This window comes from Delphinapterus leucas, chromosome 10, assembly GCF_059928025.1.
Source record: "Delphinapterus leucas isolate spDelLeu-1000000601 "Yukka" chromosome 10, BTC_Dleu_Yukka2, whole genome shotgun sequence".
Classification (NCBI taxonomy): Eukaryota; Metazoa; Chordata; class Mammalia; order Artiodactyla; family Monodontidae; genus Delphinapterus; species Delphinapterus leucas.
Genome location: NC_143138.1, coordinates 102,067,178 through 102,123,798, shown reverse-complemented (window position 1 = coordinate 102,123,798; position 56,621 = coordinate 102,067,178). Strand labels below are relative to the sequence as shown.

The 56,621-nt window shown below is 53.9% G+C and overlaps 1 protein-coding gene across 1 annotated transcript; it reads left to right on the top strand.

Moving 5' to 3' along the window:
• The first annotated feature begins 23,921 nt into the window (after positions 1-23,921).
• HDAC11 (histone deacetylase 11) lies at positions 23,922-38,576 on the top strand. The gene is made up of 13 exons (XM_089919795.1): positions 23,922-24,163; positions 25,133-25,281; positions 27,577-27,677; positions 29,877-29,921; positions 30,032-30,161; positions 31,098-31,249; positions 32,826-32,942; positions 33,932-33,974; positions 34,232-34,308; positions 35,347-35,409; positions 35,647-35,743; positions 36,586-36,764; positions 36,936-38,576. Coding segments are annotated over exons 1-13 (1,371 nt in total). The 5' UTR covers positions 23,922-24,161; the 3' UTR covers positions 37,152-38,576.
• Positions 38,577-56,621: the final 18,045 nt, after the last annotated feature.

The window sequence follows — 56,621 nt, the reverse complement described above, 5'->3', positions numbered from 1 at the left end:
GTACCTTGATTGTAGTCTTGGTTTTCCTGATGTACATAATTAAAATTTTATTAAATTATACACTTGGAATATGTGCAGTTATTTTAAGTCACTTGTACCCGAAAGCCATTTTTAAAAGTGAAAAGAGGGGCTTCCCTGGTGGCGCAGTGGTTGAGAGTCCGCCTGTGCATGCAGGGGACACGGGTTCGTGCCCCGGTCCGGGAAGATCCCACATGCCGCGGAGCGGCTGGGCCCGTGAGCCATGGCCGCTGAGCCTGCGCGTCCGGAGCCTGTGCTCCGCAACGGGAGAGGCCACAACAGTGAGAGGCCCACGTACCGCAAGAAAAAAAGAAAATCAGACATTTTATAAAAGATACACAAATGGCCAATAAGTATATGAAAAAGAGTCCACTGTCATTAGTCATCAGGAAATACAAGGTAATACCACAGTGAGACCGCACTTCCCACCCACTAGAACAGCTGTACCAAAGGAAAGTGACAATCCCAGTGTTCCCAGGGCTGTGGATCTACAGAAGTCTCACCTGTTGCTGGTGGGAGTTTTAAACGGTACAATGGCTTCCAAGAGTTGTTCGGCAGTTATAAAATGAAACTAACTCTATGATCCAGCAATTCCAGCTAGATATTTACCCAATTAAAGTTATATGTCCACACACACACACACACAAAGTTTGTATGCAGATGTTCTTAGGAGCCATACTTATCACTGCTTCAGACTGGAAGTAACCTAAATGCCCAACAGCAGTAGGACTCATAGCTAAATTGTAGTGTATTCATAAAGTGGGTACCAGTCAGCAGTAAAATAGAGCAAACTCGCGCTTCACACGAAGATGGAAACAAATGCTATAGGCATAGTGTTGAATGAATGAAGCCAGAGACAAAAACAATATCCAAAATATAGAAAGAACTCATACAACTCAATAGCAACCCCCCCCAACTAATCCAACTTAAAAAGGAGCAAAATACCTAAGACATTTTTCCAGAGAAGATATATGAATGGCCAGTAAGTACATGAAAAATGCTCAACTTTACTGGTCATTAGGGAAACGCAAAGCAAAACCACAAGATACCACCTCACACATGTTAGGATGGCCATCAACAAAAAGACAAGGGATGAGAAGCAATGACCAGGATGTGGAGGAAACGGAGCCCTGTGTACTGCTGGTGAGAGTGAAAAGTGGTGCAGCCACTATGAAAAACAGTATGGAGGTTCCTAAAATAATTAAAAATAGAACTGCCATATGATCCAGTCATTCCTCTTCTGGGAATATATCCAAAGGAAATGAGAACACTGACTTGAAAATATACCTGTACCCGCACATTCATAGCAGCATTATTTCCAGTAGCCAAGATATGAAAGCAACCTAAGTGTCCATAGATGGATGAATGGATAAAGAAAATGTGGTATATGCATATATGTAAATGATGGAATATTGTTCACCCATATAGAAGAGGAAATCCTGCCATCTGTGACAACATGGATGGACCTTGAGGGCATTATGCTAAGTGAAATAAGTCAGAAAGATAAATACCACATGATCTCACTTATATGTGGAATCTACAACAAAACAAAAACTTACAGAAAAAGAGATCAGATTTGTGGTTATCACAGGTTGTGGTGTGGGGGAGGTGAAATTGGAGGAAGGTGGTCAAAAGATACAAACTTCTGGTTATAAGATAAATAAATATTAGGGACGTAACGTACAGCACGATCGCTACAGCGACCACAGCTCTATGGTGTATAGGAAAGTTATTAGGAGAATAAAACATGAGTCCTTTTTATAAGAAGAAAACATTTTTTCCATTTCTTTTTACTGTATGTATATGAGATGATGGATGTTGGCTAAACTTCTTGTGCTAATCATGTCACAATCCATGTAAGTCAAACCTTTATGCTGCACACCTGAAACTCATCAGTGACACACGTCAATTATATCCCAATAAAACTGGGGGCGGGGGGGGGGGGGAGAAGAGATTGGGATTCCAAGAGAGTCATTCCACATCTATGTCCTAGATGCCAGATAAGAGTAGTTCTGCTTTCTTCCAGGAATTAGGTGAGAGCTTCACCTGCTCTGTCCCAGATCAGGAGAGTCCATGGAACGTTGGGAATGAAACCCTAGGGCAGGCGCTGGGGCCTGATGTACCTGTGAGCAGTTGTTTCACACCTAGCCACCGCCAAACTTCGTGGCTCAGAAAACCATCACTTACTGCTCATGGCTCTGTGGGTCAGTGTGGTGGTTCTGAGCTGAGCCAGGCCTGGCGGATCCTAGCCGTAGTCCACGGGCAGCTCAGCTGGGCTGGCAGGTCTAGGATGGCCTCACATATGCCTGGCAGCTGGCCAGCTGTTGGCTGGGACGACGACAGGAGTCACTGGGCCACGGGTCTGTCACCCTCCAGCAGAACTGCCTGGGGTCCTTCACACGGCAGCTGGGCTTCTTTCAGGGACAGAGGGGAAGCATGAGGGGCCTCTCGGGCCAAGGTTCGTTACTGGTGCAGCCTTGCTCCAGTGGCGGTAAACCATCAAGGCAAGGGGTAAACCACAGATGCTGCCTCTCAATGGGAAGATCTGCCACATCACCTAGCAACGGGCAGGGATATTAGAGAAACGCACATCAAAACCACCACGAGATACCACCTCACACCCACCAGGACGGCTGCAATCAAAGCAACAGAAAACAACAAGTGTTGGCCAGGACGTGGAGACATCTGAACCCTTGTGCACTGCTGGTGGGACAGTGAAATGGCACAGCTGCTAAGGACAACAGGACGGTGGTTCCTCAAAAAGTTAAACATAGAGTCAACACGATCCAGCAATTCCACTTCTGGGAATATACAGAAAACAACTGAAAGCAGTGTCTTAGAGAGCTACCTGTAGAGTCATGTTCACAGCAGCACTCTTCCCAAAAGCCAAAAAGTGTCCATGGACGGATTAATGGATAAGCAAAACGTAGCCTGTACATACAGTGGAATATCATTCAACCTTAAAAAGGGAAGAATTTCTTCCTGACACACGTAACACCACAGATGAACCTCGAGGGCCCTATGCTAAGCGAAAGAAGCCAGTCGCCAAAGGGCAAACATTGTATGATTGCACTCATATGAGGTCTCTGGAGTAGTCAGGTCCCTAGGGACAGGCAGTAGGAGGGTGGGGGCCAGGGGCGGGGGGAGGGGGAGGGGGAGGTGTCGTTTACTGAGGACAGTTTCGGTTTTGCAAGGTGAAGAGTTCTGGAGGTTGGTTACTCAACGATACGAAGGTACGTAACACCACTAAACTGTACAATTAAAAATAGTTAAGATGGTCAACTTTATGTTATGTGTATTTTACCAAAATGAAAACAAAAGAGGTATAGACATTGAGACTAGTAGACGATTGGGACTAATCTTGTAAAACACCCACCACACTTGGGTTCTAAGCTGTCGGACCTTGCCAGGTTACCTCTCTGAGGTTACCTGTGAGGCTGAACTTGCTGGGGCCCAGGGCAGGCTGCCCCCAAATATACCTCAAAGGCATACTGATTATTTTAAATTAAAGTTACTTAAGAAATGGTCGATGCAGGAGGGACACTTTGACCCTCCTCTCTGTCTCCCCGAAAGCAGGAAGTAAATCTTCCATGTGGAAGGTGCCTTCCCTATACCAGGAGAAACATCCTTATTGCCAGACGCAGGGAATTCAGGGCCGAGAAGTCTGTATGAACAAACCTCATTACTTCTTTACTAATTTACTACCCAAGCCCAAACTTAGCTTACATTCCTGACTAGTTAAGCACCCAAACGTGTTTCTTTGTCCTGTCAATTCCTCTCAAATGTATTGTTTCTTTGTCTAAAAAGTATAAAGGCTGCCTGCTTTTATGGAGGTCCATTTCTATGAGACCTCCGGACGTACAAATGAAACTTCTTTCTTCTCCTCCTTTTCATCTGCCATGTGCCTATGTTATTATTAGTCCAGCCACAAGAACTCAAGAAGGATAGAGGAGAAATTCCCCCTCCCCGACAAACTTCCTTCGGTGATCTTTATTTCCATTTCACAGAGGCGCACATGAGACAGCTGAAGGTCTTGCTCCAAGATAGAAAGCTGGCCTTGGTCTTTCTCTTGGTCACATGGTCCTTCAGCTGCCTCGGAACGGCAGCTATGGGAATCTGGGGCCACCTCTCACAGTCGGCAGGGGACTTTCTCCCCGGCATTTTGAGAATTCTCTTCACCAGCCCTCACCTTGCCTGTGTCCTGCTCATCACCCTGGTCCCAGCTCAGACATCACCTCCTCCCTGCCCACTCCAGACAAAGCGGCCCCCCTAACTCGGTCTTCACCCGTCACCCCATCTCATCTTTCCCACAGCAGAAATGGCTTATTTACATATTTTCTTAGTGTCTTTTGTGTGCCTCTCCCACCTAGAATATACGTTCCTTGAGGGCAGGAAGCAGTCTGCTTTGTTGTTGGTATTGCTCATTTCTGTATCCCAGTAGCTAGGATTCGCTCACAGAGTATTTCTGGAGTGAGGGAATTTGATCCTTAAAGTCCTATGAGATAGGGACAATCATCTTCATTTAATAGACGAGAAAACTGAGTCCAAGTAACTTCCAAGAATCACACAACAGGCAGCTGAACTGGGGCTGAAAGACAGACCACACGATACCCCATCTTGTGACGACCATGGTGCAGGAATTTCAGTCTGGCTCCTCGTGGGGAGGGGATACATTACCGATAAGCCAGTCCCACAAATCCAGATGAGTGGGAAGGGTGTGATTCACTTGCAGCCACGCAACAGCTGGTGGAACACTGCACAGGAGCATGCCCTGACCCTCAGAGACCTGTAGGGCTTCCTCTTGTTCCCTCCTCCTGTGCTGTGTTACACCCGGTAAGTCACTGCCCTTCTCTGGGCCTCAGTTCCTCTACCTGTACAATGAGGAGCCAAGGGAAGGAGGGGACAGTGTCTGGAAATGCTGTGCTAGGTCCATTTCAGATGCCCCATGTTCTTTTGCCTTTCCTGGTGGCCTGCTTACCTGTGAGTGAGCAATACCTAGGGTACGAGTCACTTCCTGTCTGGAAGCTCGCCTCCTTGATCCCAAGGCAAGGCTGCACCCAGTGGCTCCCTGGGCCTCAGAGAGTAGAAGCAGGATGTGTCCTGAGGATTTGGGGCAAACTCTACCCTGAAGGGAACTGGTCCCTTCCTATTCACCCTTGTAAAGTCTAAAGCAGAGGGGTGAAGGATTGATCACTCTGACCAGGGGCTGGGGGTGAGGGCAGTGCAAAGAGACCAGTCTGGCCGAGAGGGCCTGCCCTTCTTGAGTCTGGCAATACCTACTCTGGCTCACTTAATCCAAAAGTGGGGCTTACTGAAGGGTACTAGGGGCTCCAGGATGACAGGGAGCCTGGAGAAAAAGGCTGGCAATATGGGCCAGAACCCAGGGTGCTAGTGGTAGGGGGTCGGGCAGCAGCATCTTTACCAGAGGTCCTGCTACAGGAGCAGGAATGGGCCACTCTGCATGTCCCCACTTCAGGACAGTCAGTATGGCCTCCAACTGTAACCGAGAAGGACCCTAAGGGACCTTCCCGAAACAGGCCCCCAACCGTGTCCTCTGCCTGCCTCTTTTCTGTAGGAAAACTTCAGTCTCCTAGGCGTTCCCCAAGTTCCAAAGAGTACATTTAATCGGAGAAGTGACAACATGCACAAAGAAAGGAAAACAGTCAAGCAAGACAAAATAATAACAGTTTAGCCATTAGACAAAGTCAAGGACCTTTAGTTCCTCCTCAAGGGCTATAGATAATGTCCTGAATCATGTCCTTTGAGCTGTTTTGCGGACACTGAGACCCCCACCAGGTGGAAGAAATTAACCGTATGCTCCCTGCAAGCCCACAGACCCCAGACGGGCTGGAATCAGAAGATCGATGATGTTGACTCTTGGTTACCTCACCACCAACCAATCAGAAGAATGTCCATGAGCTGATCACACACCCCACAACATACCTCCCTCACTTCATCTTTAAAAACCTTCTCCTGGGCTTCCCTGGTGGCGCAGTGGTTGGGAGTCCGCCTACCGATGCGGGGGACACGGGTTCGTGCCCCGGTCCGGGAAGATCCCACATGCCGCGGAGCGGCTGGGCCCGTGAGCCATGGCTGCTGAGCCTGCGCGTCCGGAGCCTGTGCTCCGCGACGGGAGAGGCCACAACAGTGAGAGGTCCGCATACCGCAAAAAACAAAAACAAACAAACAAAAAACAACCTTTTCCTGAAAGCCTTCGAGAAGTTTGGGCCCTTTAAGCATTGGCTACCTTGCCTACTTGCTCGGCGCCTGCAATAAACGCTGTGATTTCCTTCACGACAACCCGGTGTCAGCAGATCGGCTTTACTGCGCTCAGGCCAGCGGACCCACATTTGCTTCAGTAGCACGATCATTCATGACCGTGGCTCCCCGCTGAAGGATCCAACCCTGGGTAACAGCAGTGGGTCGGCCAAACGTACCTCACAAGCCTCTCCACACTCCCCTGGCTGGGCTGGTGAAGGAGGATGTAATTAGTGGACGCTGTAGGTTGAGGCTCCCTCTGGGCTGAGGCGCTGTTTCTCTGGCTGTCAGAACGCTTGCCCACTGGCAGCTCATCTGCGCTCCTCCCTCATAGCATGTCCTGGGTGGAAGTGGGGGGTTGCTTCACCCAAAGCGAATGCAGCACATCCAATGACCACACCCAGTGACAGGGACGGCAGGGTGTTTACAAAGGCCCGCCCTGTGCCCTTTCCCACCAGCCGCTTCAACTTCGCTCATCTCTGTGAAGGGCCAGCTCCGCTCCAGAGCTCCTTCCATCACGAGCTCCTCCACCCCCGCATCCCCTGAGGCCTTTCTGCAACTGTGTGGCAGTTAAGTTGCTTGCTTTGCCCAGTCGTGCTTCCCTTAGTCCAAGACCCCCTCCCCCCTGTTGAGATTGGCTCCCTGGGAACCCAACCTGCAACGGAGAGGGTGGCTCTCCGTCCTCTGCCCTTGGCTGCTCTATATTCTGCCACCAAAGGTCCACTCCACAGGGGCTCCTGGGCCACTCAGCTCTCCCTGCCCTCCTAACAGAAGCCATGCACTTTAGCAGCGCCCCGGACGGCCAGCTAAACACATTCCCCACTCTCTTGCAGCCGCAGTCATGTGACTAAGTTGTGGCCAATAGGATGTAAGCAGAGTCATGTGAGTCACTCCTGGCCAATAGGATGTAAGCAGTCCTATGAGCGGCTCTTGTCCAGTAGTATAAAAGCAGAGTCACAGGAGCAGCTCCTGGGGTGAGGACTCAGGCGGAACGTGCTTGCCCTTCGCTTCCTATTTAGCTGCTTATGGAAAGGGCACAGAGGGCAGGCCGGTGGAAGCTCGGGCAGTCGTTTTAGACCCAAGAAGCCATGCACAGGAGACGGCAGAGCAACATCCTGGATTATTCCAGAGTTGGATTACCTGTCCTGGGTCACCCACACTGACTTTTATGAGAGAGAAATAAAATTCTAGCTGATTTAAGCTTGCTGTTATTTCTAGTTTTAGCAGCCAAGCTTTTAACGCAATCAATTCAAAGGATTCTATAAAAGGAAGAATGGGTATTGAAAGGACAGTAAATAAAAGGGAGGGCTCTAATACACTGACAACACAGATGGGGTCCTTAGAGGGCATCATCTCTTTGCCAGCCCCAAGTCTCAAGTTTTCCTCCCCCTGCACAAAGTTCCAGCATAACCAAGGCTTCCTGGGAAACTGACCCCTGATTAGACGGAATTCAGGAGTATTGATCAGCTTGGCGGTCCTGGACGAATGCCGAGGCTGGGAAACAAATTGGAATTAATTGTCTTAGATGCACCTGGCCTAGTTTCCCCTTTCCATTTTAAGTGGGAGGTCATTAAGCCTTATCCAATAATCAAGCCCAGGATTTTGCAGTCATAACTGCAGACCTAGGAGCAAACAAGAAAAGCAGAAAAGAAACCTCAGGAAGGGACTGTGCCTAAAGTGAGGAAAGTTCGTTGAAAAGACAATTTAACAACAAAATTAAGGGTAACTTGTGCTTTATTTAGCAGCTTGGGGGTACAAATAAAGTCCACGTCTAATTTTTCAAATTAAAACAGATTTGAGTGTGCACATACTAGGTAAGTTGTTTATCTTCCTGAATTTTTGGAAAACTTTGAGGAATTAGTCCAGCAATTCAAAGGAACTCTTGAAAGAGAGCTGGATCCAGCCTCTAGCGGGGCGCGATTTGGTTGGGATCACTTCCGTGCTGCCACACGCTGCTTCTGTGGAGCACCTGGCCTGTGCAGCCTGGCCGTGGGCCAGCGTTCTCACTGTTCTGGCACAGTGCTGTCCCACACTGTTTAAGGCTTGGATTCACAATCTCACATTCAGCCATTGTCCCCAAATCACGCCCACCATGCCAGGGTTCCTAGTTTGGGTACAATATATGCTCCCCTCCCCCTACACAACTAGGCCTGGTGTTGAGCCCCAGTCAGAATGCCCCAGTGGTGATTTCTCCGTGGGTGGCTCTACATGTCCGTTCTTGCAAGGTGTCTTCATTCAGGAACACCCCAGTCTGTCAGACAGGTTTACTATAGTGGAATCTCAAAAGAGAATGGGCTGGGATATTGCTTACTTTGTGCCCAAGAGGTAATTTGGTCCCAATGCAAAATTTCTTAACTTTTCCCCAGCCACCAGCTTTGACAGCTAGTGGAGCCCATTATAATCTCCTTCTCCCAAGGTCTTGGGTGCCCCTCCACACTTGCTTTTTTGGATAAACTAAGTCAATAACTTAGTTAAGTAGACTGAGGTAAACTAAGAGGAGCCACTTATAATTCTTCTCTAAATAATAATTTATTCTAAAGTGACTTTTTGAGTTCATCTAGACAAAGAAATGAAATATAACTTGTAAAAAGCAACTTCTCTCACTTCAAAACAGAACCTCACCCTAAGTTCCTGTAGTTGGACACCTGCGGCACCAAGTAAATGACCACCCATCATCACAGCGCCCATCACAACCGGCAAAAGTGATGTCTGTGTGCTCTCTTTCTTGACGCCACACGCGGACTTATCTTTACAGAGCTGCTCAGGTATCTGGGCCAGGAGAGAACCAGCAAGGCAGAAAGCGAGATTCCACTGTGCTGACGTTCCAGAGCGAATCCTGAAGCAGCGGCTACAGCAACAAGGCTGCAGATGGGACTTGCCAGCTCATCCTCTCTCTGCCTGGTGTTAGCCTGCAGGACGGGGCCCCTTGGATTAAGTCAGCCCCCAGGGCCCTAGATCCACTGGTTTGGAGGAGGAGACAAAGAAGATAAAGGGCCTTCTGTGGACACCAGGTTCTAGAGCCCGCATACAAGACTCAAATGCATTATAGTCAATTTACACTTGAAAATTCCTTAAAACGCCTGAAATTAACAGAAGTTAAGGCCTTGGGAAGTTCCAAAGCTCATAATTAACTTTTTTCTCTTTTCAATTTGGCCTGGCTTGCCTTGGGACAGTGGAGACCAAGGTCTAATTTGAATGGGGTGGAAACTACAGAAGGCTTAGGGGTTAAAAGAGCTGTCTCTCTCAGGTTGGATTTGTTGTAAGTTCAGTGTGCCTATGATATAGCTCCTGAGTGTAAATGGTAACATGGGGTATAGTGGTCCAGGATGTAGTGTGTCATTTAACCTCACAATAGCTCTATGAGGTGGATAGTATTACTTTCCATCCACTCTTTATAGATGTGGAAACTGAAAGTCAGAAATGGCCCATGTGTAGCCTCAGGGCTTGAAAATGGCCACTTAGTGACCCCTCCTCAGTCCCGTTGGCTCATCAGATATGCCTGGATGGCTGTAACCCCAGAGCAAGCTCAGCACAGGCTCAGGCTGGAGCCCTGTTGCCCAAAACATCACAGAATACTCTTTGCTCCTGGTTCAAACTGAGGGCTGTGGCAGGCTGTCAGAGTGAGGTAAGTGCCAGTTAAGTGGATGGAAATCGGGGACATGTCTCTGAGGGGTAGCGCTTTGCTTTGCTCCTGTCGATATTCCACCTGTGAAAGATGGGGGTGAACAGAGCAGAAAGGCATGTCCGGCAGAGGAAGAGGCTGAGGCTGGGAAGCAGAGCCTGCTTCCTGGGGATTAGAGAGTGTGGCCGCAGTGTCAAGCGGGTGGGGTGTTCCGGGCTAGAGAGCTGGGGGCGCCAAGTCAGGGGCAGCCTTGAGTGCCGCCGTGAGGGGTGAGCTTGGGGGGTGGGGGGCCTGGAAGATGGCCCACCCCCAAAAGCCCTGCTCAGGATGCCCAGAGATCGTGGCTGCTGGATCCCAAACACAGGGAGAAGGTGCCACCACACGAGACATCAGTGCAGTGGGTGCTTGATGTATATGAACCCCACATGAGCCTACCAGAAACACCTCGCTGAGCCACTGGGTGGATTTCGTCTTCATGTGAAGCCTCTCTCCATGCATCTTAGCAGACTGGGGCCGTGTGTCTGTGCGTGGCAGAGACAGAAAATCCAGCTCACACTGGCACAAAGGGAGCTTAGGGGAGCTGGTCGCACTGACCTGGCTCTGGGCCCGGCTCAAACCCTCTGGGCCTCGTCCCCGCAGCTGCCCGATGAGGATGACTTGGCCTCCCTCTCAGCCAGCCTCTCCCGAGTTGCCCCAAAGATGGTCCCCAGCGCTCCTGTTGTAGATTCTTTTTCCATTAACTTAGCAGCCTCAGGGGAGAAGCTGCCTTTTCCGAGAGTTCCAGGAACAATCTCAGGAAGGATTTTCATTGGTCCAGCTCAAGTCACATGTCCTTGACCACATGAATTAAATGCCCACCCCTGGAGAGCCCATTGGATGGGGGAGAAGTGGGGAGGACTGGTTCCCCAAATAGAAGAGATGAGCCCTTTTTTTATAAAGGCCACTTCCTTACCCCTCATTTTTTTATTGTGGTAAAATACACATAACACAACTTACCATTTTAACCATTTTGAAGTATACAATTCAGTGGTATTATGAATATTTACATTGTTGTGCAACCATACTACTAGCTCCAGAAGTTTCTCATCACGCCAACCTAAAACCCTGTACCCGTTAAATAATAATTCTTCATTCTCCCTCCCCCCAGCCCCTGGTAACCACCATTCTATCTTCTGTCTCTATGAATTTTAGTGCTCTCGGGACCTCATATAGGTGGGATCTTACAGTATTTGTCCTCTCGTGTCCGGTTTATTTCACTTCGTACAATGACTTCAAGGTTCATCCACGTTGTAGCATGAGTCAGAATCTCCTTCCCTTTTTTTTTTTATAAATTTATATATTTATTTTGGGCTGCATTGGGTCTTCATTGCTGTACGCGGGCTTTCTCTAGTTGTGGCGAGCCGCGGCTACTCTTCGTTGTGGTGCGCGGGCTTCTCATTGCGGTGGCTTATCTTGTTGCAGAGCACGGGCTCTAGGCATGCGGGCTTCAGTAGTTGTGGCTCATGGGCTCTAGAGCACAGGCTCAGTAGTTGTGGCGCATGGGCTTAGTTGCTCTGTGGCATGTGGGATCTTCCCAGACCAGGGATCGAACCCGTGTCCCCTGCATTGGCAGACGGATTCTTTTTTTTTTTTTTTTTTTTTTTGCAGTACACGGGCCTCTCACTGTTGTGGCCTCTCCCATTGCGGAGCACAGGCTCTGGAGCGCAGGCTCAGCGGCCATGGCTCATGGGCCCAGCCGCTCCGCGGCATGTGGGATCCTCCCAGACCAGGGCACAAACCCATGTCCCCTGCATCGGCAGGTGGACTCTCAACCACTGCGCCACCAGGGGAGCCCGGCAGGCAGATTCTTAACCACTGTGCCACTAGGGAAGCCCTCCTTCCCTTTCAAGACTGATCAATATTCCGTTGTATGGATGGACCACATTTTGTGTATCCACTAGCCCATCTTTGGACATTTGGATTGCTTCCACCTTTTGGCTATGGTGAGCAATGCTGCTAGAAACATGGGCGTCCAAATATCTCTTTGAGACCCTGCTTCTAATTCTTTAGGGTGTACACCCAGAAGTGGAACTGGTTTAATATTTTGAGGAATTGCCCAAATGTTTTCCACAGTGGCTGCACCACCTTACATTCCCACCAACAAACAGTACATAAGGCTTCCAACGTCTCCATATCCTCACCAACACTCGTCATTTTCTCTCTGTGTGTGTGTTTCATAGCCATCCTAATGAGTGTGAAATTGTAACTCATTGTAGTTTTGATTTCCATTTTTCTAATGATTAGTGATGTTGAACATCTTTTCATGTGTTTATTGGCCATCTGCATATCTTCTTTGCAGAAATATCTATTCAAGTCCTTTGCCATTTTTGAATAGCATTGTTTGGTTTTTTGTTATTGGGTTATAGGAGTTCTTTATATATTCTGGACAGGAATCCATTACCAATATGTAATTTGCAAATATTTTCTCCCATACTCTGGGTGGCTGAGATGGGTCCTTTTAACAAGAGGGGGTGCTGGGCAGGCAATTCCACTGACATCCACCCTATTGGTCTAGGTTTCTGGAAGGTGGGAATTAGTCTGCTCCGTCACAGCAGAGGCACATCCAAGGCCCAAGGGAAATATGGGAAAGATTCCACCCAAATTGATTAATTCGATCATTTTGGATTAATCAGATCCTGTCCCAAATGGGAATTTGAAAGCCCAGTGTGTCCAAGGAATTATTCCCACTCTTTCTGGAATCAAGCCCAGGTGTGACTCTTTCCCGAGACTGCACAGATTATTTTTTTCCTAAAGTGTCTAATTCCTTATCAGTTCATAGCAGTCATAATTCAGATTCATGATGGAATTTCCCTTTATGGAAGGATTCTGTGAAAAATAGATAGTGTCAGGCTTTCCTTTTTTTACACAAATGTCTTCCCAAATGTCTCTGTTTCTCATATTTGGTAGAGTGTATTACATAGAGTAGCTTTTTTTTTTTTTAAATTGAAAGAGTAACTTCTTAATAAATGTTCAAGATTGCAGCACATTTTATAGTCTGTAAAGGGGGTTTAATTAATGTTCTTTAATTTATGTGCTGACATCAGTCCTGAGAGAGAACCAACCAGGGATTAACCTGTCCATTTTATAATTCAGAAAACCGAGACTCAGAGAAGTGAAGTGACTTGTCCAAGATCACACAGGAATGGGTGGCAGATATGGGCTTTACACGCAGGCCTATATTACCCCCAGTCTCTGCTCTGAGCGCTGCATCAGGCTGCCTCCAGAGAGCGGAATGGAATAGAATTTTTCGTCTGGAGTAGAGTTCTCAGATAAAATACAAGATGCCTAGTTAAATTTGAATTTTAGATAAACATCAAAAAAATTTTTGTATAAGTATGTCCCATATTGCATGGATGTACTTAAAAAAACTCTTTGCTGTTTACTGAAATTCAAATGTAAATGAGCATCTTGCATTTTTATTTGCTAAACCTGGTAACCCTAATTTGGGAGACACCTTAAGTGGCCCCTGAGGCCCAGAGAGGGACAGAGATTTGCTCAAGAGCACACGGGGGTTAGTGGCAAATCCAGGATTGAGGCCAGTCAGCCTGTTCTCAGGTCCTGCCCCTCGTGGTGAGGTTGCCAAGTGCTCTCAAGTCCCGGGAGCAGGGGTGATGGTGAGAAGAGCTCCTCCCTCTGTGAAAGATGCCTGCACGACCCATCACCTACCCAGCTGTCCTACCCACCAGGCAAAACCAGGAAGCAAATCCCAGTGCAGAGAGATGAGATGAGATGAGAAGAGCGAGGTCGCACCAGTTTAGAGAAGATGGTGTTGACTGAGATTTCCAGACAGGGAGCACAGTCTGCTCAGGAAGCAGCCAGTTAAGCAGGAGACTCCAATGGCCTGGACCAAACGTAAGGCAGAGAGCTAGTGGGAAGCAGCGCATAGCACAGGGAGATCAGCTCGGTGCTTTGTGACCACCGAGAGGGGTGGGATAGGGAGGGTGGGAGGGAGGGAGACGCAAGAGGGAAGAGATATGGGAACATATGTATATGTATAACTGATTCACTTTGTTATAAAGCAGAAACTAACACACCATTGTAAAGCAATTATACCCCAATAAAGACGTTAAAAAAAAAAACATAAAAAAAAAAAAAAAGAAGCAATTTGAGTGTTTGCAGCAAACCCCCGCCCCAGCCAGTGCAGCAGAGAGACCCGTGGGCCGCTCTTGCCTCCTGCTCAAACAAGGGTCAGGGCCTCCCTGGTGGCGCAGTGGTTGAGAGTCCCCCTGCTGATGCAGGGGACACGGGCTCGTGCCCCGGTCCGGGAAGATACCACGTGCCGCGGAGCCGCTGGGCCCGTGAGCCATGGCCGCTGAGCCTGCGCGTCCGGAGCCTGTGCTCCGCAATGGGAGAGGCCACAACAGTGAGAGGCCCGCGTACTGCAAAAAAAAAAAAAAAGAATCTCGGGATATGTTATCTGGGATTTGCTTCAAATGGAGGCAAAGGTACAGTTGAAACAAGTTTGTCACGAGTTGATCGTTGTTGAGGCCAGATATTGGGGACTTGGGGCTGTTTTGTGCTATTCTCTCCACGTTTGTAAATGTGTGAAATTTTCCAATCGGGAAAAAGTCCCTTCAAGTCCTGCTAACCCTGTGGGACCACGAAGTCGTGCCCACCCCTGCTGCTGGCATCCAGCTTGGGCTCGGGAAGATGACACACGCTGAGTGACAAACTCAGCCCCTTGGTGGCAAGCTTAGGGCCTGCATTTAACCAGGAGCGATGAGCCGGAAATACAGGATACACATCACATTCCGATCCATAAAGCTCCGCGCCCAGCAGCCCCGGCTGCGTGTGGACCAGCCAGGTGGCAGGTTCCCCAACTTCGGCAGGAGCCTGTGCCACGTGGTCCCCGCTTGCTTTCAGGCTGCCAGAGGGGCGTTAGCTGTGACGTGTATGCACTTGTAGGAGTGGGACTGGTTAGCTAGATATCTCCCCATTAAAGCCAGAGTCTCTTTTAATCTCCATTAAAGCCAGCATAAAGATGAGCTAAGAGCAGGAGTAAGAAGACAGCATACATACTGGAGAGGAAGCCCAAGATAATGAGAGGAAAATGCCTTGAAACTATAAGGAAACTCAGTAAGTTCACAAAATTAAGGTATAAAAAGTCAATACTTGGGGCTTCCCTGGTGGCACAGTGGTTGAGAATCTGCCTGCCAATGCAGGGGACACGGGTTCGTGCCCCGGTCTGGGAAGATCCCACATGCCGCGGAGCACCTAAGCCCGTGCGTCACAACTACTGAACCTGCGCGTCTGGAGCCTGTGCTCCGCAGCAAGAGAGGCCGCGATAGTGAGAGGCCCGCGTACCGCGATGAAGAGTGGCCCCCGCTCGCCGCAACTAGAGAAAGCCCTCGCACAGAAACGAAGACCCAACACAGCCATAAATAAATAAATAAATAAGAAAGGCTTAAAAAAAAAAAAAGTCATTACTTTCCCTATAAGTAGATTGTCAGCAGAAAGGATAATAGAAGAAAAGGTTCTGCTCACAAAACGCTTAGGAGTCGATGGCGTGAGGAGTGTACAGGACAGACCTTTGCAGTAAGACTCCGTGGGGGCGTGACAGGAGCCACAAGGAGACGCTCCATGGAGACGGTGTCCATTCTCACCTCCAGCACAGACGAAGATGGGTGCACAGTGCTCTCCCCGAGCCCCCCACCCTCCCCCAGGAGACTCACCTTCCCACGGGCCCAGGAAATAGTTTTACATCTTCTCGCCTGTCCCCAGATGGCCTCTTCCTCCTGCTCCACATGCCCCCTGGCGGATGCCGTGTCCACACTGCTCAGAGGACACAGAGGCCAGCACTGCCCGTGTCCTCCCGCTGCCCGCATACTGGGCTCCCCAGCCGTACCGCCTCCTCCACGCAGGCTTCCACCCCTGCCCTCTGGCACCCGATGCATCAGCAGCTTCCCCCTCTCTCCTGAGCATCCCTTTGCTTTAACAGTTTCATCTCGCAAAGCCTTCCCCTTGGCCCCGTAACTCCCCCACCTACTTCTCCGTCTCACAGCAAATTCCTTCAAACAGTGATCTGCACTGACCGTTCCCACTGCCTCACCTACCATTCTCCTCTCAGCCCTCTCCAATTGCGCTCTTATTGTCTCCATAACCAAAAGGCTCTCAACACCAGTGGCTACTGCCTGGGCCTCATCCTCAGTGACACCCGTTCCTGCTTCAGGAGGAATTCTCTTCTCCAGGCTTCTGTGCCACCACTGCCCCTCTCCACGTCCGTTCCAGCTTTCCCACCTCACTCCCTCTTCCTCCTGCAGCCTCAGCTCAAATGCCACCTCCTCCAAGAAGCTTTCCTGGACTCCACTAACGTGTTTATTGTCTGTCCCTTCCCCTAGGAGGTAAGGTCTTTGAAGGTGGGGATTCTTATCTTTCTCATTCACTGCTGTATCCTCACTGCCTACAACAGTGCCTGGCACATAGTAGGTGCTCAGTAAATATCTGTTGGCTGAAGATTAGATCAGTGTGGCTCAAATGAGGGTAACAGGCTTTTTTCCCACCCCGAATTGACAAAATGATAATAAAGTTCACCTGGAAAACTACATCTGTGAAGAATGGCCAAAATAATTCTGAAAAAGAAGAGTAGTGGCAGGGGCCAACCCTAAAAAGACACACTCTGGTAGAAAAGAAGTAGCTAGATAGCTCAGTGGAGCGCTACTGAGTGGTGGTTCTCAGCCCTGGCTTCCCGTTAGAATTGCCTAAAGTGCTTCTAAAAAACAAATGAAAAAAAAAAAACAATACTTGGGCCCTATTCCCAGAGATTCTGATCCAACAGGGTGGCAACTGGATATTGGTCTTTTCTTCCTTTAAAAAAGTTTTAGATCTACAAATTTTTAATTTTGTATTTTCTTAAATGCCTCCAGAGGATTCTGTTATGTAGCCAGGATTGAGAACAACTGGGTTGGCAAGTCCCGTAGCGGGTTTGGCCCACAGGAACATGTAATTTTTGGTAAAGTGGCATTTCAAATTGGTGGCAACAAGAAAGCTTCTTCAGTTAGAAATGCTGAGATAATTACTTGATCGTTTGGGAAGACCATTGGATCTTTACTCCTGGCACCAAAATAAATCCCATATGGATCAAAGCCTTAAATGTTACAAAATAAGAGGGAGGGGAAGGAAAAACCATGAAGGTTCTTGAAGAAGTTATGAATAAGTTTATAATCATGGTGGGAAAGACCTTCCAAAGCTGGTTATAAGCCTAAAGAGAAAAAGTTAGTAAGTTTAAAAACATAAAAACATTTGACACTACCCAGAGGTAGTGTCAGATCCCACAGGTTAAGGGCTCAGTCCTACAAGGCTGTCCCCTCACCCCACTTCAGAGGCCAGTCACATGTTCAGGTGCCCCCCACCTCCGTACTTCTGACCAACAAGGCTGTAAGTCTGAGGTTCCACATCTGCCTCTTTGGGTTTGATTAATTTGGCTCATGGAACTCAGGAAAAGTTTTCTTACTAGATCACCAGTTTATTATAAAAGGATATAATTCGGGAACAGCAAGGTGGAGGAGATGCACGGGGCAAGGTATGTGGGAAGGGGCGGAGCTTCCCTCTCCAGGCGTCCACTCTTCCCGAATCTCCCCAAGTTCACCAACCAGGAAGTTCCCTGAAGCCCATCCTTTTGTGTTTTTATGGAGGCTTCATTACACAGGCATGAATAATTAAATCATTGGCCATTGGTGATTGAACTCAACCTCCAGCCCCTCTCCCCTCCCTGGAGGTGGTAGGGGGCTGGGACTGGAAGTTCCAACCCTCTAATCAAGGGGTTGGCTCCCCTGGCAACCAGCCCCCGCCCCCTTAGGAACTTTCCCAGAGGCACGTCATTAACATAACAAAAGACACCTTTAAGGCTCAAGTCCAGAAATTCCAAGGGTTTTTGGAGCTCTGTGCCAAGACCAACTATATTATAAATCACAATATCACAAATAGGAAACATACAAACAACCCAACAGTAAATGAACCCTAATGTGCCTAGCAACATTATTCCAATAGCCAAGAGGTGGAAACAACCCAAATGTCTATCATCTACTCAATGGATAAACAAAATGTGGTCTATCCATATAGTGGAATATTATCCTGTCATAAAAAGGAATGAGATACTGAGACCTGCTACCACATGGATGAACCTTGACAACATTATGCCGGGTGAAATGAGTCGGACACAAAAATCCATTTATTATATGATTTCATTTTTGTGAAACGTCCAGAATAGGCCCATCTATAGATGCAGAAAGTGGATTAATGGTTGCCTGGGGCTGGGGGAAATGGGGAAATGGGGCAGTGTCTCTTAGTGGTTACAGAGGGTTTTTTTTGGTGGGGGGACAAAAATGTTCTAAAATTGAAGATGCTGATGGTTGCACAACACTGAATATACTAAAATGATTAAATTGTGCACCTGAAATGGGTGAATTGTTTAGCATGTGAATTATATCTCAATAAAGCTGTTAAGAAAACACTGAGAGATGACTTTTCACTCTCCAGATTGGCAAAATTAATGAGTGTAGGGAGACAGACTCTCTCTTACATTGTTGATAAAAGTGGAAATCGGTACCACCTTTTTGAAGAGCATTTTGGCAAATCTCCGTCAGAATTAGAAACGCACAGACCTTTCTGCCCAGCGTTTCTACTTCTAACTGACCCTGTGGAAATTCCGTACATCCGGGTATACCAAGGAGCTGCTGTCGGGGCTTTGTAACAGCAAAGAAACTGTAAATAAACACGCAGAGACAGAGAATGCAATCCTACAATGGGAATAGAGTACAAGCATTAAAAAGAAGGTAGAGGGGCTTCCCTGGTGGCGCAGTGGTTGAGAGTCTGCCTGCCGATGCGGGGGACACGGGTTCGTGCCCCGGTCCGGGAAGATCCCACATGCCGTGGAGCGGCTGGGCCCGTGAGCCATGGCCGCTGGGCCTGCGCGTCCGGAGCCTGTGCTCCGCAGCGGGAGAGGCCACAGCGGTGAGAGGCCCGCGTACCGCCAAAAAAAAAAAAAAAGAAGGTAGAGATCAGGCCGTGTTGATCTGGAGAGCTCAGCAGAGATATCGTTTAGGTGCAAAACTTGCAAGGTACAAAATAGTGGGCAGAGTGTGATCCTTTGTTAATCAGTAAAAACGCTGCTATACCAAAGTATTCAGGAAGGAAATGCAAAGAGCGATCATCTCCAGGGAGAGGGACCGTGATAGAAAACCTTTTAGTTTTTATTTCATTATCTTTTTGGAACTGTTTACATTTTCTACATGTGCGTGTACATTAACTTTATTTTTTAAAGGCCACTGGGATTATCTGTGCGGTGGCATTACAAGCCATTTTCATTATTTTTTTCTATATTGAAAAAGAAAACCTTGTAAAATCTCTTGCATTCCAGACAAATGTGTGATGGTTCTGTGTGTGTGTGTGTGTGTGTGTGTGTGTGTGTGTGTGTGTGTGTATATGTGAGAGATGTACAGCTGTTTCCCGTAAGGATCGGCACAGAACTCATGCCCTCCCTCTCCGGGCCTGTTTACCATCCTCAGGGGAAGGGCTGGGACAGGTGGGTTGGGGGAGGGGTCCACTTCACTGAGAGCAGGAACCTCTCTCCAGAGGCAGCTGCCATCCCCTCCTCGTCCTGCCCATCTGGTGTGAAGCCAGCTCATATGGGGGAGGTGAGCTTGAAGTTGGGGTCCAGGTGAGGAGGCAGGAGCAGGGTCCAACTCCTCGGAAACAGCAAGAACACAGATGGGGATGGCTCGGAGAGGATGCTCTCTTGGCGTGAAGCAGCTGGGCCGAAGTCCGCTTTCCAAGCGAGGGCTGCAGGGGTCTCTGAAGCTGGTGCCCACAGGGGCCCAGCCCCTGCTAGCCACCTGGAGCGGGTCTGGAGTCCGGGCACCTGTGTCTATGCTCCCACATGTGTTGATGGGCTTACACGTCTGTGTTTGACGCATGTGTTAGAAGTCGCTTTGCTGTCAAACTCCAGGGCCCTCACTGACACAGGCCCCTTCCAAGGTCTGTCTCTAATCTGTTTTCAAAGTTTGAGTCTCCTTTTTTGGAAAAACTTCTCCCTCTCCCAATGAATAAACACCGGGCCCAACAAAACCTGAATCTGCCCCTGACATATTTATATCGTGCTCTCACACATCTGTGTCTCTGTCTCCCTCCCTCCCTCCCTCCTGCCCTCCATCCTTCCTTTCCTCCTTCAAGATCTGTGTTCCAGGAACATCCCCCTCGGGGGCAGAGGCACCTCGATGAAGCAGACATCAGGGATCCACAGGGGCAGACTGAGGGGCATCCTACCTTCATCCCGGGACAATCCGGAAAACTGGTACTGGAAGAACGGAAGAATTGGCCGGGGTGGAGGGTCACGGGCTGGGCGTGGTGGACCGCGCTGTGGGCGCGTATGCGTTGTTGTGTGTATCTGGGTGTGATGCGGTGGGTGTTTGCCTGTGGCTGTGGGGTGTGTGTCCCTCCTTGTGTGCAGCTGAGGGACACCCTGAGTGCCTGTGCGCTGTTTGTTGCTGGCCTCCCGGGCCCTCAAGTGACAGAGACCAGGCAGCTGTGGGCTGAGATGCCGTGGCTGTGGAGTGAGTTCCCTCAGGGCCAGTCCTCCCTGGCGGAGCAAACTGCCGCTAGGAACCCACAGATGGGAGCGATGATTTCATCCCACCCAGGACGTCCAAACATCCCTGCTGGTCTCGATAGGCCCTGCCAACCTGTCTGTCTGAGGCTAAGGCCCGAGGCTCTACAGATGCCCCACCTGGTCAGCTCTTGGACCAGCTCTTTGATTTGGGGTATTGTTTGGATGGTAGGCAGAGGTGGCCAAGCCGAGTTTCAGGTTTCCATGGTGACAGGCCCTGTGAGTGCTCTGGGTCAACAGTACTGGGGACAGGGTCGATTTTCAAGTCTAACTCACTCCTGTTATAGAGTTGGCTCAGAAAGGTCTGCAGAAAACTCCAAGGTCACCTAGAACACCAGTGGTTATTCTCCGCTTATCCCCATCCCCCAGATGCACTTGCTACAGCTTTCCACTCTGCTTTGTGTCCCCTCATGAAGCTCACCTCTGTGGACATCATCACCTGGGCTTCCTTGGCTAGGCTCCAAGTTGGCTTCAACCAATGGGAGGCACCAAAGGAAGATAGCCAATGGGACCTAGCCAATGGGAGGCACCAGTGGGAGACAGCCAATGGGAAGCATCAGTGGGCATCCGAGGGTGGGAGGAGAGAAAAGTTGGGGTATTTTCCCTACCAACCCCCAGTTTTGGCAGTGGCCGAATCTCTCTAAACGCTGCTCTTCTCAGAGGATCCTTGACTCATACCTGCAGCTCTCACTTCTTCCAGAAAACCACTCCTCCCCCACTCTCTTCAGGTTTAGGGGATGAAGGCTTCCCACTGTTGCCAGCGCAAGTACTGTACCATCCCCTGTTGATTCTCCTACACACCCTGAACACCTTCTCCAAACACACACTTCAGATAAATTACCCCTTCATTAAACTGTTTTCAATAAACCACTGAGTGGGTCCTCTCTTTTCTCCTGAGACCCTGCCTATTACTTACAGTTTCACATTGTGGCAGGAATAAAATATACACTCCCCTTTTTCTGTTTCTTGAATACAAGCTCCTTCTGGCATCCATGCCTCTGCACTTGCAGTTTTCTTTGCTTGTTTAAAAAATCGTCTCTTCATCAATAAACAAATAGCAAAACACATTTTACATACTTGGCAGTGCTTTGGCCCTGATTCAGGGTTTAACGAATACTAGCTAATATAATTGTTATTGTTGCTGTGGTGTTAAATATGGACAAAATTGCCAAGGTACAGCAGTGGAATGGAAAGAGGGGTGCTTACGTGAACTTAAAGGACATGGTTTTAAAACCATGTCAACTTAACTAGTATTAACTAATACTGAAATATTGGGTCTGTGCCAATTATTACTCACCTTTGGTACATTTCTACAGTTCATGTTGTCCTTTGTATAACTGTATTGTTCAAAAGAAGTGTTATGTTTTGGGGGCTCCTTATTGACTTTCAGTTGAAATATATTCCAAGACTTCATGAAAGGGGGGAAAGAATATACATGTTCGATAATTCAGGGTCTCGTTTTGTCGCACTGACATTTAAAATAAGATATACATGGTTAAAAAGTGAAAGATAATAATCTCTTCCAAGGGGCCTTCCTAATCACTGTCTAAATCAGGGGCTCCCTCGTTCTCTCTCACCATCACACCTTGTCCCTTTCATAACACTTCTCGACACTTTGTAATCATGATTATTTGTTTCCTGGGTAGGTTAAGATTTGTCTCTCCCCCTAACCTGTGAGCTTGACAAAGCCTTTTAGATCTTGCCTGCTGGGTTCGCTGCTTTGTCCCAGTGTGGTGTGTTGGTGAGCAGATAGACTAGGATTCTGTAACAAAGAGGCCCCCAAACACTCAGCACGAATAACATAGTTTATTTCTCCCAGAAGTAATAGCGTGTGTAGGTGGTCCAGGCTGGCATGGAGGTTTGAAGTTGTTCTCAAGCCCCAGGGCTCCTCAGAGCGCCTCTCTCCTCAGCCACACAGGACACAACTTAAAAAACCCTCTTCCCCAGAGCAATCCCACTCTTTTTGGCCTCAGCTCTCCTATCCAGTCTGCCCCAGATCTTTGTTCTCTCAACAAGAGGTTCATCCATGTGACTTCCCAAACCACAGAGCAAGCTCCTGAGATGAAGTCAGCCTCTCTCAATGACACAGGACCACTGTGTGCACTTTCTCCCTTGTTGTTATTAAATATTAATTTTTTCTTTCTGTGGCTATATTTTATCTGTCCACATCCCTGACCTTTTGGCAAATTACTTCATTCTGTGCCCCAGTTTCCTCATCTGTAAAATGGGGTAACCATAGTTCCACTCCTAGTGGTGCTGTAAGGATCAAATGAGCATAAAGCTTTTAGAATTGAACCTAACACAAGCTATGTGCTATTTAAATAATAATTAGCATGATTATCTCTTTGGATTCTCTCAGCCTCCCCATGGGTGGAGGGGCAGGCATCACTTCATTTTCAGACACAGAAATGAAGGACCAGAGAGCCGAAGCCAGTTACCCAAGGCCACAGCGCTGCAGGCAGGCGGCGGTCTGGGTTTAATCCAGACCTGAACCTCAGTTACCTCATGATAAAATTGGGGTGATGATGGTAACCCTCATAGGATTAGGTTGTGAGAATCCAGGGTCATCGTGCAATCAGGTGATGGGCACGTGCAGGGCACTGTTCAAACGTCTGTGCCCTTCCTCTTCATGGTGCCCCCTCACCTCCACCCCCGTCACACCGACACAGCGATCTCAGCTGCCCTGCTCCTGGCAGCCCTGGGGTCAGCTGCTTCTGTTTGGTGGGCGGGGCAGCTGGGCCTACAGAGAAGCCCATTGTCTCTGTCCTCTGGGGCTCTATTGTTGGGGCCTCCTCCCAGGATCCAGCCCCAAGACACTCTCAGCTGTCGCCGGGCTCCTCTTGGCTTCCCGGGGCGGGGCAGGGGTGAGTGTGCAGATAAGCAACTGTACCCTGAAGACTGGATCACCAGTCTGATTCTACTGGTAAGGTCACTGAGGCTCAGAGAGCCTAAAGAACTGTGTGGAGAGCGCTCGTCTCACGTCAGAGCCGCCAGATGGGGCTGGGCAGTGGGGGGGAGTGGGTGGCCTCAGGTCAGTGTGGTCATGCATCCCATTAGGTCGGAGATGTCAGGGCCAGAACGCACGGCCCCCACTCTTCCATTTTACTCGTGGAAACAGAGACCACAGAGCCCGGACGCTTGCCCAAGGCCACACAGCGGCTCCGCCTCGGAGTCCGCCGGGAAGCCCGTCGTCCCTAACATCCAGGACGCCCAAGCCTTGAGACCGCGCAGGAAGGCCTGGCGGCCGGGGGCGGGGCATAGACTGGCCCCTCCCATGGGGCGGGGCTATGCCTCCCGTTCCAACTCTGGGACGAGTGGTCCTCCCCATAAGGGGCGCGGCTTCCGAGCCGGGCGAGATCTCACTGGGTGTTGGTCTGAGGAAGGGGGGACTTCGCGCTTGAAGGGCGTTGGGTGGCGTGGCCTCCCTCCCGCAGAGGCGCTCTGTGCGGGACTCCAGACCTCTGTGCTGTGACGCAGGCGCGAGTGGAGGCGGGGCGGAGCCGAATCTTCGGAGCACCGCCCCCAGTGGAGACGACAGAGGCCGGGGGCGTGTCCTGGGCGGGGCCGCTCCCCGGCCCGCCCGGTCGCGGAGTGGTGGCAGCGCTGGGAGGGCCCGGCCCCGGCATGTGAGTGCGGCGGGGGCGGGGATGGGGGCGCGGGATGGGGCGCCGGGCCAAGCCCGGGGGGGTCCCGGGGGTCCCGGTGGGCGGGAGCACCAGTGTGCGGGCGGCCGGGCGAGCCCGCCAGGTGCGGGCCCAGGTATGGCGGGTGAGGGGCGCTCGGGCCTCTTGTGGCCAGGCCGGCCCCGCGTTTCGGACCAGCCCAGCGCCGCTAATCTGCGGCCCACGGGACGGGCACCGGCGCGGGGCGCCGTCCCGGCGGGGGCTCGCTACAAGCGCAGCTCTGACGTCTGCCCTCGGGCCCCACCAGCTAAGCGGAGGCCCCCGCAGTGGCAGCCGGGTTTCTGTTCCCTGTGCGGCAGCTGCGGAGGTGTTATGGGGGTCAGCTGCGCGGCGGGGCCCGAGGTGACCCCATTCCTGGCTCCGGGTTGGGCCGCAGCCTGCGTGAGCCCCGACCTGCTGTTTCTGGGAACTGTCACCTCAGCTCTCAGGGAAAGGGCGCTTTCTGTGCTCAGTTGTTAAATGCGTTATCTCATTCCTCTCAACAGCCACACATTTTACAGTTGAGGAAAGCGAGGCCTACGGCCACAGGGCTGTTGATGTAATTGTTATCATGTGGAGGTGAGGTGCTGAGGCCTTACAGCCAGACACACCTGGGTTCACATCTGCTGTTCCACAGACCCGTGTGACCTTGGGCACACCTGGTTCCCTCCCCGAGCCTCCGGTGGGATGGTGGTGCCTACCCCCCAGGGCTGCTGTGAGGATTGGGTTGAATGGTTCAGGGAGCTCAGTAAGGAACCGCTATTATTACTGTTGTTGCTGTTGGTAAGTGGCCCTTTTTCTGCCACCGAGGGAGCTGGTGGTACTGGGTCAGGGCTGTCTGCTCAATCCCAGCCTGCTGGCGCTGAATGGGAAGCTGCTTCCCACAGTGAGACTGTTCCTGTCTGTGCATGTCTGTCTCTGTGCCCATGGAAGGCCACACCCAACCCAGCTGTACCAGCATGTGCCGGAGTCACGCTGGCCCATCGTGTACTCACCGCGCTACAACATAACCTTCCTGGGCCTGGAGAAGCTGCACCCCTTTGATGCAGGAAAATGGGGCAAAGTGATCAGCTTCCTAAAAGGTATGGAAGGCCCCACTCGGACCCTACATCTGCTTTCTCCAGCCCACCTGCCACCACCTGCTGCTCTTTCCCTGGCACAAGCGTCAGGCCCTCCCACCTCCAGTGTCAGCCCTGAGACAGCCTCCCACCCATGCTGTCAAAAGGATCTTTCCAACACAGACTTCTAAGCATGATATGCTCCCGTATCACACCTTCACTGGCTCTCCATCGCTGTGGACCTAAGTCCTGTCTCTGCCCCTGGAGACCCAGTAGAAGGGGAGCTGATGCTTGGAGGAATGCATTGTCCATAGCCCACAAGCTCCTAGAGTCTGGGAAGTGGACAACCTTTGCTCCAACCTCACGGATTACAGATGAAGGAACTTGGGGCCCAGAGAGTTAGAAAATGTGCCCAAAGGCACACAGCTATTGAGTGGGGGAATGGGGCCTGGACCTCAGAGCCCCAGGCTCGTCCGCTTCATGGCTCATCCCCTGAGTGGGGTGGTGCTCTGGGGAGCACGTTGTTTCAATTGTGGTTTGTAATCTAGGGGTCTGGTTCATGTGGAAAATTCAGGCATCATGTAGGCTGGTGAAAAAAAATATTCTAGTTCCTCGTATTGTGGGTTCTTTAACTGAGGGAAGTAGGAAATATTACCTGAAATGTTACCTGGCATAGGATGAAACATTGCATATCTTTAAATCGCACAATCCCTCTGATGACACCTGGGGGAAGTTTCACTGTGGGGCTAGCCCGTCTTTAACACCTAAGCCCATCTCCCTTTTTAACAAATCTAGAGCGAGCCTCAGCCTCTGCACCTGGCAGAAAATAGAGTCAAATTAGAGATTAATAACACTGTTATTTGTTTTTATATTTTTTGTTTTTATTTTTGGTTAACTTCTGTTTATGGCAAGGGATACTGATTTTCCACTTGCAATAGTGACCAGAGTGCATATTCAAAGAAAAATATTAAGTAGAAAAGAGTACAAGTGGTGTGCAGCCATGGCAAGAGCTCTGGTGAGGTGAGCGGAGCCATCCTGCCTCTCCCCTGGCTGTTCTCATGCCTTCCTGAATGGGGTCCTTTACGCTCTGCTTCCAGTGGTCCTGAGTCTCTGTGTTCATTGCCCCTTCTTGGGCTCCTGTGTCACCCAGTAGCGCAACATAAGGGTTCCTTGTCCCCTTCACTCTGAGCTGACCATTTTCCTGAGTTCCCTCTGAGCATGTGGGTGGAAAGGAGCCAGGGCCACATGGTGAAGGGCCTTGGGTACCACCAAGAAAACAGCTGGGTCCTTGCCGGAAGGCAGTGGGGAGCCATGGAGTGTTTGGGGCCGGGGGGATACCTGCCATATGTGGAGCTCTTTGTGAGAAGTGTATGGAACTAGTTGGTTTCTACCAGGGTTGGTTTCTAAGAGTGACACATTAGCATAGGTCCCCTAGATTCTGACCTTGTCCTTCGACTTCCCTAGAACCAGAGCATCATGGTCCTGTTGTCACTGTGCCCTAGAGCACTTCGTCCTCTCTGCCTTATTTCTTCTGTTGCAAAAGGGAGCAAGTCTTGTCTGGTGTATGCGTATGTGGTAATGAAATAACATGGTTTTTCCCAAACATCTCAGTCATTTGCAAACCACTCTTGGGACCTTGCCATCGCCTCATACCACCTGTTCCATTATTTACTTCATAGTTTTTATTGACTTAGCCTTCGTTTTAAGAAACTTAAATAAACCTGTTTTAAAAGGAAACATTATGTCATCTAAATGGAAAAAGCCAGTTTCATTTGCCATAAATAGAAGGTCATGGTAAAAAGTAAATGCAATGAAAACAGCAGTGTTATTTCAGCTCAGGCAGCTGACTGTAGCTGTGTACTGTCAAACTGATTGCTCCTTTTGGGGGGTTAAAAAAAGGGAGATGAGCAAGGGTCAGGCAGGTGTTAAAAAGAGGCCCCCCGTATACCAAACCCCCCATGATGTCATCCCAAGGTGGAGGGAGAATCGATCAGAAGAGCTTTTTCTCACCTTAAGAGTCAGCGTTAATGACCCGTGTGCTACCTGCCTCTAAAAGGTGTCGAGCCACACTTGAGCTCGCCTCCCGGCTGTCAGTGGCCTGGGAAACACGAGGATCGCTGTGCACAATGTCGTATGTCCCCTGGCCCGAGGGCCTGGCCGCTGTCCCCACTGGCCTGAGAGGTGGCCCGTTCTCAGACCGCCCACAAGCCATCAGGGCCCACCTTGTCCTGCGGCAGGGCTGCCAGCCTGTGGGAGAGCCTGGGGCTGGGCCTGGCCTGGAGGCGGCAGGGATGCATGGGGCCTGCTTTGTGGTTTCAGAAGAGAAACTTATATCAGACAGCATGCTGGTGGAGGCACGGGAGGCCTCGGACGAAGACCTGCTGGTGGTGCACACGAGACGCTATCTCAACGAGCTGAAGGTACAGGACCTGGGGGCTGCCAGCCAGAAGGAGGGGCTGGAGGAGGGGGCCGCTTAGCCTGGGGATGCACAGCCTCGAGGGGCTCCATTCCTGTCCCTATGCAGGGGAAGCATGTGAGTCTGTGATCCCCGACAGGAGAGAGGTGTCCTAGAAAGGCAGATACCAGGGATGGGCTAGGCTACTCCAGGGGATAGTGAGCTCCCCATCCTTGGGAGTATGAAAGCAGGGATGGCCACTTGGTGGGGATTGAACCTTCATTGGGGTTTTGGGCTTCTGCATCAGTGACTTTCAATCTGTGCTATGTGGACAGGCCTCAAAGACCCCTGCTGGGATGATGGATGGGGGGGCCCCAGTCCCTTGTCCCCATTCAACCAAAGCTATTCCGCTTTGGCCTATTTTTACCTCGGGCTAAAGTATAAGATGCTGTTTCAAGGGCTTCTGCAGCTAAAGACGTGTTGGAAACTGTTGGGCTGAAAACGAGTTTTTACGCCCCAGGGCCCAGCAGGGAACATAAACCAGTGGCGGGTGGTGTCTGGGACAACTGGAGCTCCTGCCCTTCCCAAGCTGGTGGCTGCCGCCCAGCCTCCACCGTGGGCCCAGCTTTCAAAGAGAAGCCAGAAATCCACATGTTAAGTGACAGTTCCTGATTTCTTAATGTAGCAACTCAGTGGAAGATTTTTGAAGCCCACCTGCAGAGCACATGGGGTCTGCCCGTGGTGACCTCCTTCTAGAGGAGCTGCATGGCTCTCCTCAGTGTGGTTCTGAGGGTAGAGGCGTTCAGTCAGTCCCCTGTGTGGGAGAAGAGGGCAGGCTGGGCTCGGCGTGGCATCAGAACCTGGTGCGTCAGGGATGCCACAGGTTCTCTGTCCCCAAGGGCGTGGAGTCCTGACCCCTGACCGCTAGGCTTCCCAGCAGGACTCATCTTAGACTCAGAGCTAGAGTGGGCGCCAGAGGTCACCAGGCTTCTTCCCCATAGGTGGAAACACCTAGGCCCAGAAAGAGGCCCCACCTGCTCAAGGTCACCTGGGAAGTCCAGCAGGCCCGGGGGAGACCCCAGGCAGGGCATCCGGTCAGGTCTTCCGGGTTCCAGGCCACGGCAGCTGCCCTCCGTCCTCCTCCATGCCGGCCTGAGCTGTGAGAATTCTAGATGGATCCGTGACAATGTGAGCTCATGAAAGATTACCAGGAAGAGGTTGAAACCTGGCTCCCGGGAGAGCGAGGTGTGCGAGGCCTTGGCACGAAGCCCAGCACTTGGCTGCTCTGGTTTCCCAGGGCCCGGACATGCGTGGTCACAGCCCAGCAGCTCGGTCAGGAGGACATGCCTGCCAGAGTCCAGAGGGTGAGGGTGGGGGCAGGGAGAGACCAGAACAGAGTGGCGCCAGGCTGGAGCCAGTGCCAGGATAACGCTGGGGATGGGGGATGGGCTCCAGGGCTCCATCCATTTGAGGGGCTTTTCAGGGAAGGGTGTGGGACTGACTGCATGCCTGGCCTTGGGACCCCAGAAGCCTGAAGGCAACTTACTCTGTGGTAAGCAATAATGCAAACAAGTAGAGCCCCAAATAGAAAATTGAGGTCAAGGACAGGAGGAGACTTCAGATATGCCAACATAACCAAGATGCTATGGTTGTGCCATGTATTTGGAGCTCCCTAGCAGCCAGAGCAAAAGGAGAAACATGATGATTTCCACATGACCTACTAAGGTGAAGAAGTATTCAGTCACGCAGCACGTCTATATCGAATACTGACTGTGTACTGGGTGCAAAAAAAAAAAAGAATAAGCAAGTTTCCCTGCTCCCATGGATTTGTATATCATTAAAGAAGACTGAAAATAAAGAAGTAACCGTACAAGAGCATTTCAGAGAGCACCAAGGGCTATGAAGGGGAAAAAAAGGGTAATTAGGCAGAGGTATGTTCATTTAGCTTGAGCAGCCAGGGAGGGCCTCACAGAGGAGGTGAGGTGTGAGCAGAGATCAAAGAATGAGGGGTAGGTGATACTCATGTGGAGTTTTAAAAGAAGAATGTCCAGAGTCTCAGGCCTGGAGAGGGAGGGGGCTTGGCCTCCCGAAGGGGAGAGGGTTGCTTGAGTGGCCAGGTTGAAGGGAATGAAACACTGACGCGGCACGTGATGTGGTCAGGGAGGCCAGCAGCCCTGGTCCACAAGCCCTGCAGGCCTCAGGAGGAGTTTGGATTTTGTTCCAGGTGCCACAGGAGAGTGATGTGGGGTCATGTGCCCCAGATGCTCAGGTGAGACCCGTGCACGTTCCAGGCACTGTGTGGTGTCTAGGGGCTGCTCTCGGGAACAGCCCCCTGGCCCCGATGCCCACGACGTTTCTCTCCTCTTTTCTCTGCCGCAGGACCCCCAGGGCTGCTTCTCCTCAGCGGTCCTGTGTGTGCCCTGCCCGTGCTGCCCCATACCCGTGTGGGCTCCTGCCTGGCCCTGCACGGTGTGGCCTTCAATGCTTGATACACCGGGCATCGAGCGAGGTGCAGTGGCCCGATGTTTGCCAGATGACGCCCATCCAGGGCAACAAGTGTTTATTGAGCGCCTGCTGTGTGCAAGGCCCAGAGTCGGCCCCACTGAGGGTGGGGTTTGGGTCGGGCCAGGGCCAGGCTCCTGCCTTGTGCTGGCCCTGTGACAGTTTGCCACGGGGCGCCGGGTGGTGGGACGCAGACCCGCCCTGTAGTCCCCGTGTACCCTGTGCTGGGCAGTGCTCGGGACACATTTATGTAGTGAGTGTTTGGAGGACCAGGCTCTGCTCTGGGTGTAGGATGATGGCGGAACAGAAGAGACTGAATCCCTCTCTTGATGGGACGGAGTTGGTGTGTTAAAAGGCACTCAGTGCCTTGGGGAAAGGACAGCGGGGAAGGGGGTGGGGAGGACCGCCCTTCAAAATAGGAGGCCGGGGGTCTCACTGCCATGTGACCGTGGACCGAGGGCCCTGAGGGAGTGGGCTCGGTGGGCGTCTGGGGGTAGGGCATTCCGAGCAGAAGGGTCAGCAAGTGCAAAGGCCCTGAGGCAGGAGTATCTCCAGTGTGTTCCAGCAGCAGCGAGGACTAGGCGACTGGTTGGGAGGAATGGGAGGGAGACGGTAAGAGGTGGGGTCGGAAAATGATCGGGGCCAGGCCACGGAGGGCCTGTGGTCGCTGTGGCTTTGCTCTGAAGGAGGTGGGAGCCCAGGAGTGTTTCAAGCAGGGGGACGTGATCTGACCTAGATTTTAACAGGATTGCTTGGCAGCTGTGATGGGAATGGTTGAGACCAGTCTGTCAGAACAAAAGGGAGGGAGCAGGTGGTTGCAATGATCCTGGTGAGAGAGCCTGGCCTCTCAGATGAGGCTGGAAGTAGCTGTGACCTGGGGGGGTACGTGGCAGAACTTGGGGTTTGTTATGAAGTTGGAACAATAGGATTTTCTTTTGTTCAGATTGGGTGCGGGGTCTGCAAGCCAAGGAAGCCAAGGATGCCAAGGATGTCCCAGAAATTGTGGCTGGAGCCGCAGGGAGTCTGGGCACAACTTGGGCCTCGTTGCTACCCTCACAGCGCCCGGCACCTGTGGGAGAAGAGACACAGGCCCCCGTGTGTGCCATGGAGCAGCTGGGGGGCGAGTCTCAGAGAGTCCCAGGGAAACAGGACGCCCGGGGTTACAGGATCAGCTTCTCCATTTCTGCAGAGAAAAAAAAAAGGCCATTGGGATTTTGGCAGGAATTGTGCATCTGTAGATGAATTAGGAGAGAACTGACATCTTTACAATGTTAGGTCTTCCAGCCCATGAACACAAGATGTCTTTCCATTTATTTAGATCTTCTTTAAGTTCTGTCAGCGGTGTTTTGTAGTTTTCCGTGTATGAGTCTTATACCTGCTTGGTAAATTTATTCTTTTTGAAGGTGTTGTAAATGAAATTGCTTTCTTAATTTCTGTCTGGGGCTATAGCTTCCTATTCTTTCATTCTCTGTCCCCTGCTGGCTTGCCGAGGGTGGGAGGGGGACATCGACTCAGCGTTTTCCTTCAGGGGCTCGTTGCTCACTTACTTGTAGCGAACAGTGGTTCTCTGCCTCACGTGTGCTGGACCAGTGCTGGGTGATGGGCTTGGCGGGACAGATGGGTGGAGCTGGCCGTCTTCCCCTCTCTGGGTCTGCCCCTTACCACACACGCATATACATGAATGCATGTGCATATGCACACCTCTGCACACGTGCACGAAAACACACACACACACACACACACACACACACACACACACACACACACACACACACACACACACACACACACACACGTCTCGCAGCTGTCCAGCTCTCCCCAGCAAGGCTGTCGCATTGCATATCAGCGCCTCCCTGCTAGGCTGCTATGTGTCCGTGAGGCCAGGAGTAGTGCCATCTTGCGACCTGCAGCCTAGCAGGTGCTTAGTAAATATCTACCAAGTGCTGGGGCCCCTCCAGGGCTCTGCTTGGGGTCAGTGGAGAGCAGGGTCTGGACCTCGGGCGTTCCCAGGCAGGCAGGAGATGGTCTAGGAACGGGTTGCATGGATGCTTGCCCAGGGCTTGGGAGGTTATAGGGAAGGCCTGTGTCCTTATCTTGGTGCAGACGCCTTCTCGGTGCTCCAGACCCTCCTGCCTCAGCAGTGGAGGATGAGGACATCCAGCCCCATTTGAAGGGATGACTGATTCCCGGTGGATGGAGAGTCTGTGCTGTGCCTGGACAGCAGGAGCCCTGGGCGTCCAGTCCTGGCTCCGTCAGTGACTCCCTGTGACCTTGGAAGGAAAGATCCTCCCCCCAGCCCCCCGCCTCTCCGGGGCCTCAGTGCCCTTCTGTGCAGTGGGCGAGCTGGGCCAGTTCTGGGTGGGCTCCGTGGTGACCTGGAGTCCCCTGCAGCTCTCCTTCTGGGCACAAGAGGGCAGCCGAGGGCCTTGGAGCACGAGGACCGAGGGCTGACTTAGCTTTAAGGAGAGTGCGGTTGTGAGCATCTCTGTACTGAGCCCAAAGCTCAGCCACGGTGGGAGCTCCCATTTCTCACCCAAGGAGCTGCGCTCGCCCGAAGTCCCCCCCCCCACCGCGCCACCCCGAAGCTGACCCAGGGGGAATCTGCTTCCCCGCTGCCGCCTCTGGGCTCACCGGGCAGAGGGAGGCCAATGGCCCGCATCTCTTTCCACAGTGGTCCTTTGCTGTCGCAACCATCACAGAAATCCCCCCTGTCATCTTCCTGCCCAACTTCCTGGTACAGAGGAAGGTGCTGAAGCCCCTCCGGACCCAGACGGGAGGAACCATAATGGTAGGTGGGGAGCTGGTGTGCGGGGGGAGCAGCGGCTGGGCCGGGCCCTCCACCCCAGGCTCCTGCCCACCCTGGGTCTTTGCCCCCCCTGGGCTCTCCGTCTAGAGTGCCTCGTGCTGCCGAGTAGTTGAGCAAAACCCTAAATACTCCTCAAGGCGGCAGCAAGAGCTCTTGCTCCCAAAGCCTCTCCTGTCTGGCTGGGACAGTAGAATTCACTGTTCTGCCCCCAAGACCACCTGTTAGAGCTACCGTATTTGCTGGTGTGTAAGATGTATCCTCACCCCCTGGAGAGTATGTCCTAAAACTGTGACTCCGAGCTACTCAGATTTCAGATGGAAACAAACCCCTATGACGTCAGCGATGGATGGTGCCCCTTCCCCCCCATCGTGGGCGTGGCAGTCACAAACACTTGCAGCAAAACTGGGTTTCACATTCTGCGTGTAGTTTTCTCTAAAATTCGCCGCAGACTGCGGAGTTGATTGGAGGTCGAGGAGCTGAAATGATTTGAATGTACAGTGATCCAACCCAGACAGGGATCAATACCTGTTGACCCCTATAGTTTTCTTTTCAGCTTTGCAAATTTGTGCATTTTGAAAGTTTATTAGAATATTACTGCCCACCCCAAAATTATGATTTCCTATAGGATTTCAGTAATAAGGCGACAGTATTTCCAGGAACAAAAATTTGTCCATTTTCCCTTTAAAAGCTGCTTGAGAATCCTTGTCAGCTCACGTTCCATCCTAAGAACTGAACTTTGATTTCCTCCAGTCTCCTCACCAAATTGCACAGGGGCTTACGCACCGCATGTCTCATAAGCCAGCCAGTTCAGGGTTTGCTGGGGATGGGTGGGTGCTTCCTGTACCCCACCTCCCAGCTCATCCCCACCTTGGAGCTGGCTGGAAATGGTGTTTATGGGATGAGTGATTCAATGAATAAGTAAGTGCAGGAATTGGCGGCCCGCACCCCTCACCCTGTGCTTGTTTCCAAAGGCGGGGAAGCTGGCCGTGGAGCGAGGCTGGGCCATCAACATAGGTGAGTGCCCCGTGGCCTGGCCTGGGTCCTGGGGGCAGCAGCTCTGGTGCCACTGTGGACAGGGGTGGCCACGATGGCAAAGCTGCCTCCTGACCCAGGGATGGTGACATGCCCATGCGGGGTCAGCTGACTTAGGCAGCCTGGAGCCCGGAGCCGTCCCTGGGAGCTGAGCGGGGAGGGGGGCCCTGGGAGGAAGGTGGGAGGGGGGTGTCTGGGCCTTGAGCCTGGCCCTGGCAACACCTCGGCTGTCCTCGCAGGCGGCGGCTTCCACCACTGCTCCAGCGACCGGGGCGGGGGCTTCTGCGCCTACGCAGACATCACGCTCGCCATCAAGGTGTGCCCGAGAGCTTGTGGGGGGGGGTCGCCTCCGAGAGCCTCCCTGGAATCCCCCAATCTGGTGTGCTCACCCCGCATTGTAGAGAAGGCAGCTGAGGCCCAGAAGGGGCGGGAGCTCGCCCGGGTCCCTCAGCCGGGCTGGGACCCAAACCCAGATATGACACTTGCTTTTTCGTGTTGCCTGAGATGGTCCAGAGGTGACAGCCTTCAACAGTGGCAGGGGACCGGAGGGGAACAGTTTCCATGTCAATATTAAATTATGAGAAGGGTGAGATAGAAATAATGACCCTGATGGTGGTGACAACGGCTGGCATTTACCGCGGGCCCGGCCCTGTGGCCGCCTCCGTCCTCCAGGGCTCGCCCCTGCATCCTCACGTTTTACAGATGAGGAGACGAGGAAACGGGCCCAGAGGGGCGAGGGCACAGCCGGAAGGGGCACAGCTGGCAGCGGTCTCCACGTCGGTCAGACCGCAGCGCTGCCTCAGCACCCGCGCATGGCCTCGTGCTCGGGGTCGGCATGGGCCCCGTGGCTCCTGTCCCCACAGGGCACGGGGACTAATGGGGAGGAGGGACAAGTCAGCAGACCCTGGTCATTCGGAGAGGGGGACGCAAGGAGACCTTCTTGGAGGGTGGCGGAGGGGAAGGAGGGCTTCTCAGAGGAGGAGGCTTTAGGGCTGGGCCCTGTAGGAAGGCGGAGATGGCAGAATGAAGTTCCAGGCACAGCCTTGAGGGGGGTTCCCCGCTCTGCACCCCAGCATTTCCCCGGGAATCCTGAGCTGTCGCGGAGGGCCAACTCTCTTAACCTCCTCACCTCTGGCCCTTCAGGGCACAGCATGTGCCCCTCCAGGGAGCCTTCCCTGAATACTCACACAGGCTTCTCCAGAGCCACACAGCTCCCCAGGGCTCTGCCTGGTGGCCTGATCTCCCATAAGCATGTACAGGCTTCGGCCCACCCCCTCGCTAACTGGGAACCGCTACAGGGCTGTGTCCTCTGGCCTGTGTGGTCCTTACCTCTCCCCTCTCCCGCCCTGGGCAGTTTCTGTTTGAGCGAGTGGAGGGTGTCTCCAGAGCCACCATCGTTGATCTCGATGCCCATCAGGTGAGTGCCTGGTGGGGCCCGGAGTCCCACAGGCCCGCCCCCCCAGGCCACCTCCCCGCACTCCCCAGCTGCCTCTGACGTGCACCACCGTGCTGTGGGCTCCGCTCCCCCAGAAACATCCCCCAGGCTGGGCCTCTGCCGCCCGCACCCAGGCACACGGGGTGTTTCCTGGGGTGTGGTTGGGGGTGCCTTTCCCGGGGCACCTGCCTGTGAGTGGCTTCCGTGTGTTCCCCACAGGGCAACGGGCACGAGCGGGACTTCATGGGCGACAAGCGCGTGTACATCATGGACGTCTACAACCGCCACATCTACCCCGGGGACCGCTTTGCCAAGCGTAAGCTGCCCTGTCCCTCAGCCCCAGGGCCTCTTGCTTGGATGGGGCTCTCTCTGGGGCATTTCCTACATGCTGGGACCTGCAGAGGTCCCTTCATTTATTTATCCTCAGCATCCCTGCGAGGGGGAGACTGACGAGGAAACGGAGACCTAAAAAGGTCACTTGACCCACCCAAGACCACATAAACCTGCCCAATAAACACTGTGAGTCCTTCTTTTGGGGTAACCACCAGAAGACTAAAGTAGACTTTTCTCCTAGGTATGCAGCTGTCTGGTCAAAAACAGGGAAGGACAAAAAAGAAAAAAGAAGGAAAAATACATAAATAGAAAATATAAAATAAGGCGGCAGAAATTAGTTCAAATATAATAGTTACTAAGTAAATGCAGGTGGATCAGTTAAAAGGTAGAGACTCTCAGATGAGCTTTGGAAACACAGGAACCTGCCCACCCTGTGGGGAAGGGACACTTACGCGGTAAGTGCCGGCGGGGCTGCTGTGCGCACGTCAGCCGCTTTGCCGCCCCCGGGACCCGCTTCTGAACTGAATGTCAGATGTTCTGGATTTGGACCTAAGGGCACACGCGGTGTCCAGGCAAGGACTTACGGAGACAGTGGGCTCAGACACCTGACATGGGTCCCTGAATCCCCAGGGCAGTGTTTCATCTGTGATCCCCCTTCTTTCCTTTGGGTCCCCCTTGCCGCTTGTGTGCTCTTTTTTCGGCTTAGTTTTGGGTGAATAAGAGGTCGAGCACTGCGGAGTCAGATGGGGAAATGGGCCGTCCTCGCCCTCCCCAGCCTCAGTTTCCCACCTCTGCACATTGGGGCTACTGCTGTCTCCCTCGCAGAGGCCATCAGGCGGAAGGTGGAGCTGGAGTGGGGCACGGAGGATGATGACTACCTGAGGAAGGTGGAGAGGAACCTGGAGAGAGCCCTCCAGGAGCACCAGCCCGACGTGGTGGTTTACAACGCAGGCACCGATGTCCTTGAGGGGGACCGCCTCGGGGGGCTGTCCATCAGCCCGCAGGTACCTCCTGACCCTGGGGCGGGGAGGGTCCAGGGACACAGCAGCGGCAGGGCGGGTGGGCAGCAGTGGTGCTTCTCTTGAAGCCAGAGGGGAAGGGCAAAAGCAGCAGCGGGCTGGAGCAGGGTTAGACCTGCAGCAGGACTTTCCAGCCTTCCCCATCCCCCACACCAGGGTGTCGTGAAGCGGGATGAGCTGGTGTTCCGGCTGGTCCGAGGCCACCAGGTGCCCATCCTCATGGTGACCTCGGGCGGGTACCAGAAGCGTACAGCCCGCATCATTGCCGACTCCATCCTTAATTTGTATGGCCAGGGGCTCATCGGGCCCCAGTCAGCCAACGTCTCAGCACAGAACTCAGACACACCCCTGCTGCCCCTGGAGGTGCCCTGACGACACTGCCCTCTGAGTGGCTCCCTGCCTGCTGCCCGCCCGCCCGCCCGCCCGCCTGCCCCTCAGTGCTTCTCCTTTTCCAAATGCGGGGGGACCTCGCGCGCAGCTGCACTCTCCGTGCTGGGTGTCGCGGTCTCAGGGCCGCTCTGCGGGTGGGGGCAGAGGGCAGGGCCTGAGTCCCGGAAAGACCCACACGGTCACGGTCACGGCCTGACCAGGCGGCAGTTCTCCCAGGAGGGAGGAGGGCAGTTGAAGCTCCCAGGCGCAGGGAGGGCCCCCAGGGGTGGGGTGTTCTGGTTTTCAAAACAGTGCGACCGTTTCAGACCAAGGAAGCTTCCATCTCTTCCACAGTTGGGCCCCCTCCCTCCTCTTCTGCACCCTCTCCTCCTCCCTTCAGGGGTGGGAGACCTGAGAGGGGGCTGGAGCCAGGCGTCTGGGGTCCCTGGATTCTCAGCCAGCAGGCAGGGGCCCTGGTCCTGGGTGTGAGGGGGCGGCAGGGAAGGGGATTCAGGTGGGTTTTCCCATCTGGCTTCTCCTTCAATAAAGCGAGGTCTGGACCTGCTGTCCGAGAGCCCCTCCCTGGTGGGGAGGGGAGGGGAGGCCTGAGGAGCCCCAAACCCCTGCTTCAGCAGCATCTTGCCCGTCCAGGGAGAGCGCCGGGTTTGGGGGAAAGAACTCTTGGCTCAGGGACAGGCCTTAGCTCTGGAGGCTTGAGGGACAGAGGAAGGTGAGGCCTGGACCAGGTAATCGGGGAGGGACAGGTGGCCAAGCTGGGTCCCACAGGCCCCGAGGCCCAGGTGGGGACTGAGGCGCTGGCGAGGCCAGGCTGGCGTTGCTGGAGGGGAGCAGAGGGTCTCCATCCTGGCCTGCAGGTTGTACGCATAGGGGGCTGGGGTGGGGCCCCGGCGGGGGCTGCAGCCTCCACTGGGCTCATCCAAAATGCCAGGCCCTGATGTGCACTGCCCAGGGGGGCCCTGACCTTGTCGTCAGCTCTACTCTGAAGGGGATGCTCAGGACCCCACAGGAAGCTGGGGGTCGGGGGGAGCGTCCACTGCTCCATTGCCTGGGTGTGTTCTTAGTGGTCAAAGCCGGTGGGGAGGGAAAGAGGGCCGTCCCTGATCAACCCCCCCACGGGACTTGTGCTCATTGCCATCTGGGGGTCTCCTGAATTCTCCTACCTTCTCCCTCGCACCCCTCTCGCCGCTCCCTCTGCTGGAGGGGGCGGGGCAGGAAGGGTTCCAAGATCACCAAGTGTCAAACACGTTGAACTCCTTAGGCTTGGACGCCCCACCCGCCCCGCCCCGCCCCGCCCCGCCCCTGCCCCTGCCCCGCCCCTGCCCTTGGTCCCTGCATCGGACTCGAGGCATCTAACACCACTTCGCCTCCGACACACGGCCTGGAGAACCATAAAGGCTCTTTTGATCCGACCTGGCTGCGGTGTGTTTCTTTTAAATTAATTAATTTTATTTTTGGCTGCCTTGGGTCTTCGTTGCTGCGCGTGGGCTTTCTCTACTTGCGGTGAGCGGGGGCTACTCTTCGTTGCGGTGCACGGGCTTCTCATTGCGGTGGCTTCTCTTGTTGCGGAGCACGGGCTCTAGGCGCGCGGGCTTCAGTAGTTGTGGCTCGTGAACTCTAGAGCGCAGGCTCAGTAGTTGTGGCGCACCGGGTTAGTTGCTCCGTGGCATGTGGGATCTTCCCAGACCAGGGCTCGAACCCGTGTCCCCTGCATTGGCAGATGGATTCTTAACCACCGCGCCACCAGGGAAGCCTTGCCATGTGTTCTTGAGGTGAAGAATCCATACCTCCTAAGGATTAAAGGAAATAAAGATTGAAAGTTCACACAGCAAGAGGCCTGGCGTGGGGTAGCTGCCTGATAAACGCTAGTGTTTTAGCCCATGCACAGAGTCCCATGGAGAAGGTCATTATTCCCATTCTACAGATGAGGTCGCTGAGAGTCGGTGAGGAGTTTGCTTCACGCCACATGTCTCGTGAATGGTAGAGCCAAGTTTGACCTCAGCTCTGCCAGTTTCCAAAGTATGTGTTCTCAGCTGTGTCAGGTTGGGCAAGGGTGAAGGGTGCTCTCTAGACACAGAGGGGTTCAGGGTCGGGGAAGGGTGGGGATGGGAGGGCAGGCTGGGCTGGGCTCTGCCCAGTGTAGGAGGCAGCTGGGGGCCCTGGCGGGGTGGTGTGTGTGTGTGGGGGGGGGTCTTCCAGGCCTGGGCTGGGAGCACAGGTGCGGATGGGCTGGGTGGGGGCCGCTGGGGAGCAGGACCTTGTCCTCAGCCTGGCAGGGTGACCAGGGCACCCCCAGGATTAGTGGCACAGCCTGGGTGGGGAATGGGCGCTTCCACAAGGGTCAGTGCCGGGGCAAGGGCAGGAGATGAAGACATCGGGGTGGTGGGCCCTGTGCTAGGTGTGAAGGGGATGAAGGTTGGCACGGCCCCGTCCTCTCTGTTTTCCAGAGGCAGACAGCAAGGCACGGGGGCTTGGTTCCTTGCTCAGAGCACACAGCTAGCAGGCGGAGGAGCAGGGTTCCAGCCGAGGCCTTGGTTCCAGAACCCGCAGCTCTTTCCTCCTCTGTATTCTGGGCCTTTAAGGACACCGTAGTCACCTGGAGGGTGGGCCCAGGAGTAAACACCTAGGATGCCATGAGTGCCCAGGGGGTGTTAGCAATGAGGGTGATTCTGCTGAAGGGCAGAGAGAAGAGCCAAGGCCAGTTCTGGTGAGGTGTTCAGGATCTGTTCTTAAGGTCTGTGCACTTTGTCCTCTTTGCAAATTATTCTCCAAGTTATCAAAACCCAGGGGGCACACTCCAAGCCCTGGCTGTCCGGGCGGGTGGGGCAGCCCAGGGTGAGACTGGGGCCAGGCCGGGAGCTCTGGGGTCAGACACGTGCTCCGGGGAGAACCTCCAAAAAGGAGCTCGCGTGGGCCAGCCCGGTCCTGGCGGGCATGGGATTTCTGCAACAGACAGCTCCAGAGCCTCCTGAATGTCTGAGCTCAGATGAGGCCCCTTCCCCCCACCATGTGCTGGGGAGCATGCTGGGGAGTGGGCAAACCTGGGACCCCAAGTCCGCCACATGGGGAGCCCTGCAGGACCTGGGCCTGGGTGTGGGGCCTTGGGCAAGTGACAGCCTCTCAGAGCCTCCTTCCTCAGCCCTCCTGGCGGGTCACATCCTGAGCCTGCAGGGCTGAGCAGGGGTGTCGGGTGACCCTGGAGGCAGCTCAGAACCTGGCACCACGTGAGTGCTGTGTGATTGCTGCCGTCCCTTTCCTCCCCCCCCAGACCCCGCTGGCGGGAGCCTGCTAGGCCTAGGGGAAGGGGGTGCCCTCGCGGAATCCTAGCCCTGTTCTCTGCCGGGGGCCGGTGGCGGGCTGTCAGGCAGCACAGGGGCAGCAGTGTCCCCCCACCTACCCCCTCCTGAAGCTGGTGGGGGCAGAGGCAGGAACGAATGTACCCAGCCTGATGCCTGGGGCATAAACAAAGGCGGGGGCGTTGGCAGGGCCCCCCAGCCTAGCAGAACTCCTGGGCAGAGCTGAAGGAGACGTAGGACGCCTCCCTGGCTCCTCGGCCAAATGCTTGGGGTTTAGGGCCAGGAACTCCTCCAGGGCCGCCTGCCCTTGAGTTGGTTTCATTTAGCTCAGCCAACACTGGCTGGGGATGCTCCGCTCGTAGCCCAGGGCCAAAACGGGGAAGCTCGGTGCCACCCTGGGAGCGATGTTGTCCCGTGATTGTTAGCCAGGCTGCGGGGGGCAGTGGTTAATCCATGCCTCACTGGACTGGCCTTGAGTCCTACCTCCTGCCGTTGCTAGCTGGGTGACTCTACCTCTCTGTGCCTTAATATACTCATCTGTAAAGTGGGATGATACCCCAAATGGGGATGACTGTCATGAGAATTAAATGAGTTAATATTTCTAAAGTGCTTAGCGCAGGCCCAGCGTGGAGCGCACACTTAGTACAAGTTACCCATCGTCGCCATCATTACCATCTTACAGATGACGAGATCGAGACTCAGAGACGGCAAGTGACTTGCCCAAGGTCACACAGTCAGGCAATGGAAAAGCTAGGGAAGGGACCCAAGGCCACCTGACTAGAACGAGTGCCCTTTTCCCACAACCAGACCTTCTGGCAAAGGTTTGGAATGAGAGTATCTTGGGGGGCATGGCGTCCCCCTGCCCACCTGGACCTCTCAACTGTTCCCTGGTTCACGCCCGGGAGAGGCAGGTGTCAGACCCCGATGTCCAGATGAGACAGTGGACCCCAAAGGGAAGGCATCCCTCCTGGGTCCTGCAGTGTGGTGTCAGGGCCAGGCTGAGGTACATGTGACGGTTTTAAGTGGCTATCTGTTCAGGCGGCTTCCGCGTCCTGCCCCGGGGCCGCCTGTTCACCTCTCGTGCACATGGCACCCAGAGGCCACCTCGTGCATGGCAGCTGGATGGTGCGTGGGGCGCACTGCAGGAGAGGGCAGGCTGTCCTCGTGGAGGGCCCGCTGGGATCCTGGCTTGCTGCTGGTGGTCACCACCGTCAATTTATCAATGGGGAAAATGAGGCCCAGGGAGGGCTATTAAGGAGCCTGACACCCCTGGCAGCCAACTGGTACCAGAGCCCGCCTCCTGGCTTCCTCCCATGGCGGGCCAAGCATCGCTTCCGCCACCACCCCGGGCATTTTCCTCTGCACCCCTTGTTGCCACCAGGGTCAAGGCACGGTTGACAGGGCAAGTGGGAGTCCTGAGCTCTGCCGGGACGGCGGGGGGCCTCTGGAGAAAGGACGTGGACTTTGGGGTTGGCCAGCCTTGGTTTGAACCTGCTCTGCCACTGGCCTGCGAGTGTCCCCGGACAGGTGTGTCCCCGCACGGAAGCTGGCCCTCCCTCTGCAGAGGCCTGTGTGAGGTGACGGAAGTGGGCTGGCCTATACTCTCTGGGTCATTTGAGGGCAGAATTAGTGTCCAGAGCCTGAGTGTGGGATGCATCCTTCTGGCTTGTTCCCCACCCTCTCGCTGCACAGACAGAAACGGACACCCGGAGAGACGGGGACCTCGCTGCATGTGGGAGCTCACCCGTCGGGAGGCGGTGTGCATGGTGGTCAGATCCTGGCTTTTCCGCCGCCTGTGCGGCCCTGAGCCCCGACCTTCCCCCCATGAGGTGCCCTGCACCAGCAGGTGCTTGGTTAACGTTAGCTAATGACGTCGTTCAGGTGGGAACGAGGCGGGGTGTTCTCATGGCCGGGACACAGTGCAGCTTCTGGGTTCACGGCACGGTTCACGCACAAGCGTGTGTTCAACCGCTTTGTTCTCAACACAACTGTGTCTGTGGAGGAGGAAAGGGGCGCAGGGAGGGTGGGTCTCCACCCGGATACGGCCCCTGCCCACCCCAGAGGCTGGGCCCAGCATGCTGCAGGTACCCCACCTTTGGGTGCCCCATGGCCATGACCTCCCCTCCCAGGGGGTGTGCTAGCGAGGGGTGGTCGGGGATCCAGCTAGGTGGCTGCTGGGACTTCCCACCCCTTTCTGACTCTGAGCGTGAGATTCTTGGCAGGTTCCCTGGCCTTGGAGGTCCGGGGAAGGGTCACATCCGAGGGGCGCTCCCGCGGGGCCAGGAGGAGTGGGCAGGGCCCGGCCAGAGACTCCTCCCTGCTGGGACCCCCGAGCCAGTGCTTGCAGCCCGCCAGTCGTCGCGGTAACCGATACCCAGGCGGCCAGACGGAGTTATGGTGTGTGGCTGGGAGGCTATTTTGTCTAATATGTTAAAAGGCCTTTGGAAATTCCTGGAGCCCATCTGGTCCTAGTTACACCACAATATTGCTGTCTCTTCAGCTTGCAGACAAGGCAACACTTTTATTTCTCCTTTCGGAGCTCAGGAATGTGCCGAGAACACAGGCCGGCAAACACCCATCTGGTTCCCGAGATCCTCGATCACGTGAGGACCCATCATCCTTTTAAAGGCTGCGGCTCCTTCCCCAGGAGTCCTGAGATGCTGTGGGGGGCTAAGGCCTTGGAGGGGGGTGCCTGGCTGTGTTATGTGCCCCTGGCCTCTGTGCTTCCTCGCCCGTGCAGCAGAGACAGGAGCTCCTGGAGGGGGGCACACTAGCCTGGCATGTGGTGGGTACCTAGTCAGCACCAGTTTCCCAATCAGCTCCATGAACCCAAGAAAGTTCCTTAACCAATCCAAGCGCCAGTAGCCTCTGTCGAACGGGGTCTGCAGCTCTGAGGGATGTCGATAATCATTCCTGACTCACCTGGCACCTCTGCCCACCCACAGCCATCCCCAGAACCAGAGGAGAAACGAATACAGAGGCTCCTCATCTAAAACATCCATGTGGAGTCCAGGCCGGGCCACTCGTGCTCTTCTTCCCGGGGTGCTGGTCCCTGTGGGTCCGTCGGGGCTCCTGCTGCGGCAGCGTCTGGAGGCTGGTGTGGCTGCTCGGCGGCCTCGCTCACACATGGCCCTCCCGCCTGGCCTGGCTCACGCTTAGCTGCTGCTCCGGACAATTGTTTAGAGCCGCTGGCACCCTCCTCCCTTCTTGGAGGAACTCCCACCCCTCAGTCCCAGCCTGTAACAGGCACGGTCCCCTGCCCCCCCTCAGCCCAGCCCCCACTGCCCCAAGTGTAGAATGTGATTCAAGGTCAATCATCCTAGAGGGCTGCACCTCCCCGCCCTCGGAACTTGGATGTGTCCACGGACTTGCTTCAAGAACTGTGAGCTCAGTGGCTTGTGTGTCTCCCGGGGGGGAAGCTTCCCCAGCCAGTGGGCGATTCTCCGAGTGCCTCCCCTTGACTGCAGCAGTGGCAGGAGCACATTCTGAGCCGTGGCACCTGTTAGTCTGGATTTCTGAAAGCCCCTGGTGAGCAGAGCCCCCAGGCAGACGGGGGCAGACATTCAGTGTGAGCGAGAAATGAACTGAGGGTTTACACGGCGTGTTGCACAGCACAAACTTGACGGTCCTGACTGATACCCGTCCCCTTCCCCTAACCATGGGGATGGTTCAGTGATGCAGTGTGACTCAAGCTGGACCAGAGTCTTCACCTAGATTTTTAAATTTGGGGGCAGGAAGGGAAGGGACCTTGTCTAATGAGTTACAGAGCAGCCCTACTTCAATCACAAAGATAAAGCCTGTCTAAGGTACAAGAGAGTGAAATGGAGGGAGAAAAAGATAAAACATGATGGAGAAAGAGGGAATCCTGGTGGCGTCAAGATAGGGCTGCCATGGACAGCTGTGCAAGTTGCGCACTGCACAACTCTGAAGTGTCCTGTTCGCACAGTAATCAGGGTAGATGTGTGTATTTATCAGGACAGTTTTCCAGCAGGTGGCAGTAAAGTGTCTCAAGGAAGTGGAACCTTGCTCTACTTGGCACAGAACTGTTGTCCAGGATGGCAGCCTTGCAGTGTCACGTCCCCGAGTTCAGTCCTGGAGTCCCCAGAGCATCCGGAGCTCGAGCAGGACTTGGTGGCATTTGTTCTCGTGGTGAATTCCCTTTGTCGTTAAGAGTCTTTGTCCAGTCGTTGACCAGCAAGATGCATCAGGCTTGTTAGCTGCTTTCCAAGCAAACCCTAGGTGCTTCTAGAAGTAAGAGTCCAACAGTAAGAGAGGAAACAGAACAACCATTAAAAGCAGACACAAGAACAGCATCAACAAAGTATCAGTTTGGGGCCTTTTGCGTAGGCGTGAGTAACCATCCCTCTCTCCACAAGCACCTAGTTTCTTGCTCTGCTGTGCTGTGGCCTGAACATGCTCGGCGTGGTTGTTTTTCTTTAGGAGCACAGAGGAGACATTGTGTGGGCTTCACTTCCTCTTGAATGGTTAAGTATAACTGTGTTGTTGCTTAAAAGGATAGACCAAAATTATCTGGAGAGGGCACATGTGTGTGTGGCTTAGGCTAGATAAATCATGTATCATTGTGAAAGGATGGTGTTGGCCGAGGTCCAGCCCCCAGCTGTCCCCTGCACAGGAGGGTCTTCCCAGAGGCCAGCGCCCTGACCCCACTCTGTCCGGCTCAGGAGAGCTCACGACTCGAAATGCCAGGAGTTTCCAGGAAAGGTTTGGGGAAGGCTGGGGGCTCTGGTGTCGGACCATCTGGGGTGGTGTCTTGGCATGGCCTTTTCCAGCTAGATGACTCCAGGCAAGCGCTCCCTGCTTCGGAGCCACAGTTGCCACTTCTCAAGAGACGGAAAGCTGACACCCACCTGCCGGGTCGTCGGGGGGGTCAGGTGGGCATGGGAGCACCCTGGCACCTAGAGGGTGCTCAGCGCACGGGCTGGCACAGGGCGTGGTGGCAAGTCGCTTCACTGTGTGGAGCCTCATTTTCCTTATCCGTCAGATGGAACTTCGCAGGGTGTGGGAAGCAGTCGGGCCCTTTCTGCTTCCACTCCCTGTGCTCCCTGCCGGACAGTAAGCGCTCAGGGATGGGGTCTGCCCCCCAGCACCATCCCCAGAACAGGGCCAGCTGGCATGCAGTAGGTGCTCCATAAGCACTCCATCTGTGTTGCGGTGGCGAGGGGGACTGGCTGGTGCCCGTCAGGGTGGTCTGCGCCCTGCAGGCTGGGCGTGTGGACAGGCCAGGAGCAGTCTTTGCCAGGCAAGCCTAGAGACCACCTCCCCATCCCACGTCTGCGGGGGGAGCCCAACCCCCCCTCTGAATCCTGAGCAAGTGCCCCATCACTTGCCCATCCCCAGCCCCTGCCCAGGCCCTTCCCAGGTCTCTCCGTCAGGGCAGCTTGGCATCTGTGGGACATGGAGGAGGGAGCCCTGGGCCCCTCCGGCAGCCCCGGGCCAACACCACAATTGTTTTTCCACCTGGAGCTTCCAAGGAGCTGCTGGCAGCCAAGCTGGGGGGCTCGGGGTGAGACGCTGGCGGGCATGGGAGGAGCGAAGCTTCACCCTCTCCATCCACAGGGGTAAAGTGGATGGTGCTGGTTGGCACTTTCCTCTGACCTTGGGTGAGTGACTTAACGTCCTTGGTCTCAGTTTCATCCGTAAAATGGGGATAACATCAGTGCCTACCTCTCAGCCTTGCTGTCGGCGCCCTACCTCTCAGCCTTGCTGTCGGCGCCCTACCTCTCAGCCTTGCTGTCGGCGCCCGACCTCTCAGCCTTGCTGTCGGCGCATGCAGAGCACTTAGAATAATGCCTGGCAAAGGATGAACACTCCGGAATTGCGCTGCCATGACTATTATGATTGTAAGTCCTCGTTCTTGTGGGCTCTACTGTTACGGTGAAGCAGGTCTGTCTGGCCTCGAGCCTCAGTGGACCCGGTGCGTAGGGAAGCTGTGAGCCAATAGACACGGGGTAGGTGGAAGCCCCTTCCCCCCTCCTGCTCTCCTTCTCCTTCTGTCTTCCTTCTTCCTTCTTTTAGCCTGGGAGCTGCCCCGAGAGGCAGGGGACAGCTCCTTTGGCCGTAGAAACGGTGGACTTATGGCCCTGGATATTGCCATGTCCCGGCCCCCTTTGTGCAGAATTAAAAACTGAGGCTGCGGTGGGGACAGGGCCGCTGCCGAGCAGATGTGAGGTCCAGCATAGCTGAGATGTGGTCAGTCACATCCCTTGGGCCCGGCTGTGAGAACAAGCTGTCCCCACCCGCCTGGCCACCGTCCCGCGCTGTTGTTTGGAGGAGACGGCAGTCATCAGCCCCTGGCGGCCCCCCTGCCCCTTGGCTTCCCCGGCTCCTTGGCCTGGGACAGCCCCTGGCTGACCGCGTCGTGCCCTGGGTGGCCAGCGGTAGGCCTGGTGCTCTCTGGCCCTCCATTCTCTGCTTCCACCTGAAAACTAGGGGATGGAGCTGTGGGTCTCCGCGTGCCCTTCCCACTCCAGGCCTGGGGGACGGCGGACGGGGGAGCAGCGGGCGGGGCGGGGCCCCGGGAGCCACCTCCTGATGGCATGTGAGAGGCAGAAATGGCCGTTGCCCTTTTATGGAAGAAGATGCCCAGGTGCGCTTCCAGGGGTGGGAGCACCTCCCCCAGAGTCCCTGCCTGCCCTCCTTCACCACCCCCTCCTCCCACCCTGACCCATCTGGGTCTGGGCTGAGCGGCAGCTCCTGGGCTGTGGAAGGACCACGTTGCCCAGAATGGGACAGGGGCCCTCGGGAAGCTGGGGGGAGATTTATAACATTGGCCTGGGGAGCTTGTCCCGGGCCAGGTGGATCCTGGGGACGGGCTGGGCCCAGGTGGGTTTTTGTTACTGCCTGCTGGAACCAGCAGGGGCAGCAGGGCCCAGCCTTTGGGGCAGCAGGAAAATGGAGGCAGGAGCCCAGTTATAGGACCTGATGAACGTGACCCAGCAGGGAGACAGCTACTAAGTGGGCACTCAGGCCCCAGGGTCATGGTCAGACAGGGCCCACAGCCCTACCTGCTGATGGGAGAGAGGCTGCTGTCCCCTCCCTCCCTGGTCAGGAAGGCCCAGGCCCCAGGCAGGGAGAGGCCGGCCTGAGGAGCGTTGAGGAAACAGGGCCCTGGTGTTAATCCTGCCTGGGCTGCTTCCCGGCCATGTGACCTTGGCCAGTGCCCTTCTCCTCTCTGAGTCCCCACTCCTCTTGCACAAAGCGGGGAAGTAATGCCCCCAACGTGTGCAACTTGGCCCTCGTGTGTACCAACAGCCTGCGAGCACTTGGCGCTCTGTGCCTCTGGCCACCGCCATCCCCCTTCTCTGTCCGGGGAGCTGAGGTTGCAGGTGTGGGTAGTGTGGGCACCGGCTCTGGTTCCCATGGCCCTGGGAACCTCCAGGCCAGCCCTCGGCTGCCTCTCCCGGACGACGCCCACCCAGAGACAGATTCTCTGCCCGTGGGAACTTGGGTCCATCCCAGGAACGGGAGGGTAGGGGTCTGCCAAGCTCTCTTGGGCCTGGGACGGAGAGTGGGCACTGCCCGCCAGGTTCAGCGCCAGGGGCTTCTGGCCAGGGTCTAGAGCAAACAGCGGTGCTCCCCACTGAGGGCTGGAAAGGGGAGCCGGGGGAGCCTGCAGGCTGTGAGCAAATATCTCCCCAAAGGATGCTTGGAACAGGGCTGGCTCGGGGAGCTCCCTGTGGCGGCTGGACGCGTGGCCTGGGGAGGCGGGGAAGGGGAGCTGCTGAGAGTCCGGAGAGGACGTCTAGCAGGGCTTGGCAGATGGGGTGCGGGGCCAGGGAGCCGGGACCAGGCTTCCAGGCCTGGGGCCAGGACTTCTGGGGTCAGCTCTCCATCCCTGGGTGGGCTGGCAGGACCCAGCGGACCCAGCCTGTGTGGCCCCGCGGAGCAGCTGTAGACCTCAGAATGCCTTTGAGTGTGTTGCAAGAAGGTGGCCCTTCAGCAGACACAGCAGGTGTGCTCAGGCTTGGTGGGGGGCACGGCTTCCCATGCCCCGGTGTCCTAGCATCTCTAGACACAGCTGCCCTGGTCGTCCTCAGAGCTGGTGCTTCCCTTCCCCAAGGCTGGTCTTGGAAGGGCAGCCTCCTTGGTGGGGAAGTTCGATCACAGTGCCCCCACTGAACTTGACCTTGAGTGTCTTTCCCACCTCACCCATGACTCCAGGCCTTGGGGTGGGCTGGGGGTGACCTTTCTCTGACGCCCTGACCCCAGTGTGCTGGGGTCCTGCCTGGGGTCCTGCACCAGGGCTGGACCGTTTAGAAAACCCTGTGAAGACTTAAGCACCACCAGAGGGAAGTGAGGCCCCAGAGTGAGGCCACGGTGGTCACCGTGTGTGACCAAAGGGATGCCTGGCTGCCCCCACAGATACCCACAGGCTCAGGCTGAGGCTGGCTCCCTCCTGCAGGTGCGTCTTCACCCCACGCCCTGGGGCGCTGCGGAAGCCCCGTCCCACCTGACCCCCAGCTCCCCTCCCCACCCCGGGCAGCGCCAGGCTGAGACAGGGCGGCCCTCCCTCCGCGGCACCCCAGGGAGGAGCTCTCTGAGGCGTGTGCCCCCTTTGCAGAGATGTGGGGAGATTTCCCTGACCCTTCTGGGCCTCTGTTTCCCCAACTCCAGCTCCAGCCAGGCTGTCCTTGGATGGATGGCGGGGATTACGAGGTCAGGGGCAGGGAAAGATGAGGCAGGGGACGGTGGCCAGCTGCCCAGGTGGGGCCAGTGCTGGGGCCCCCTCAGGGAGGCCCCGCCCTCTGAGCATTCCATCCTGCCCAGACGGCTCCACGGGGAAGGTATCCACCCAGAGATAACGCTGCCTGAGCCCAGGCCAAAATCTTCAGTGGGGGGAAGCCGGCAGTGTGACCAGGGACACCTGGGTGGCCACCAGTTGGATGATCCCCTAGCAGACCCGGTGCCAGCACCCCTTCCTGACAGCCCCGCAGGACCCTGGGCTGTGGTGGTCTCGGGGTGAGGGCAGACTCGTCCTGGGGTCGGAAACTCAGGGAGCCTCGCGGTGGGCACCTGCCGTGGTTGTTATACCATGCTCTCTACTTCTGCTGGAAATTTGAGGTAGTAAAAGGTCATGAAGCAAATCCTAAAGAATAGCAAAGTGCTTTGTCCATTGTGGTGTGAAATTTCTCACTTTGAATCCTCAGCCCCGGACTATTTTATTTATGACAATGTGGGGAAGTACTCTGCCTTCACGTGGGTGTAGACGGGCACTATGGTTTACAGTTTCATGCAAATAAATGTGTGCCCCAAAGTGGAAACAGCTCAAATGTCCATCCATGGATGAACACGTACAGTAAACGTGATCTATCCACACAGCGGAATGTTATTTGGCCGTAACAAGGCCCAAAGCGCTGGCCCCTGGTACACTGTGGCCGGACCTGGAATGGCATATAGGAATACATCAGTATTAAATAATGAAGTGTTTTGTATTGAAAATTGTAAAAAAAAAAAAATCATGGTTTTAGTCAGTGTGCCTGTAGCCCCAAGTGTGAGATGTCTTCTCTGAGCCTCAGTTTCCTTGCCTATAAAATGTGGGTAATAATAGCGCTTTCTCACTGGGTGCTCGTGAAGTGATTGGGGCAGTGTGAGCCTGTTAGTGAGAGCTGCCCAGCCCCCCTGCAGCCCCACCCTGAGCTCTGGGCCCCGCTGGCTTGAGGCAGCAAGAGGGGGCTCTGCTCTGGGACCCCTGGGACCCCTCCTGCCTCCTTCTTGTACAGCTGCGTGCCCTTGGGTGGTTGTGCCTCTGGAAGGTCAGTTTCCCTGTCTGTGAAATGGGAATGAAGCCAGCAAGGCTCTCCTCTTCTTCCTCATGTCACGTCCTCGGGGAGGCCGTCCCTAGCTTCTGTTTTAAAAACAGCAACCAGTCTGTCCTTGTCTTTCCCTGATGGATTTTTTTTTACCTACCACTTTCAGACATGTTACCTATTTATTTGTTCATTTATTCTTTTTTACTGTCTCTCTCCTCTCTCTGTGTCTGGCTCCATGAGGGTCTAGAGCAGTGCCTGGCAGTCTATTTTGTAAATATCTCAGGCGTGTTGAATGAACCCCGCGTACTGTTGGCTAATACAGGAAGCCGGCATATTACCGCCTCAGGGCCTTTGCACGTGCATTCTTTCCCTAAATATGCATGCAGCTTACTCCATCATTTTATTTGGTTTTTTGCTTACATGTTACCTTCTCAGAGGAGCCTGACTCCCTGCTAAATATTCACCCTCCAGCAGGTGCCAGCTCTTCCTGCATTTCTCCTGCTGCCTGAGTCACCGTCGGACACACTGTCTTGTCCAGTGGTCTCTTCCACTAAGCCGTCAGCTCCATAAGAGCGGAGAATCTGACTTGTCGATTGCTGTGTCCCCAGTGCCTGGAGCAGTGACGGGCACAGAGTCAGTGCTCAGGAAGTATGTGTTGAATTAATATTACTTATTTCCTAGGGGGGTGTGTTATACACGTATGGAAACCCATAGAAAAATGTCTGAATGTCTGTGCAGCAGAGTCGTGGCCATGGGTCCCTCTGGGCAGTGAGGAGAAGCCGTGATGGTCAATCCTGCGTCTTAAGGAGACATCAGCCTCCTCTGTGGTATGTTAGGGAGCACTGCCTAAGTGCTAGGCACCGGTGGAGGGGCTAAGAGTCCATGCTAACGCAGAGGTTCTCAAAGGGTGGTCCGCACAGCCCTGGCCATCCCCACGACTCTCTTAGAAGATCCGCAAGGTCAAAACCACCTTCCTAATAATCCTAAGATATGATTTGCCCTTTTCTCTTGCTGACACTTGCACGGATGATGCAAAAGATGGCGGGTCCAGCATGGATCAGGGCCACAGCACAGCTGCAATAGTGGTCTTTGGACTCTTCACCACCGTGCCCTTGCGCTATGTCCTTGCTAAAGCGAGGACATAACTGTATTGCTCTTGAGCACGCGTCTTTTTCCTATTCTGTGTGAAGACATGGGAAGCACACAGAAAGCATCCCCAAGTAGGATGGTTGTCTCAGGAAAAAGCACGTGTATGACTATTTGAGTTGCTAGCTCAACCACTTGCCTTTTTATGGAAAGGAAAACTGAAAGAAAAGCACGGGTTATTCAGACTTGGGCATCTGACAGACATATTCTTGAAAGTGAAGTGAGCTGTCACTTCAAGGGAAGCAGCTGACAGTAATTGTTGCCAGTGATAAAATTTGAGCTAGAAACTTAGAATATGGGAAAACTTCCATGTGCGCTAGAAGCCAAAACTTTAAGGCTTTTCTGATGAGATAGGCAGTGTTATCAACAAATGTGAAGTTTAGTAGCTAGTTAATGAAATGTGTAAACATTAGGAAGACCAGGAAACCTGTGTGTCTCAAATGACTAATGCAGGTTGTTATTAATACAAAATCTTGTGTAAATAAAAGACCCATTCAAAGTGCAAGGTAGACAAATGGATTTTTGTGTAACCAAGTATGAAAAGTTCATTCATATGTTTTCAGATTCCATGTAGCAACTGAAGTTTAAGAAATTACCATTTGTTGAGTTTTGGTGTGAAAGCAAAGACAATTATTCACAGCAATCTGAAAAGGCTATTAGAATACTCCTTCCTTTGCTGACTACATTATCTGTGTGAGGTCAGGTATTCCTCACGACGTCCAACCAGAATCACATGTCACAGTAAACTGAATGCAGGATCCAGCTATCTTCAATTAAGCCAAACATTAAAGAGATTTGCAAAAGTGCAAAACAATGCCACTTTTCTTATTAATTTCTTTTGTTTTGCAAAATGGAGCTCTTTTTTTTTTTTTTTTTTTTTTTTTTGCGGTACGCGGGCCTCTCACTGCTGTGGCCTCTCCCCTTGCGGAGCACAGGCTCCAGACGCGCAGGCTCAGCGGCCATGGCTCACGGGCCCAGCCGCTCCGCAGCATGTGGGATCTTCCCGGACCGGGGCACGAACCCAAGTCCCCTGCGTTGGCAGGTGGACCCCCAACCACTGCACCACCAGGGAAGCCCAAAATGGAGCTCTTTTTCATAAAAATACGTTATTTCTTGTTTTTTAAAAATAAATATTTTAGCAATTTTCCCATTTTAGTTTCTAATACAGTAAATATCAATGTTTATAATCCCATAAACATAAGCTCTTTGAGATTTTCAATAATTGTTAAGAGTGTAAAGGAGAGGGTTGCCAGATAAAATGCAATTATGTCCAATATTTGAGACACACTTATACTAAAAAAATTGCTTGTCATTTATCTGAAATTCAAATTGAACTGGGCATTCTGTATTTTTATTTATGTACTAAACCTGGCAACCCTAGTAAAGGACCCAGAGAGGAAACTATTTGCGGCCCACTGGGTTATACACCTGTAGGTGTTACACCGGGTAAGAATGCAGAGAGAGAGGGAGAGCCTGCTTACTCAGCGTGACCAGGGCCACGGTGACACCAGGGCCCAGACACAGGGCTCCACAGACGCCAGGGCCCGGGGTCCAGGCAGGCTGGGGGGTGGGGGACACAGCAAGAAGCAGGGGACACATGGGGACAACGGGGACTCCCACTGCCCTAAGATCTGCTTTGGGAGTTAGAACATCTCTTTGTCCAGGAAGTGGGGCTCAGACTCGTGTAGCTGGTGTGTGGCCATCAGGAGTGGCCCCCTTGGGTGTGACACCAAAGCCCACGTTTGACCTTTCTAGCATTTTCCGCAGCTGCAACACAAGGGCTGGCCTGCACAGGGCCTGGCGGTGGTAGATGCTAGGCAGGAAACCTCCTTCCTCCCTGGCCTCAGGGAAGCCTGAGATGGGGGGCCAGGGGCAAGGGCAGCAGAACAAAGGCCTCTTGTGCGTAGGAGGGATTCTGGCCGGCCCCCGTCTGCACGTGGGATTAGGGTCATCAGTCTGGCAGAGCAGGCATGGGTTGATCCAGGCTGCCTGCTGGGCGCGGCATCCCTGCTGGTACGGGGCTTGGCTGCTGGGTCACGTCTCTGCAGCGGTGGGCTCGCGGCCATCTGGGCTGGGAAAACGAGAGCCAGAGAGAGCCTGACAAGTATCTTTCTGGGGTAACAGGGCAGAGCCGGAAACGTCCGCATCCTCAGAGATTCCCCCCCGGGCCAGCCCTGCCACTACTCAGATCAGAGGCCTGCTGGTCGCTCCAGGTGGGACACAGTCAGGGCGAGGACCCTGTTGATCTGATGCCCACCGGGTGGGCCCAGCAAAGAAGACAAAGGCTCCAGCCACAGCGCCCGCGTGGTGGCCCCAGGGCAAGGCCTGGGGAGCAGGACCCTTTCTCAGAGCTGGCGACTTCCCGGGTCTGTGTGGACCAGGGGGAACAGCCCCCCATGCCCCTGACAACGAACATGGGGGCCTGGCCTGTACATGATTTGAATCAATAATAAAGGCAGTCTGCTTTGTATCATCACCACGCGCCAAAACGTCTAAAAAGTGGTCAAGGATAAAATACTTCACTGTGCTCAAGCACTGCTGTGGATACGGTTGTTTTAATAACATAGATGCGTGCTTCAGATGTGCGAATTTTGATGACGTATCTATCTTTTCATAAGCATTATGTTGTATGGGGAATTTAATTGAAGTCCCCGTGATCCAGTCGCCCTGGCACCTGTGGATTCAGCTCTAGGCATGTGTTTGGGGGGTAAGTTGGTGACGGTTCAGAGTACTGAGGCCGCTTACGGTGCATTTGGTGGCTCTACTGCCTGTGGTGCCAACTACTCGTGTTTAGGCAGTGATTGGAAATAGTCGGTGACTGCACAGTGATTATAAAGATGGAAAAGCAGAACTTGAGTTACTTTTGTTCTTTCTATGTGACCACATGGAGCTTTTACTTGGGTTTAAAATCTAAAAACAGTGGGGAAAAAAATGCAAACTCTGAGAGAAATGCTTTCACTTGGTGGGTGCATGTTTTTGTCCAGGCATAAAATATTTCCATTTCATGATTAAAAGTGGGGTCTTGGGCTTCCCTGGTGGCACAGTGGTTGAGAGTCCGCCTGCCGATACAGGGGACACGGTTCGTGCCCCAGTCTGGGAGGATCCCACGTGCCGCGGAGCGGCTGCGCCCGTGAGCCATGGCCGCTGAGCCTGTGCGTCTGGAGCCTGTGCTCCGCAACGGGAGAGGCCACAACAGTGAGAGGCCCACGTAGCGCAAAAAAAAAAAAAAAAAAAGTGGGGTCTTGAACAGATATCTGCACATCTATGTTCACAGCAGTAGTCTTCACAATAGCCAAAGGTGGACTGGCTTGGACACCCCAGGGTTGATTCATTTATTCATATGAATGGATAAACAAAATGTGGTCTGTACATATAATGGAATATTATTTGGGCATAAAAGGAAGAAATTCTGACACCTGCTGCAACATGGATGAACCTTGAGGACATTGCTCAGTGAAATAAGCCAGACACAAAACGACAAATAGTGTATGATTCCACTTATATGAGGCCCCTAGAGCAGTCAAATCCATAGAGACAGAAAGGAGGATGGGCGGGTGTATGTGTGTGGGGGCCAGGGATGGGGGAGGGGGAGTTAGTGTTTAATGGGGACAGAGTTTCAGTTTGGGAAGATGAGAAAGTTCTGGAGATGATGGTGGTGACGGCTGCAATACAATGTGAATGTACTTTATGCCACTGAACTGTGCTCTTAACAACAGTTTAGATGGTAAATCCAATGCTATGTGTATTTTGCTACAATTATGTGCTATGTATAAATGACTACAATTTAAAGACGGTGGCCGTGATGTTCCCGTGGGGAGGGGAAAGGCAGGCCAGGGAGGCTGGCATGGTGGCGCCAGGGCCGGTGCTGCCTGTTCCCAAAGCCCCAGGGCAGCTAGCTCTGCCCCAGGGCAAGGGCTCTGCACGGCCCACGGGGCATTTAGTCCACCAGGTGGGGACCCAGTGCTGTTGTACGAAGTCAGCAGAGCGATGGGTCCGGCCCGGGAGGTGCTGAGGGACGCTGTTGTCTGGAAGAGCCATCGGTGTTGAGATGAGACTGGACACTAGGCATGGGCTCGTCCAGCCCTGCCTTCAGTCTTCTGCAGAAGTGGAATTGATATATTTACACACTTTATCAGGTTACTCGCCACCCCAGTCTGTGCGAAGACGTTGACTTCATTAAGCACTTTTTCCCGTGCCCGTTGAGACGATGGAATGGCCTTTTGCGTCTCCAGTGACCCGGCCCACCTGCCCTACAGGTGAGGCCAGGCTCCCGAATGGGCCGTGCTTGCACGTGATGCCTTCCCTCTGCAGAGGCGGCTGGATTTGGTTTGTTCATTTTTGTTCAGGATTTTTGCATCTGTGTCTCTGGATGAGACTGGCCTGTGCTTGTCCTTCCTTGTACTTGGGGGAGTCTTCTATTTCTCAGCTCCCCCTGCCCCGCTATGCTCTCACCAGCTCAGCCATCTAAGCTGGACGGGGCCCCAAGACCGAGGGCCAGGTCGTCATTGCGGGTGCAGCTTCCTGGGTCTGCGTAGACCTGAGCCCATCTGTACAGCCTGGGGGGTTCTGGGGAGGGGGGAGCTCCTGATGTGTGAGGCTGGTGGCCGCTGGCAAAGTCATCAAGCGGGCGGAGACCCCCTTAGCCTGCGTGGCAGGTGGGGGCCTGACTTGGTGGATGGGGGGCTCCTGCAGCTGGGCCGCAGCCTGATGCCCCGTGAAGCCCCCGTCTCTTCCTTCACAAGGCCCAGCTTCCTAATTCACTGCCACCGGTTCACTGAGCAGCCTGCATTCCTGGGGGGACAAAGCAGAAGGTTCTTTTCCTTCCGTCCGTGCTGCCCCCAGCTCTGTTGGCCGGCTGTTCCATGATCTCTACCTCTGGCAGATCTCAGAGGGCTCAGCTAGGGAAAGTCGGGTTCCGGCCACTGCAAATCTCCTCCCCTTTTTCCCCTCCCGGGTTGGATGTGGTCTGTGGCCCGGGACATGGTGGGAGGGTGCGGCCGGCCTTCCCCTGCTCCCCGCCCTCCTCTGCATGCAGCCTGCGGAGGTGGGGGATTGCAGGGAGGAGGCCGGCGTCCAAGTCTGCTGTCCTCTCTCTGCTGGTCTCTGTAGCCTCCTGGGCTGCACTGAGCGGCTGTCAGTGTCCCCAGTGTGGCCTCCATCGCAACCATCACATTCACGGCACATGTGATTCTTCCAAAAGCGGTTAGGGAGAGGCCCCCCTCTGCGGAGAGCCCTGACCTGGG

Coding starts and splice junctions, on each gene's coding strand:
- HDAC11 (XM_089919795.1), top strand. Junction 32,943..33,931: donor AGACGGGAGGAACCATAATG/GTAGGTGGGGAG, acceptor TTGTTTCCAAAG/GCGGGGAAGCTGGCCGTGGA. Junction 34,309..35,346: donor ACATCACGCTCGCCATCAAG/GTGTGCCCGAGA, acceptor CGCCCTGGGCAG/TTTCTGTTTGAGCGAGTGGA.